General features: G+C 33.7%; 4 protein-coding genes across 17 annotated transcripts; 1 reads left to right on the top strand and 3 right to left on the bottom strand.

Moving 5' to 3' along the window:
- Positions 1 to 24,391: 24,391 nt before the first annotated feature.
- On the bottom strand, positions 24,392 to 27,214 carry LOC115699300 (large ribosomal subunit protein mL102 (rPPR5)). The gene has a single exon (XM_030626635.2). The coding sequence runs from the start codon at positions 27,052 to 27,054 to the stop codon at positions 24,751 to 24,753; it is 2,304 nt and encodes a 767-aa protein (XP_030482495.2). The 5' UTR covers positions 27,055 to 27,214; the 3' UTR covers positions 24,392 to 24,750.
- Positions 27,215 to 28,171: 957 nt separating this feature from the next.
- Positions 28,172 to 28,993, bottom strand: LOC115700178 (uncharacterized). Its single transcript, XM_030627740.1, has 2 exons — positions 28,967 to 28,993; positions 28,172 to 28,546 (listed from the first exon to the last, which is right to left on the bottom strand). Exons 1-2 carry the CDS (start codon positions 28,991 to 28,993, stop codon positions 28,172 to 28,174), a joined length of 402 nt encoding a protein of 133 aa, XP_030483600.1.
- Positions 28,994 to 36,433: 7,440 nt separating this feature from the next.
- On the top strand, positions 36,434 to 42,686 carry LOC115700568 (cytochrome P450 97B2, chloroplastic). Of its 2 annotated transcripts, XM_030628144.2 has the most exons (14): positions 36,434 to 37,022; positions 37,582 to 37,762; positions 37,909 to 38,016; positions 38,115 to 38,199; positions 38,556 to 38,794; positions 39,204 to 39,377; positions 39,973 to 40,020; positions 40,144 to 40,203; positions 40,872 to 40,958; positions 41,117 to 41,205; positions 41,704 to 41,795; positions 41,917 to 41,978; positions 42,078 to 42,227; positions 42,318 to 42,686. In XM_030628144.2, the coding sequence occupies exons 1-14, from the start codon at positions 36,880 to 36,882 to the stop codon at positions 42,543 to 42,545; spliced, it is 1,746 nt and encodes a 581-aa protein (XP_030484004.2). In that variant the 5' UTR covers positions 36,434 to 36,879; the 3' UTR covers positions 42,546 to 42,686. The 2 variants fall into 2 exon arrangements, with proteins under 2 accessions (XP_030484004.2, XP_060958846.1); XM_061102863.1 differs by having other exon boundaries at positions 36,479 to 37,022; positions 42,078 to 42,686.
- A 7,192-nt stretch (positions 42,687 to 49,878) lies between these two features.
- On the bottom strand, positions 49,879 to 56,070 carry LOC115700997 (protein FAR-RED ELONGATED HYPOCOTYL 3). 13 transcript variants are annotated; one of them, XR_009684130.1, is made up of 9 exons: positions 55,836 to 56,070; positions 51,435 to 53,646; positions 51,292 to 51,348; positions 51,065 to 51,136; positions 50,906 to 50,971; positions 50,751 to 50,819; positions 50,619 to 50,658; positions 50,437 to 50,539; positions 49,879 to 50,349 (listed from the first exon to the last, which is right to left on the bottom strand). XR_009684130.1 is itself a non-coding variant. In XM_030628674.2 (9 exons), the coding sequence occupies exons 2-8, from the start codon at positions 53,604 to 53,606 to the stop codon at positions 50,463 to 50,465; spliced, it is 2,544 nt and encodes an 847-aa protein (XP_030484534.2). In that variant the 5' UTR covers positions 53,607 to 53,646; positions 55,836 to 56,070; the 3' UTR covers positions 49,879 to 50,349; positions 50,437 to 50,462. The 13 variants fall into 13 exon arrangements, 6 of the variants coding, with proteins under 6 accessions (XP_030484534.2, XP_030484536.2, XP_030484537.2 ...); XR_009684132.1 differs by having other exon boundaries at positions 50,437 to 50,522; XR_004008481.2 differs by having other exon boundaries at positions 50,452 to 50,522.
- Positions 56,071 to 72,089: the final 16,019 nt, after the last annotated feature.

Genomic DNA, 72,089 nt, shown 5'->3' with positions numbered 1-72,089 from the left:
TCTTTGGAGTCAAAAACTCAAAGTTTAAAAAGAAGATTCACTTCTCAACACCTCCAAATATGAGAAGCATATAGAAGCACACAAATTGGGTTGGTCCTAATCAAAACTTGAATCTCAAAGCATACAGAAGCATATGAATGAGCTACAACTTAGGGGTGATCAAAATCTGGACACATTTCAAGAGAACGAGTTTCTCAGTTGGTTGAAGTCTTGAGTAAGTATTATTTTCTACTAATTTTGTCATTAAAATACGATTTCTGGTATTGTATTAATTACATTTTTCACTCAATGATAGATCAATCAAGTCCGAGCAGATAACCAACATGTTATTGTTATCCTTGATGTATTGTTAACAGTGTTAAATTCCTAATTGAGGTTTGGGATGACAATCGTAATACCCAAAATAGTGGTATTTTTATGGCTTACTCTAACAAGTCGACGAGTTGACTTACTTGAAAGATTATAGTGTTATCATTTTTAGGTGCAAGTGGTGGGACACTAACAGTAACAAGACAAAAAGTGATGGTTTTTTCACTAGTGTCTGCGTCACCCATCAATTGAACCAAAATGAACCATTCATACTTACATCCCAAGCAAATTTGGTATATTATATTACCGACTTAAAGAATAGATTTGATTGGAAGCTTGTTACTGTTACACCCCTTACAATGTCTGAGATTTCCCATATGAGGATGATGATGAGAACACAACTATACAAGAAAGAAACTCTTTGGGAATCTAGTTAGTTGTACAACTTTCACAGCTGGACAATGTCAAATATGTCTGTGATGATGTCGACGCAATTGAAGTGAAGAGCAAGGACCGTGAGCAGTCTGACCGTTAAGATTTAGATAATTTCATAGTTTATAGTGATGATGAAGACACTAGCGATAGTGATAATGAAAATAACATAACTGTTAATGATGATGTTGATGATGATGATTTTGATGACTTTTAGACTTTAAAGTATTGTAATATTTAAACACACCGTTAATTAAATTAAATACATGTTCCTTTTGTTAATAGGTTGATTAAGTAATTATTTTTATATTAACAAATATAGATCGTGTTATCCTTTTTTTGCACTATGACGTGGCAATGAGCTGGATAACATGTGTCTTATATTTTCCTACCTGGGCAGAAGGAAGTACTCCTAGCAGCCCCTGAAGGTTGATATAAATGTAATTCGTCAGCATATAGCAGGATGTCTGAGTAGAGTAATCAATGGACATCCGACCAAAGTACAATCGCGTGATCAACTCACATGCACTGGGCAGGATATGTGAGTTGGAAATTTTAGAGACAAGCCTTGTTACTTCCAAGACACAAAGATAATCCCTACATTTGTGGGATTAGGTCAGAGAATAAAGGCAATATGCCTTGGTTTCCCATTCTTTGCATTGTAATTATAGAATTAATATAATTTCTTATTTTATTCATTATAGATTAAGGAAAACCATTCTTCATGTAAAAGTTCATAAATAGTGGTATACATTCACTATTTAGTGAAATGAAATTTAGTTCGAAAGAACACTCAAAAGAGAAAAGAACAATCTAAAAGAGAATTACTCATAGATCAATTGTAAGAGCTTTAGAGAGGAAGAACATTTCATTCTTGTTCCCAAGTCAATACAATATAAAGGGGAGTAGGCTATTACCATTCTCACGACTTGAACCTCTAGAAATTCTAGTGTTCTTTTTACCTTATTATTTTTGTTTTCTATTATTTATTTCATCTTATCGCTTTATCTTGACTCACTGTTGTTCAAACTCGAAGGGGAGGTCTGACTAATCAAGGTGACCCAATGGTGACAAATCTTAACATCCAAACTCCTGGAAACATGAAAGGACCACCAAGGACAATCCCTAGACAAATTAATACACAACCACCAACGGTAGGCCATGGAGTGACTTCCCCTCTGGCTGGGTTCACACCAAGCGTATAGGGTACTGGGAAGACCAGTACGGAAGTTGACCAAACCAACTTGGCACCGAGATCCCTTCTACTAATAACACTCAAAGGCCTGTTGGAGATGACAATGAACTTCAAAATCTGCAAGATGCTCTTGGGCTTATGCAAGGCCATAACAACGCTTTGCACCATGATTAGAAAGATCTCCAGGCAGCTATTAACCTTGCCTTTGACAAGCGAAGACATCAATTCATAGAATGGAGGGGTCGAGAGATGGAAGCCATGAAAACTCAGCAAGCTGCCATCGACGGCCGTTCCCGGAAGGCCATCGTGCTGATTAGAAGGGACTACCAAGTTACCAGTCAACAATCAGTGACTGATTTTAATAGCCCCCCTAAGCCGATCAAAAGGGTATATAGCTGATCATACCGCATAGACTCGTAACAGTCAGTCGTCCAATCCAAGGCCACAAGTCCAAACAGTGGGCCAAAAGGTAGATAGTCAGATCATGCCAGACCGCCCCTTAGGAGGAGGTACAAATTTGAACAACTATACTTAGATAGAGGTATCAGACCAACCTCTTAACCAAGAAGGTCAAACACCAAGACCACTTGGCGCATCTGTGTTCAATCGGCTGGGTATCATGCATGACCTCAGAAGCGACCTAAATCACGGAAGGGGACTGGACGGGCAAAACATTCCACCAACTATTCAGCCAAATAATTATGTCCAAAATCAAGTTCAAAGAGATCTCAATGTGACATAGGTCGGTCAGTAGGCTGGCCAAGTTCATCTACTTGTGCATGCACAAATAGATCAACTTGAAAACATGGTACAAGGCCTGACTGGCCCAAAACTCATAGATCTCAAACTCAACTGGGCACGAGGATCACCTTTCTCACTTGAAATCAATACTCATGACCTACCCCCAAAGTTCAAAATGCCAATATGAAAAATGTACACATGAAAAGAAGATCCTTTATCCCATTTAAAGTACTTTGAAATACAAATGGACCTATAGGGGTAAGAGGCAATGTTCAGTGCAGATTTTTTTTGGCCACACTAGCAGAGACCACCCAATAATGGTATTTCAAATTGCCTCCAAAAAAGTTTAATTTGTGGATTTCTTTCTCATCTGAATTCTATACACAGTTTTTTTCCTACCGTCAGCTTCCCTTACACCTAGAAGACCTGGTAGAAGTGAAGCAAATGTCAGGAGAACCTTTAAGGGCCTACATTAGTAGGTTCATGACTGAAGCAACAAAAGTTAAAAGGCTGACTAAAGAAGGAAGATTAGCAGCCATATTGGGGGGCATTGAGCCTCTGGGAGAACTATGGAAGGATATTAAGAGATTAACTGTGGGATCCATGGCTGAGTTTCTGGATCAAATAGATGGATTCATTAAGCTCGAAGAGACAGTACGGCGTGTGGATATAGTAGGATAAAAGAAAAATCAGTAATACACCACTACAGCCGGTGCATCTGCCCAGAATTCACCTCATCTCAACAGTTCAAATCCAAATGGAAAGAGGTTTAACAACGACAGTAGACATGGAAATGGAAAGAAAATCAAGTTCACTGGCAACTCCGAGCAGCATCCTAAAGAGAATACTTCTAAGTTTACTACTTTCTCAGTCTTAACAGATGATATAGAAATAATTTATGCAACCACCCAGTCTATTATGTCGTACAAGAAACCTTTTCCCATGAAAAAGGACATGAGCAAAAGAGATACAACTGAGTTCTCTTATTGCATGCGGACTACGGCCATGACACAAATGAATGTAATAATTTGAAGTGAGAGATTGAGTTCCTAATAAAAAAAATAACCCGCACTTACAAAAATATGTCAAGACCGACCAAGAACAAAGGGCCACCGAGGCAGATAATAACCAAAACCAAATATGCCTCCACTAGTGGACGGGCATCTTTAGGTAATCATTAGGGGCCAACACCTTGCTGGAGACTCGGGCAAAGCTAGAGAAAAGTATGCTCGAGCCTTGCAGTACAAACAAAATGATGCAATCCTAGCCTTGGAGGAAAGAAAACCTAAAGTACCATGTGTAGGGGAACCAACAATAACATTCACCAAAGCAGATGCTAGCCATGTTATTTTTGAGGTTAACAATCTCTATTATATACAACACCTTCACTTTGATGTCATACTACATTCATAATCTGAACCGAGATTACTTGCACTGAAGAATAGGCATCAGTGAACTATACTAGCAACCGTTGTTTAATGATTCCCAAACTTTAATATATTATTGAATATTTTATTCATAGCTAAGTGGTCTTAGTTCTCTGTAGAGCTTCAAGCCACAACCTCATATATGAATAACGAATTTTCTGATATTTATATATAAATTATTCAATAATAAATATCAATAATTTAACATTCAGGCATATATTAAAATATTCAACTCTTTATTTAATAATTAGAAATGTCTTTATAGGCTTTTTAGGTCATAAACCCTAACAATCTACCACTTGCCCTAAAAGAAAATTAGGCATCTCCCTTAATCCCATATTAGTTATATGACCCATAAAAGATTTTGCTGGTAACATCTTTGTGAATGGATCTGTCAGGTTATGTTTTGATGCGATCTTCAAGACCGCCACATCACCTCTCTCTACTATATTTCTTAGTATATGGTACTTCCTCTCAATGTGCTTGCCTCTCTTGTGGCTCCTTGGTTCTTTTGAGTTTGCCACTGCTCCACTCTTGTCACAGTAGAACACTAGTAGCTTTTTTTTTACTTCTGGATTAGTCTAAGAGCACTATAGAATTTCTTCAACAAAAATGTTTCCTTAGCTGCTTCACAAGCTGTTAAATATTTAGCTTCCATGGTTGAAACTACAATACTGATTTTCTTAATGCTTCTCCAGACTACAGCTCCTCCACCAAGAGTAAATACTGATCCAGATGTCTCAACTATCTTTATTTGATTGAAAATCAGAATCACCATAGAATCAGTATATCTAGTAGGATTCAACTCTCTACCGGAATATACAAGCATGAGATCTCTCATTCTCCAAAGATACTTGAGAATGTGCTTTATAGCTATCTAGTGTTTCAAACCTGGATTAAATTGGTAAAGACTAATAATCCCTACAACGTAGCATATGTCAGGCCTTGTACACAACATTGCATACATTAAGCTCCCAACTATTGATGCATAAAGGTACTTTCTCATGTCCTCTTCCTCTTGAGTAGTCTTTAGACATTGATCTTTACATGGAGTAATTTCATGTCAAGACGTAACTGTCCTTTCTTGGAATTTCCCATTGAGAATCTTTCTAGCACCTTATCTATATAAGTTGCTTGAGAAAGTAGTAATGCTCTCCTCTTTCTATCTCTATAGATTTTGATCCCAACCAAGAACATAGCTTGCTTCTCCCGAATCCTTTATTTGGAATTTATTGGCTAACCACTTCTTTACATCTAATAACCTTTCTATATTGTTTCTAATAAGTAGAATGTAATCAACATAAAGAACTAGGAGTACTACTGCAATATATACAATACCTTCACTTTGATGTTATACTACATTTGTAATTTGAACTGAAATTACTTGTACCGAAGAAAGGACATCAGTGAACAGTAGTAGCTACCATTGATTAAAGAATCTCAAACTTTAATATGTTGCTGAGTATTTTATTCATAGCTAAGTAGTCTTAGTTCTTTGTACAACTACGAGCCACATCCTCATATATGAATAAGAAATTTTCTGATATTTATATATAAATTATTCAATAATAAATATCAATAATTTAACATTCAAGCATATATCAAAATGTTCAACTCTTTATTTAATAATCAAAAATGTATTTATAAGATTTTTAGGGCATAAACCCTAACAAGTAAAATTTAGATCTCGTCTAAATTTACGCGTAACTTTCTAATTCTAGAATTAACACATAAAGGAAACCAACATTTGATCCGTCAGGAAAGTCAGGATTCTATTATTGTAGATCATGTTCCTAGTCATCCATATTATTATATTTCTAAAATAGAAGTTGTAAGAATCATATTCTTCGAGAAACTTAAATGAGTGTATCAAAGAACCTAATAACATGAACATGAGTTCATCACTACTTAGGATTTAGGCCAATCTAAACTGAGATTACTTGCACTAAAGAGCGCGCATAACTGGACCGTACTAGGAACCATTGATTAAAGATTCACAAACTTTAATATGTTGTGGACTATTTTATCCATGGCTAAGTAATCTTAATTCTCTGTACAGCTACAAGTCGCAGTCTCATATATGAATAAAAAAATTTTATGATATTTATATGTAAATTAATCAATATAAAAGATTAATAATTTACCATTCATGCAAATATCAAAATTCTCAACGTTTATTAATAATAAAAATATCTTTATAGGCTGTTCAAGGCATAAACTCTAACAATCTCTGACTTATCCTAAAAGAAAATTGGGCAACTCCCTTAATCTCATATTAGCTATACGACCCATAAATGATTTCGCTAGTAGCGTCTTTGTGAATGGATCTGTCAGGTTATGTTCTGACGCAATCTCCAACACTATCACATCACCTCTCTCTACTATATTTCTTAGTTTATGGTATTTCCTCTCAATATGATTGCCTCTCTTATGGCTTCTTGATTCCTTACAGCTGTCCAATGTTCCACTATTTTCACAGTAGAGCACCAGTAATTTTTATACTTTTGGAACTACTTCTAGATCAGTGTTGAATTTCTTCAACCAAACCACTTCCTTAGCTGCTTCACAAGATGCTATATATTTAACTTCCATGGTTGAATCTGTAATATTGGTTTTCTTGATGCTTCTCCAGACTACAGCTTCTCCACTAAGAGTAAATATTTACCCATATGTCGACTTTCGACTATCTTTGTCTAATTGAAAATCAAAATCAATATATCCTGTAGGATTTAACTCTCCACCGAAATATACAAGCATGAGATCTCTCGTTCTCTGAAGATACTTGAGAATGTGCTTTACAACTATCCAGTGTTTCGAATCTAGATTAGATTGGTAATGCCTAACAATCACTTCAGCATAGCATATGTCAGTCCTAGTACACAACATTGCATACATCAAGCTTCCTACTGTTGATGCATAAGGGTACTTTCTCATATCTTCCATCTCTTGAGAAATCTTTGAATATTGATCCTTACATAGAGTAATTCCATATTTGGATGGTAATTGTTCTTTCTTAGAATTCTCCATTGAGAATCTTTTGAGCACTTTATCGATATAAGTTGCTTGAGAAAGTACTAATGTTCTCTGCTTTCTAACTCTATAGATTTTGATCGCGAGAACATGGCTTGCTTCTCCAAATTCTTTATTTGGAATTTATTGGCTAACCACTTCTTTACATCTGATAACCTTTCTACATTGTTTCTAATAAGTAGAATGTCATCAACATAAAGAACTAGGAATACCACTACATTACCTTTAATGTATTTGTATACACAAGCTTTGTCTTTATTTTGTTCAAAGCTGTACTCTTTAATATTCTTATTAAAGGTGATATTCTAAGATCTAGAGGCTTGCTTCAATCCATAAATGGATTTGAGAAACTTGTACACCTTTCAATCTTCCCCTGGTATCACATTTCCTTCTGGTTGTTCTATATAAATGACTTCATTAAGATCGCCATTTAGAAGAAAAAGTCTTGACGTCTATTTTCCATATTTCATAGTCATAAGCGGCAGTTATGGAAAGAAGAATGTGAATAGAAGGTTTCGTCATAGTCGATGCCTTCTCGCTGTGTATAGCCTTTGGCTACAATCCTAGCTTTAAAAATCTCTACCTTCCCTTCAACATTTCTCTTCTTCTTGAAAATCCACTTACACTCTATGGGTGTAATGTCCTCAGGTGGAGGTTCATATTCCAAGACTTTATTAGTGCACATGGAATCTATTTCTTGATCTATGGCATTGTTCCACTTCTCTGAATTAGGGTCTTCCATTGCTTCTTTGTAAGTCAATTGATTGTCCTTGTTTGTGTCAAAAACTAGAACATGTGCTTCATTTTCATAGCAGACATGTTGTCTCACAATTTTTTCACTACGACGATGTATCGAGGTTTCCTCTTCAGAAACTGTGGTAAACGCTATCGGTCATTTAACTAATGGTGTTAAAATCGATGTTTCAAAAAACTGCTCATTTTTTATTTTCTAAATAACCACTTGACTGCGTAGTTTGTGACTTTTCATATAGTCATGTTCAAGAAAAGTAGCTTTTGTTGATATAAATACTTTATTATCTTGATGACTAGAGAAATAGGCACCTCGAGTTTCCTCTGAATATCTTACCAACAAACACAATTCAGTTCTGGGAGCAAGTTTCCCAGTCTTTGATTTAAGAACATGCGCAGGACAATGCCAAATATAAAAATGTTTCAAACTGGGTTTTTTCCTATTCTATAATTCCATTGGAGTGTTGATTATGCTCTTTGAGGGTACTACATTCAAATGTAAGTAGCCGCTAGAAGTGCATATCCCTAAAAGTTCAGTGCCAGTGTTGAGTAGCACATCATCGATCCAACCATATCTAACAAGGTTCGGTCTTTTCTCTCTACAATACCATTCTGCTGAGGTGTTCCAGGTGCTATAAGTTGAGACTCTCTCAAATAGCTTTTAGTAGGTGGACTCTCTCAGATTTTCATTTAGTTTGGAAACCTAGTATCCTTCACATTTATCTGATGTCTGATCGTTGTTGGCTTATTGGACCATTAGCTGAGCTTGTTGTTAGGGTTTTCTCATATTGTACTGTAGACGACTTGGTAATCCTATTTTTATTAATTTATCTCTATGAGCTATATTTTCATGTAATAGACTTTAATCGAATTGCATATAAATATTATTTCTTTTCGTTTTCTCTCTAAAAGACATTGAATTATGAAATTTTTATATAATACACCAAAATTTGAAATAAAAAATCACAAAAATACGTTAACACAGTGTTCGGTAAATTCAGTATGCAAGTATACGCAATCGAATCAAGATATATAATGTTAATGTAGAAAATCATTCCCACGAGGACTGATTATCAATTAATTCTTTGTTTCTATTTGATTAATAAAAATATTAGAGATAAGTAAATAAAATAAAATAAATAATTAAAATTAGAGACATAATAATGAGAAAAATGAGGATATTTATGATTACCAGATATTCTTTATTTTACTTAATGCAATTACCCATCTTCCTATTCAATTGACAAGTTGGTCTGAGTAGTTCATAATTTGGTTAAGACTTACAAACTCAATCTATGTGAAAAATCCCCATATTTCTATGGTAAAGTTTAATCACAAAGAAAGCATTAAACAAAACAACTCATAAAATCAGACAAATAATCTAGATACTTTCGTCATAAATCAATTTGCATCCATAACAATCAAACTGTATTCAAATCTCACTTTTCAGAATTTTGATTCGAATTCATATATAACAATTATAGGTGATCAGTCAATAATTGTAAAATCAAATCAGATTGCATGAAATTAAAATAAGAGAAGAAGATAAAATTGAATAACTATATCAATCCATAAAATAAACTCAAGTGGTTCACATAATAAATCTTAAAGAAAATTAATTATTAAAAGTCACTCTAAAACAATAAAGATTCAATTAAAAACAAAAGATAAACATACATATATATATTTATATATATATAAAATAGTGTTTGGAGTCCTGGTGTCTTATGGTCCTAGCCTTCCTCCTATGCAAAATTAGTCTCCAAGTTCGAATAAAGTCAGAACTTAGCTCCTTACCCCCTTTAAATATGAAATTAAAAAGGTATCCTAGAAATTTCTAATGTTGCAGTATTACCTTGAATGTCGCGGCATTCAAAGCGAGATTTCCACTTTCCATGTTTTTGCCAATTCTTAGTTTCCTTTTTCTTTTTCTTCTTCCAGTGACCAAGTGAATGTCGCAACATTCCCTGCTGATTGCGATCTTCGAGAGCAGTTTCCCGAATTTTCTCATTTCTTCATTTTATTATTGGAAAGTAACAACTCTTGACTATGGACCACGGGTTTTGAAGCTAAAATACAAACTTTGATCCTTATTAATCAATGAGAATCCCAACTAAGTATTATTTACATCTTGAAGTTTCTTTTTCCTCATAATTAACTATTTTTATCTCAAAAGGCTTATAAAATACTAAAATAAGTAAAAATGAAAATCTTCCAATATTTCTCTTGAAAAACACACAAAAATAAATACTAAACATAAATCCGAATAATATAATAATAAAGAAAACACATTAAAATAAACTCTAAAAATACATAAAAATAAACCTCACAAAGAGAAATTTTTATTTTTACGGTTTGAACTTTTTTATTATATTCTTTAGTAAAAACAATAAATTGTTCGATATTCTTTTTTGGAGTTTAATAATTTATTTATATTTGTCATGATTTTGATTTTCTCATTATTCTTTATTGTTTTATAGTTAATTTATATTATTGTGAGGTTTATTTCTCATTTTTTTAGTTGTTTTCTTACCTTTTTTTTGGTGAAAAAAATATATTTTTATAATTTTAAAATTTTAAAATCAATATTTTCTAAAAATTAAACTTGTGTAATTATAAAAATGTACATAAGTCCTAAAAATATAAATAAAAAATATATATAACCTATTTCAGATTAAAAAAAATAATAAAAAAAAAAGACCATTAAATTTTTTCCAACAACAACATATTGAATTTTATTTTATTTTCTTTTTGCTAAAATCAATTTTAAGAGACTATTTTGAATAGTTTGATAAAACACGAGGACTATATTAAATCGTTTGGCAGAACATGAGGCGAATAAAAAAATTGTCAAAGAAGATCTAAAAGCGGGTATATTATAAAACAAGTAGTCCAAAACTAGTATTTTTTTTCAATTATTTAAGACATGGTTGGCTTATTTGTTTTGCTCCTCAATCAACATTCAAACAATATACTACAAAACTTGGAATATTTATGGCAAAATCCTCCTATTATATATAATTATTACTAATATGATCTTAATAAAAAAAATAATAATAAAAATTTTATTTTATAATTTTGTTGCAATAGTATTTTTTTTTAGCCACAACTCAGAAACACGTAACCACTAAATTATGTATTAAATAAATTGAAAAAAAATATCCTTAGATATTTTTAAATTAGCACTAAACAAACTTAATTAATACTTAACAACTAAAAAAAATTACGATAACAACAAAATAATAAAACAAAATATTTTTGTCGCTACTTCTATAATTAATGTATTATGTATAACAATTACAAATATTAAATATATCTCCTAAAATTCCAAACTGTAGAAGTCGAAGACCCCTGTTATAATAAAATAGTGAACATTTTACATGTTCGCAATTGGATGACATACATAATGTCTCACATCATGGGACAAAAAAAGTCTTTCAAACCAAAAGATAATTAAAGAGAGAAACAAAAATAAGAAAATAATAAAATGGTTAAACAATGCACACTCTTTCATGACTATTATTTAAATTTAAACATTTTTTAAAGAGTTAGGTCACTTTATGTATTTGCACCATTTATTGATCATTGTCTATATCACTAAATAAAAAAGTTAAAAAAAAAATGATTTGTGGTCCGTATTTTATTTAAAAAAAAATAAAATAAGTTGCATTTCAATTAGGTCGATGTCAACTAATTAACCGCAAGGTATTTATAAATTACGGAGACGAAATGGGTCAACAAAGACTGTACAGAAATTAATATATTCTCTTCAACCTCAATAATTACCATTGAATTCTTTTTAGTCCTCAAAATTCCACTTTGATCAAACCAATTCACTAATGGTCATTTAAAAAAAAAATATTCTACATCTCTACAAAAAAAGAAAAAAAAAATTATTCAACATAAGAGTTTCCAATTCAATGACACCACCCAATACGGTAATAAACATTATTTTTAGTTAATTAATTTAATAATACAGTGATTAATATAATATTTGTTATATGTAAATTAATTATTGATAATTAATTATTTTTTTTAAAAAAAAAAAGAATATATATTTTTTAAATTGTAAAGTTTAGTTTATTACTTTTGTTGACCTCGAATTTAGTCATGTCAATTAAACGACAATGAAAATGTTTGATAATTAATAATAAGAAAAAACAATAAATGACACAAAGTGTTTATAGAGGTTCGACCTCATTTAGTAATGACCTACTCTTTTTATTTAGTATTTTTTTAGATATATCAAGATCACAAGAACTTGGTATAGCAAGTTTCTTTGATATCTTTTGTAAGAAGACCCAATCAGGGACCCTCACATTGCTTGGTGCATGGCAGGTCCTGAATTTAATGATCTAAAAATTAAACAAGCTTCCGACAAGAAAGAGGAGGAAGAGTCTCCCAAAGAAATAGTCGGGGATTTCATTATGAAAGGGATGCTTCTTTCTCCCTCTAGACAACGCCTCAAGCTAAGGGTAGACTATGCAGGCGAGGAACTTACGGAGGCCATGCTAGTCCCTTAGCCAACATCCAAGCTAAAGGTGATGTGGCAGTTTGACCAAACTAACAGTTAAGCGGCTGATAACATCCATGCTAGTGGCCTTTTTTAGGATTCCATTATTTTCCTTTGTCTCCCATCTCAACTAGCCAATCACCCAGGGGAGGGTCTTTGTGCGTGGTCCAGACCTCATGCTGACCAGGGAGCCATTCTTCCTCTCCACCCTCACTTTAGAAGGGTACTTAATTATTATAGCATCTTTTTGGCCCATATTAGTTTGAAGGGGATGAAGTACTTATCGGCGTTATACATCCTATACGCCCAAAGAGGTTGGGGGAGCTTGGTAAAACTTATTTTATCAAGATCTTAATTTACTAATATGTATGTCTGATTATCACTTAATAATCTAACATCCGAAAAAATGAATATCATAAAACGATTAAATAACATGTATTAGTTTAGAAAACCTTACTTTGGTTGCAAGAAAATTAAATATCTCCTTCCGTTCAATCACTCTAACTCTTGATTCTCAATCTGTAGCGGGGTATTGTCAAGTAATAAATCTCGATCTCTTTGTTGAATTTTAAAACTCCTTTTCTACAATGTCTTCCACAGATCTGAGTATTACCCCTAATTGAGTGGAGAAACACTCAATCACTAATGGAGCTGAATTTAAGATAGAGAGAGCTCAATAATTTTAGAGAGAGAGAGAGAGAGAGAGAGAGAGATTTTATCTTATTAGGGTTTTAGTATTTTTTCTTCATATAAAACAACTTATAAATTATAGCTCCATCATGTTATATTTATAGGCTCTCTCTAAGATAGGACTTGGAATAGAATGGGCTTTAAGAAAAGATAATAGCCCTAAAAATCAAATCCTTGGCTGAATTGCATTATAAGCCCAATAGGATTGATTTTTTCCATGTAAATTTCATTGATGAAAATATCTTATCTTTTTCAAAAAAAAAATATTATTTATCTAATATTATTATTTAAGTATTAATTTTATCTATGTAATAATTGTTAAAAAAATTATAATTATAATATATTTATTAATTAGACCTACAAAGTGTCTCAATTAATAAATAAATCCTTTTCTACTCTTTTTTTGTCAAATTAGTCTAACTTTAGTGTTATCCCAAATTTTGTCTACCTAACGTGGCATGTCCACGTAAGCCAAGACTGAGTACACATAGAATACAGCCTTGCCAATAGCAGGAGAAAGTCTCCTCATAAGGTATGGCAAAATCGTCAAGCCGGAAGTTAAAAGAGTTAAGTAAGTTGTCAAGAAGTTGCACAACTGTGTCTGGGCGACCAAAGGGGGTACATAGGCCAGCCAGGAAGAGCTTTATGGTTGCCCAGGGTTTGAGCACAAGTTGGTTGGCCAAAAGGTGATTATTAGAGCAAGAAAGGGCATGTTCAACCAAGACCTGACCTCTGCAAGGAAAAGAGGTACAAAGGTTGGCCATCACCTACAAAGGCTGGTAAGCACTTGATGTGCAGCCTGCAGGCTAGTAGGCACTTGATGTGCAACCTGCAGGCCCTGGCAAGCACATGGCTAGCCAGACCCTGGCAGGCACATGTTCGGCCAGACCCTAGAAGGAACATAGCAGCCTAGCCTTTTCTTGGCAAGCCTTTGGTGTACAGCCTTCATTCGTGGACAACAGGCTAAGTGGCGGTTTGGACCTTAACAATCCATGAAAATAGGAGGAAAATATCAGCAACTTCTTTATTTTTAAGGGATAATTATCCTATTTATTATTTATTATTTAATTATGTAAATAAAGCTTTATCTTCCTATTTTTAAGGGATATTAGTGGTAAATATTCACGTAATCTCTACTATATAAAGAGCAATAGTCTAACCCTAATTCTTTAAGTCACTAAGTCCTTAGCTCCCCAAAAGCTCTCAAGCTCTAAGTCTAAAACCTTAACCCTCTCTCTCCCTCTCTCTTTTGCACGCCCAAGGCTCTCTCTCTCTCACTTGAGATTTACCGACTTTTGTTTCACATTATAATCTTAAGATAGCCACTTCAGATCCCACTATTATTGTGATCTAAGTGGTATTATCTTTGTTACCAATACAACCAAAAAAGGAGTAGGTCATTATCCGGTAACTCCAAGGGTCGAACATCTATAAAATCTAGTGTCTATTTCACTTTATTATTCTTATTTTCTACATGTAGCAAGCGTAAATATTAAATTCGATTCTGCTGTCGGTTGGCCAAACCCAAAGTCAGTAGTTTAGTGCTCTCGTTGAGAGTGAGTTATCAATTTATCTGATCAAACGCCATGGTTAACAAAAGGAAAACTCTAACTAAAACTTCTGCCTCATCAGGTCTTCTTCAAGACCCTATGACTACAAATCTTGATGTTTGTATTCCAGTCACAACTGGAATCTCCACGAACCCGACGAATGTGGCCAACCCTACCATCTCAGCAGGCATCACAAACCTGGCCCCCATGACTGGTCAGGAGGGCACTACCAACCTGGTTGCTCTTAATGGCCAACCTCTGCCACCCAGGGAGGGCCCTCCACTGGAACCTCATACTTAAGGAATGGCCAACATGGAGTAACCCCCGAGTGCCACGACTGGATCTAGTCCTCAGTATTATGCTTGAGAGACAGGGCCAAGAATCGGCAAGCCAGCTATTGGAGAACCTCACGTAGACTTGGGAGAAGATCTCAAGTTAACTAGACTTAGAGAGGTCGTCTGTCAAGTCAGCCAAACTGAAGAACCACACGTTGTTGGTGTGATGCATTCGCACAATAGATATGCAAATTTTTGAGATGGATGGATGACCAAGAGTACATCCTCTGATCTCATCAGGCAGAATTAGACCGCTGTAATAGAGTAGCTAGTAATCTGGTAAGGCGGTTCAATGAAAAAACTACCAGAAGAGGTCAGGTACTCATCAGAGATCCTCTCCAAGGGAGATTAATCGACAGATTAGGGACGGTATACAGACAAAATGTTCAACCAAGTTCCTCTAGAACTAGGACCAACCTTCCCCAACCCAAAAGAGGACAAGCCTTGCCACGAAGATCTGGTGGCGAGAACAGCCAGACTTTGGAAGTCATTGGTTTGGGGGCCAGGCAGGGGTCTCTAACACAACAATACCCCTGATTGGCCAACCTTTGGTCGGCCAGCACCTAAGTGGAGAACCTCTAGCCGGTCAACAAGGTGAACTCCCATCAAACAGCATTCAAGAACGAGTAACCCAAAGGCCAATCTTTAGTCGGGAAGGTTCGGGAATAGGTGGAAATACTCAAGACAACAAAAACTTGAGAAGTGAATCTAATCACTTCCCATACTTAGGTCCACCTAACTCCAGCAATTGGTGTGATCTACCCCATGTCAATGCAGAGGCTCCACTAGCTAGTCAAGGAAGAATGGGCGGCCAGGCCATGCCCAACATAGGGCTGGCCGGCGATGAACAGCTGCTAGGCCCAGGGCTGACTGGCCTTGAACATACCCTCTCCCAGGGTATGGCTAGCCAGGCTCTAACCAGTCTAGGGATGTAGCTCAATCAAGATGGGCCAATCAATCAGGCCCCTACAACAACAGATCCTTCTATGCAAGCACAGTTGGATCAAATACGAGACATGCTCAAGGGCTTGGCTAGCCTAAAACCATCAGACCTTGAGCTGGATAGGTCAAGGGATTCACTTTTCTTGGCATACATCAATGCCTTTCGTATGCCCTAATTCAAGATGTTAACGTGGAAGATATACACGGAGAAAGAAGATCCCCTAGTACACCTGAAATACTTTGAGATCCAAACAGATCTCCAATATGCATCTGGAGATGTCTGTTGTCGAATCTTTCTGGCAACTCTGGCTAAAATAGCCCAACAGTTGTATTTCAAGTTGTCCCCAAGAAGATTCAATTCTTGGGAGGAATTCTCCTAAGAGTTCTATATCTAGCTTTTTGCCTCAAGATAAATACCTTCACGACCGGAGGATCTTATCAAGATAAAGCAAACACAAGATGAACCCTTGAAAGAATATATTTGAAGGTTCATAGTTGAGGCCCCCAAGGTCAAAGGCTTGACAGAAGAAGGCTGATATATGGCCATACTCAAAGGCATCTTACCATTGAGGAAATTTTGGAAAGATATTAGAAGAATCTCAACAAGCAACATGAAAGAGTTCCTTGAGCGAGATGATGGCTTCATAAAGTTGGGAGAAGCTATCTGACAAGCCAAGACAAGAGGCCAGGTAACGTTGAATAGACACAAGGCATCATATTGCCCCAAGTGTTATCCTATGTGCCGACCAACACAGACAATCTTTGTCATTTCTCCAACAATGAGAATATTGGAGGTAAGTGCAACAACGAAGGCTCTGACCAAAATAATGGCAAAAAAGGGAAATTCAACGATTCCCTTACGCCATGAAGTCTAAGGGAGTATGAGGAGAAGTGTGCATGCTTCTTTCTCTTGCCAAAACTCCCAACACAATGCATGCCAACCGACCATAGCAATAAGTGTCACCAAAACCTGAAGCACCTGGTTGACCACTCAAGTGGACCACCGAGACTCGGCCAATATAAGGCCGACTGTCAACCTACCATGGCCATAAAACGCCAAGCTCTTGACAGCTTTATGGCTGAACATAAAATCATATCTCTCAAAATCTCTCAAGATTAAGGAGAAAAGCAAGAACAAGAGAAGAAACAAGGGCAAGAGCAAGACAACTCAACCTAAAAGGTACATTGACCACCTGCCTGATACAAGCATGGCCCTCATGACACCTGGGGGCAATGGCTGCACGAGACAATTAAGGTCAATTTTAAAGCTTCTAACAATGAGGTTGAACATGAAGCTCTGATTGCTAGCCTCAAGCTAGCACACGAAATGCAGGCTGATTACCTAAACATACACCATGACTTTCAACTAGTCGTAAGTTATGTCCTAGATGAATATACAGCTCAATGCAAAAGATGATGGCCTATTTAAGATAATTTTAAGACTTGTTAAGTCAGCTCAAAGGCTATACTAGAAGGAAAGTCCCTAAAGATGATGCAACAACCGATGCACTCCCTTAACTACCCAGCTGCACCCTCACAACCAAGGTAAACTTGGTACCCACTCAGTTCTTCAAAGAAATAAGCATCCCTATTTCAAAAAAAAAATAGACATACTGGACAACCAACATGGATACACCTACAGGAGCATACCTCCAAACAAAGACCTTGCAATAAAGTAGGGGTAAGGGGGATAGATGTTGGGTGTCCAATTTTGCATAGCATAATGCACAAATGTGGTATCCCAATACCACCTCTAAGAGGTGTTACCAAAAAAGAAGCTAAATAGTTATTGACATGAGTGCATACAGGCTTTACAATAATCATGCTGGGGGAAAAGCCAACCGAGTGTAGATGGGATCAAATCAAACTGTAGCATCAACCTGGCCTCTAAAAGGCTGGCTTACCATGGTCTCAGTAGGCTGGCCGGCCATGGAATCAACAACCTGGTCAGTCACTACCTCCATAGGCTGGCCGACCATAGCCTCATCCAACTGGCCAAATAATGCTCCCTCAACATGGCTAGCCACCTAGTTTATACCCTGGCTAGCCCAATCTCCCAAAAGTCTATTCTCATACTTTTGGTCTACAATGATCAAGAAGTAAACCACATCTTGCTAGTAGAATCCCTTAATGAAGGGAAAAAAGAAGAGACCAAGCCAACTTAAAGCGGCGTGTCTGCTAGCAAAAAGTTGCCAAGTGCCTCAGTAAACAAGTCAAGGAAATCCTTCATAGGAGACTTAGTGTTCTAAAGAATATTCCTTGACAGCAAAGATCATGTAGCAAGCATGTTTGGACCAAACTAAAAAAGTCTACACCAAGTTTCAAGATAACAATAAAAGTGCATACAAGCCTAGCAAGTACAACGAGAACTTGGATCTTCTACCAAAAACTAGAAGAGGGAACATCTCGGTAAGTGTTCTGACTAGCCAACTTTCATAGTGGTTCCTCTAACATTTCACCGTGCAGGAATCCATAAAAGAGCTAGTACCCATCGCCCTTCACTGATGACCTCCCTCACTCTTCAGTGATGGCCTTTGCACGGTAAGCCCTACAGAGGTAGCCAAATATAAAAGAGCTAGTACCCATTGCTTTTCAGCATGGCCTCCCATCTTTCTTCAGTGATGGCCTCTGCCTGACATCTCAGGCAAGGGTAGCCAAAACGTGATTTCAAAAGCGAACATTAAGCTATAAGCTTTTGTTAAACGTAAGACCATTTGTGTCTAAACCACTTTCTAACAAAGATAACTTCTTAAAATATTTCTTTTTCAGTTCCACATGCGTACACCCAGTAGCATCCCTTAGAAAATTCCCAGGCAAGGTCTATGAAACTTTGTGAATTGCAAGTGACCAAGAGACTGTAAGTCTGCGTGCTCACTTGGGGGGGGGGGGGGGGCACCCACACCGTACAATGCATTGAACTAGCATAGAGAACTTATGCAGAAAATTTTTAGCACTTAGTATAAGCTACTAAACCTTCCTCTTAGGGTTGTTCATTGGATCACATCCAATGGATTTGGACCCAACCGATCCAATCCAATTATTTATTAGATGTTGAATTTCGTCATATGATCCAATCCAATTGAATTAAGTCATTCGATCCAATGGATGTATTGGATTGGATCGATTCCAACCATTGGATGCATTGATTGGTTTTCTATTGGATTGGATTGGATCCATCTAATCTATTTTAGCTACCATTTAACTTGATTTTATCAAAAAGAAATATATACAATATATATATAAAAGACATAATTTAAAACCTACTATTCAACATACATAGTAAGCATTAGTTTATTCAAACTTAATTCTCATGATCTCATAATAAATCCGCCAAAAATTAAAACTTATTCAATACACATTGATAATTTCATTAGCGTTTAGGAAGATGAGAATTAATATTTTAGATTTACAATATTTTTCTTTAATCTCGTGTGTTAAATGTATATTAAATCAATTAATATATTTTTTAAATAAAATATATTAAATTATAAATATATTTTAAAAATATATAAATATAATTGGATGAATATTGGATGATAATTGGATCGGTTTGGTCGGTTATCCATTGGATCGGATGTCCCATCCAACAACCGATCCGATCCAATTATGATTGGATATCCGATTCTATTGGATTGGTTGGTTGTAATTGGATTGGATGACTTTTTGCACACCCCTACTTCCTCTAAGTCAAGTGTAGGCATACTTTAGCTTGACATAAAGAAAAGTAAATTTGGATACTTACATGTCAAGACAATAAGAAGATAGTCAGAGCAGTCATACGTCCATAGTGAAGGGCTTTAAGGCTAAACAATAGTAGTGTTCAAAAATAAAGTGTCTATAGGCCAAAAGCAAGAACATGAAAGCCTCAAGGCCGAATATGAATAAAAAATCAATTCAAATGCATAAGGTCAAGGCCTCACAAGAACTATGCATTTCAAAATGCATAAAGTTGAGGCCACTCGAGAACTGTACAGCCAGAGAAGAACCAGACTGAGTTCCTATAGGAACCACGTACCAGGCTAAATCTCTAAGGCAAGGCAGAGTTCATGGAAGGTCCCAAGCCAAAAGGCAGAGTTCCTTGTAGGTTCTGAGCCATAGATAAAACTCTGGGCAACTGTACCAGGGTACTTTCCAAATAATGTCATTGTACAAGGCTGAGTATCAGCAAAGTACAGTCTCAAGTGTAACAACTTGGACAAATATTAAGTCTTAAGTTGAGCATTCAACTATAATAGACTCTCCATTGAGTTTCATATAGATTTTCTAAGGAAATCACGTATGGACTAAGGTTGTATATGCCTACAAGGTCATGACAAGATTCTTGCTAAGGTCAAAATAGGATAGAAAACTGGCCACCCGCTTGGAATCAAGGCCTAGGCCAGTAAGGGTTCTCAAGATTTGAGAGGGTACGCCAGGGTCCCATGACTCAACTAAGAATTGGCCAGGGTCACCAAACCCAAGCATGAACTGGCTTGCTTCCTAGGGTGAAACCCTAAAGCTGAACAACTCCCATGATTAAATCCTAGGGCCGGCCAGGTCTCAAAGGCTGGCAGGCACTTGATGTGCAGCCTGTAGGCTGGCAGACACTTGATGTGCAACTTGCAAACCTTGGCAAGCACATGGCCGGCTAGACTGTGGCAGGCACATGGCTGGCCAAACCCTAGAAGGAACATGGCCAGCCAACCATTTCCTAGCAAGCCTTTGGTGTGCAGCCTTCAATCATGGATAGCAAGCTAAGTTGCGGTTTGGACCTTGACAACCCACAAAAATAGGGGGAAATGTCAGTAAATTTCCTATATTTGAGGGATAATTATCTTATTTATTATTTATTATTTAATTATGTAAATAAGGCTTTATCTTCTTATTTTTAAGGGACGTTAGTGTTTAATCTTCATGTAAGCTCTACTATATAAAGAGCATTAGTCTAACCCTAATTCTCTAAGTCACTAAGTCCCTACCTCCCCAAGAGCTCTCAAGCTCAAAGTCTAAAACCCTAACTCTCTCTCTCTCTCTCTCTCTCTCTCTCTCTCTCTCTCTCTCTCTCTCTCTCTCTCTCTCTCTCTCTCTCTCTCTCTCTCTCTTGTGAGATTAGTCAACTTTGGTTCTCACATTGTAATATTAAGAGAGCCACTTCAGATCCCAGCACTATTGTGATCAAAGTGGTATTATCTCTAGTATTAATACAGCCAAAAGGGGAGTAGGTCATTACCCGCTAACTCAGGGACTTAACCTCTATAAAATCTAGTGTATGCTTTACTTTATTATTCTTATTGTGTAACACGTGGCAAGCATCAGTATTAAATGCGAATCCACTGTCGGGTAGCCAAATTTGAGGTCAACATTTAGTGAAAATTCTTAAATAGTACACAATCTATTTTTGAATTCTAATTGACTTATTAAATCAGTTAATTGAGTCTACAAGGTAATATTATCTCAAATAATATGGAGACCATGGGCCTATGTAACCAAGCACCCAATAAGTAGATCTGAAATTTACCAAGTAAATTTCTTAACTTATTACTTCTGACTCCATTATAGATACAAAATATCACTCTTGATTGCATAGAATGCTCAATATAGAAAATATAAATACGCTATAATTATCCATTGTTTCATTCTAAATAATAAATGATCCTCTATAAACAATTCACATTGAATATGGACAAAATTATCATTTTACCCTTCAATGTATTTTATCCTTAAAATACTTAGCTCTTTGTAAATGATATTTTATTAATTTATTATAACTACATAAATGAGTATTCCACCATTTAACTCGTTTGCCCAAGCTTTAAGAAAACTATCATTTCACTACTAATATTCATAGAAGTTATAGATTCTATTTATATGATTAACGCTCTCACTCAATTGCACTATCAAGCTCCCAACATGTAAGTATGGGCTAGTCCTATGGGTAAGCTAGTAAAGAACAAGTCTAAGAACTTGTGAGCACAATTAAGTTAAAACATAGTCATATCAGGATTGAGATCAATTGACCTAAGATCATACAACGGTAAGTTTATAATATCTTTTCTACTGTTAATATTAGTCAAGTACAATGTACAGCCAATACATTTGATACAAATTTACTTTATTAATGCCATAGAAAAGACATCTACTATTACAATTGTAAGTAAAATACATTATTTTTTATTACATCAGTGTAAATCTAGTGCACTGATAATACATGGGACTAAAATATTTGAATCATATTATCATGATTATTTTTCACTGTGTAGACAACACTATAATCATGAATATTAGTATGATCAGAATTTAATAGAATTTATATATCAAACATATGATCTTGAAAGTTAAATGTGAACCAAATAATATACAAAATAGTAATAAAATTATTTCTGAACTTTTATTGATTAATTAAGGGATCCCATTAATTAATTAAGATTACATTGAAATTGAATTTTATTTAGGACATAAAATCTCATTAAACTCTCACTTGCACTAACATAAAATAATTAGTACATTTCAACTAATCCTAAATTCTTGATACGCTTCTCGAACGCAGTCTCCATCAATGTCTTGGTGAATGGATCAGCAAGGTTGTCTTTAGTGTCAACCTTCTCCACCAGCACGTTTCCTCTTGCCACATAATCCTAAATGATGTGGTATTTTGTTCTCTATAAGTTTTCTCCTCTTATGGCTTCTAGACTTTTTACTGTTGGACATTGCACCAGTATTGTCACAAAGTAACACTAGTGGTTTTTCGTATTTAGAACAATGCCAAGCTCTATAAAGAAATCCCTCAGCCAGACTGATTCCTCAATAGCCTCAGTAGAAGCTAGTATTCGGCCTCCATGGTAAAGTCAGAGATAGTAGATTGTTTAACGCTTCTTTATACCACTGCTCCACTCCCGAGAGTGAACACCATCCTATATTTAGATTTCTTATCGTCAAGACAAACCTAAAAATCTGAGTCAGTATAGCCTATAGGATCCAAAGCACCACCTTTATAGACTAACACATAGTTCTTGATTCTTTTCAAGTACTTCATAATGTGTTTAACTGTCGTCCAATGTTCCTTTCCTGGGTTGGACTATGTTAGGGTTTATGCCTTAAAAGCAAGTATTTAATGGATAATATATTAAAGAATATATGAAATACAAATATATTATAAATAAATATATTAATCATAGAAATATATATTTAATAAATATCAAAAAAGTTCATATTCATATAGAGAAGGTATGCTCTTGTAAGGAAGTACACAAGAGAATTAGATCATACAATATGAATAAAATACGTAAGTAGTGTATTAAATTATGGATCTTTAATATGGAATTACCAAGTACGATTTACTAAGCACTATACTTTAGTGGCATGGGATTTTTATTCAAATAACATATGTGGATAGCCATTTAGTAAAGGTACTATGTATATTTGATTATCCATGACTAGACCGATATGAATAAAACATCTTTTATCAACGTGTTGTTTATCAAAAAAGAGTTATTCATATAACAATAATAATTATTAGTCTATCAGTCTAAATTCTGAATATTCATGAACTCTTATTTGTATTCATTAAGTTCTTTGATTCACACATTAAAGTTTTTCGGAGAAGATGATTCTTACAACTTTTATTTTAAGACTTAATAACATGAATGACTGGGAACATGCTGTATAATAAGTGGAATCCAAATTTCCAAAAAGATCGAATATTAGTTTCCTTAACATCTTAATTCTTGGAGTGATTACAATTGGGCCCAAATCTATGATTGGAACTGTAATTAATGGTATTTAAAGAATTCCATGATATGAATTTAAAAAGTGATATAAATTACATTGTAATGTAGTAAATTTTTGTTGTTGACTTCCTAAAAAAGATATTATTGGTGCAGCCCTTAAGACTATATTTGGACAAAAAATTGCTAAAAAGCACCGTAGTGTCTAGCACCCTCCTAAATGTCATAAAGCTATTGGTGTAATTAAATATTGGGTCTCATATAATTTAAGAAAATAACTTTTAATGAATATTGCTAACTAATCATAATACGTCACCTATAGATGGTGTTGGACACTACTGAGGCCAATAGCTTTTGGATCATTATAGACCTGTTCACTTGCAGGTAAAAGCCACTTAATATATAGCGAACAGCTTATTCTAACTAATTCTGTACGTATGGATTCATTTCTTTCATCTCACAATAAGGACAGGTGCCCTTCTCTTGTATCTACATTCTTATATACACAGTCACTACACTGTACAGATTAGACCAAGTAATATACAGCAGAGTCACTCCTTCCCTACATAACAACTTTCAGAACCAAACAAAATAAACATGATCTTTACTATTCTCATTCTCGTTCCTATCCATTTTCATTCCATTCAATCAAAAGTCAATTTTCATTTATGAACAATTATCGAACAACTGGTCAATGTTAAAGCCTGATCAATTAACAATAAAAACATGAATATATGCTGACTGAGAACCCTTTCAATAACAAAACATGGCAAGTTTGAGCACTGCAAGCAAATATCTCAAGATTGCTAAACTTCTGGTTCATTAGTTTTTACATGTTCTGCAACAGATATAACATTCCATGTCACATCAGCATGAGTTTCTTATTTGTTGTACAATGGTTTTTTGTCAATGTTGAACATTGAAGTTGCCTTTCAAGAAAAGCATCGAAGTTGTCACTTGTAGCATATGCTCTAGAAAACTAATCAAATTAACTACCAAAATCTAGGAACTTGGTAATGTTGACATCCAAAGAAAGGAAACAGACGTTGAAAAATTACAACAAAGGTACCACTCGAATCTGAAGATTTGTAAATAGTTTAAATAAATAAGTATGCTTTAAAATTTAACAAAATTCAAGCACTTACAGATGCTTGTTTCTTCCCTTTCTTGCTCCCACTACCTTCTTTGCCTCCTCCCTTTATCATTCTGGAAAGAATATCTGCTTGCTTTGTGTTGCCCTCCTCATTAAGGTTCTTAACCAAATCTTCACAGCTACTCCAACTAGAAACTCCTCCTTTCTCCATTATTTTGCATAGTATTGAATATGCATTAAGTGTCTTTCCTGCTGCTAAAAGAGAATCTAAAACTTTATCATAACTTGAAAAATCTACAGAATAGTCCCTTTCAAGGCAAAAGTCCAGCAACTTGATAGCGGCAATTGTCTTCCCTTTCTCACAAAGAATAGATAGAAGACTGTCAAAGTCTGGCTCACAGCCACTATGCATAAGTAAATCAATCCGACCCAATGCTTCCTCAACATGACCTCTCATGAGGAGGGCTTCCAAAACCTTAGCAACCAAGTCCATGTTCTCTTTCACACCCTTCTCAACCATACTCTTCATTACCCTACTAGCAGTTTGAACTCTCCCATCTTCAAATAGACTCTCCATTACTGATCTGAATAATGATGACTCTGGAAGATGCCCACTTTCAATCATGTTATCCAAAGCTGTTTTAGCATCAGCTGGTTCACCTTTACTCAAGTAGCTCTTAATCAGCAATCTGAAAGAATCTGCATCACTAGCAACCCCTCTTCTACTCATAATTTTCAAAATTTCAAAAGCAGAATCAGGGTTCCCTTCCTTGGAGTGGCCGTGAATTAAATTATTGAAAGCAACAGAATCCTTGACACCTGTTTTCATCAACTGCCTGAAAAAGTTTTCAGCTTTCCCAGTCTGCCCATGGTTGCATAGATACTGAATCATTGGATTATAAGCACTAGCTTCTATCACTGCAGTGCTCTGTGGCCTTAATATAATTTCTTTCTCAACAAGCTTCTCTAACAACTTAACTGCCCGATCATACACCTGCGCCTTACAGAAGTTTTCAATTAGGATGCCATAATGACCAGACTCTGTCGGGATGCTCAGCCGGATCATTGCCTTGAGTACATCTGCAGCTGCATCTAAATCTCCAGCCTTGCACTGGCTTGATAACAATCTCATAAAGATGGAGTTATCCTTAGGAGCAATAAACTTGTCCACCATCTCCCTCAACATTGTCTGAGCTTCAGACATTTTCTCTGCATCACAAAGCCCCGGCAATAAAGTTGTGTATGTAACAGCATTGGGCTTAATACCAAAAGACTTCATCTCCTCAAACAATCTCAGTCCATCATCAACTCTACCAACAGAGACATACCCTTTTATCATGGTAGTATAACTTATAACCGTGGGAGCTATGTTTCTTCCTTTCATCTCTGTAAACAAATTTTCTGCCTCATCCAATAGTTTGAACCGATTATACCCGTGGATCATTGTGTTATAAGTAACAACATCTGGTGATATACCCCTATTCTTCATGTCTTCATAAAACCGTTTAGCAGTCTCCAATCTCAATGAAAGAAAGAAACCCCAAATCATGATATTATAAGTATGTTTAGTAGGCTCTATTCCCTCACTCAACATTGCATTAAAGTACCTTTTCGCCATCATATATCGTCCTCTCCTCAGAATAACCTTAAACAAAGCATCATAAGACTTAATGCTCCTCTCAATACCCAACTCCTTCATCTTATTGAAAATTTTCACAGATTCTTGAACAATCCCAGCTTTACCATAACCATCAATAAGCAAAACAAAAAGGTCTTCATCCCACTCTACACCCTTATTGGGCATGTCCAAGAGTATGCACCGGGCATGATTAAGCTTCGAAGCTCGGGTTAGAATCTCAATAATCTTAGAATGGGTCTCACGGTCGTGATCAAACAAACCGGCACGCTCGACCCACCTGAAGAACTGAAGCGCGTGCTCCGAGTTCCGGGCACCATGCAACACATTCCAAACGAGGGTGGGATCGAATTGAGGAACCAAAGACCGAATCGAGTTTTGTAAACGAGTAGTCCATTCCCGGTTAGCCATCATTCTACATATAATATCCTCTAACTTTTCTGGGTTTCGACGCTTACCTCGTGGGGTTCTCTGATTCACGACGGTTTCCGAACCAATTGGTGATGATGAGATTTCGGGTCCAGTTGGAGCTTCTGAAGAAGTGGGGTCGGCATTTGGGTCTGATACTTTATCGACGACGCCTGTGGCCGAATCTTGGTTCGAGCTGAAGAGGCGGAGGAGACAGATCGGAGAAGGGTCTGATATCCTGATAAGATTAGGGAAGAGCCTCGGTCGCCATTGGCAGCGCTTAGATAAGACGAACGCCATTGGTGTTCAGGTATGGAATCAAAGAGAGTTGGGGAGAACTGTGAATCGGGGTTTAAGAGCAGTCCGCTGCTCTGTTGTTAGGGTTTAAAGTTCATTTCTTTTAGGAGAAAATAAAATAACTCAAAATATAAAATTTCTATTTTGCCCCATTTTTTTTTAAGTTGTGTTTGGTTAGAATGCTTGAATGCTTTATAAAATACTTGATGACATAAATTTATTTTTGATATTTTTTTTTTTTAACAAAATCGGTATCTCTATTAACTAATCAAATCGTTAATAACAATAGAACGTACTTCAGAGGAACAATCCTTCAATTGAAGCACGCGACCTCGAGAGAAACAAGAGTCTCTGGCTAAGCAGTGCGAGCTAGGGCTGAGCATCAGTCAGTTTTTTTCTATTATAAAGATCCAAAATTCGGTTTTCGGTCTGGATTGGTGCAATCCGAAAACCGACCGAACAATCCAGAACCTATCTTAAAATCGGCCATTTTGAACCTCGGTTTGGTCGGTTTAAAATGCCCAAACCGAACTTTTTAAAAAAAAAAATAATCCAATTTATTCTATAAATACATTATTTTACATTTTACAACCACAAACATATAAATTAATTGTTCAAAAACTAATTATTTTATTCTTTTAATATTAATATTAAAAAATATATATATTAGATGCAAAAAAAAACTTAATAAATTAATATATATATATATGTATAACGGCCGGTTTCGGTTTTTTCAGTCGATTTATTACCAAAAAAGAAAAACAATCGTTCAATGGCAGTTTTAACCGTTAGCGGTTTTTTCGATTTTCGGTTTCGTCGGTTTCAATTCCAACGGTGTTCGGTAGGTCGGTTTAAACGGTTTTTTCGGTTTTCTGGATTTTATGCTCACCCCTAGTGCGAGCTTGTTTGCAAATCGTTTGACAAAACACAATTCAACATTGTCTAAAGATAAAAGCAATGCACGAACATCATGCACTAAAAGACCAAAAGAAGATGACATAGAGCTTTTACTACGAATAGCTTGTATGCATACCAAGCTGTCTGATTCCAAAATTACTTGTCCCTAATTGTACTGATCAATCCAACTTAAAGCTTCTTTGATGCCAACCATCTCATCAACTTAAGGTTGAACCCTCCCCAAATGACCTCGATTGAAAGCCTCCACGACATTGCCATGGCAGTCGCGAGCCACACAACCCCACCCAAACCTGCCTTCATGCTCAAATAAGGCGCCATCAACATTAACCTTGATCTTTCCTGAAGAAAGTGCACTCCAATGCTCAACCAAATGGCCTCCGTCGAACAACGAAGACAAAGAAAGACCCTTTCTTTTTTGAGCGTCTTTGAACTGATCAAGTAGCATTCTTACTGATGTAACCACATTTGCAGCAGTCCAACTTTTTTGCTGCCAAACAAAGTCATTTCTGGCACGCCAAATGGCCCAGCTGACCATAGCAGCCTCCTCCAACTCGCCTTCTCTTCCTTGGCATCGCAGCTACAGCAGCCAATTGCTGAAATCATCATCCATATTACTACCAACATCCACACTTCTTCTGTTCCAACAAGCACGAACATGAACACACCCAACGCATGAAAAATAGTTTCAGCTGTAGTGAGACATGAGGGGCATGTTGGGTTAACTGGAACATGTCTTTTTTCCAATTGGACACAAGTTGGTAACAAGCCTGAAGCCGCCCTCCATAAGAAGTTGCTGACTTTAGGGGGAACTTTGAAACTCCATAAATCCTTCCAAACGCCAGTAGCTCCAGTAACAGGCCAAGCTCCTTTTTCTTCTTGTAAGAACTTGTAGGCACTCTTAACCGAGTAGTGCCCCAATCGTTCGAACCGCCAGCTCCAATAGTCGGATATTGCAGTAGAACTCAATTGTATAGAAAAAATCAACTACATTAATTACCTCTTCATCCCACTCTTGTGAATTCATTTTGAAAAGGTTGCTTATAGTCTGATTAACAAGTGCAGGATGTGAAGAAATAACATAGTTATTTGTGTTGTGTGGAAGCCAAAGGTCACATAAAATTAAAATATGTTCACCTGTGCCTATCGTACGGGTTACCCCAGCCTGTATCAGACCTTCTATTTCAAAAATACTCCTCCATACAAAGCTCGCGACTGCTATGGCAATGTCGTGGAGGCTTTCAATCGGGGTCATTTGGGGAGGGTTTAACCTTAAGTTGATTAGATGGTTGGCATCAAAGAAGCTTTAAGTTGGATTGATCAGTACAATTGGGGACAAGTAATTTTGGAATCAGACAGCTTGGTATGCATACAAGCTATTCGTAGTAAAAGCTCTGTGTCATCTTCTTTTGGTCTTTTAGTGCAAGATGTTCGTGCGTTGCTTTTATCTTTAGACAATGTTGAATTTGTTGGAAATATTTTACCAGGATCTAGATTTACTACCATGTATGTTTCATTAACATCCTAATATGAATTCTAAAATAATGAAACAAACACATATAAAGTTTAGGAAACCTTACATTGGGTGCAGCGGAATATAATGACTCCTTCCATTCAGATCTCTAGCCCTTGATTCCTTTCTGCAGCAGAGCATTATCAAGATCTGAATCTGGATCTCTTTCTCTCCTTCCTTTGATGCTGATTCTCCTTCTTGTTGTTTGGATTCTACACAATCTTCCACACTATGATTGAGATACCACTTGATGTGTGTGGGCGCTACTCTATCACTTAGGGATTACGAAACAAAGAAGAAGAAGAAAGAGAGAGAGTGGCGGCTCAGGAATTTTTCTCTGAAAGGAATGAGATGCAATTGTGTGTTCTGTTTCCTGAAGTCATTACTTTCTATTTATAGAATACCACATAGGGTTAAGGTTGAATTACTTGGCATTAAAATAATGAAAAAATTAAATGATAAAACCTATGCATGTGGCCGGCCAAGGCTTATGGAAAAAGGCCTCACTTTTACAACTTTCCTGTTTTATCATTTCTGTTTCCTATTTTCTCAAAAATTACTAATTTTCACATTCAACCATTTAAATGTCAATATTAACTATTTAATAACAATAATTAATTATTAAATAATATTTTCATTTATTATACTTATTAATTAGACTAACCAAAGTCTCTTAATTAATAAATATACCCTATAAACTCTTTCTTTACAGTTTCGCCCTTACTTAGTGAAAATTCATAAAGTAGACATAGTCTAACTTTAGAATTATAATTGATTAATTAAAATTAATTAACTGAGTCTTACAAGCAGTATGGTCTCAACTAGTATGGGGACCATGGGCCTATATAACCAAGCTTCCAATAAGTCGAACCGAATTTACCAAGTAAATTCCTTAACTTATTAATTCCTTATTGAATCCACACTTAGAACTTGGAATTGCACTCTCAGTCATATAGAACGCTCTATATGTTCCACGATATAGATACGATATTAGTTATCCATTATTATAATCCTAATTTGATCAATGACCCTCTTATAGATGATCTACATTGAATAGGAACTAAATTACCGTTACACCTTCAATGTATTTATCCTTAAAACACTTAGCTCTGTATAAATGATATTTCAGCAAAGTGAAATGAGATCTCAACCATTTATCTCTGTTTAGCCAAGCTCGAAGGATACCATCGTTTCACTTCTAAATTCCTATAGAAGTTATAGACTCCATATTTATGTTAGCGCTCCCACTCAATTATACTATCATGTTCCCAAAATGTACGTATCACCCTGACCCAAAAGTAGGCTTAACTAACAAATCAAAGAACATGTATAATACTCTTGAGATTGAACCTAACCATATCAGGATTAAGATCATTTGATCTAGGATCAACATGTGATATTGAATTGAATAGATATTACGATAAATTTTAACAAATCTAATCAAAGTTCAATATCGGTCCCTTCCGATGTATACTCCATACATCCGATACTGGTAAACTTTGCCAATGCCCTGGAAAGGACATAACACTTATCCAAGGTGTAAGAATACCTACCGCTGAAGTCTATCTTACATAGGAATTTAGAAGTGAAATGATGATCTCCTTCGAGCTTGGCTGAATAGATATAAATGATTGAGGCCTCATTTCAGTAATTATATTAGTTTACTGAAGTATCATTTATATGTAGCTAAGTATTTTAAGGATAAAATACATTAAAGGGTAGAACGGTAAATTTGTCCCTATTTAGTGTAGATCATCTATAGAGGATCCTTGACTATTAGGATTATAACAATGGATAATCATAACGTATCTATATCGTGGTATATATAGAGCGTTCTTTATAACTGAGAGTGTATTCAATTTCAAGTTCTATAGTGGTTCAATGAGGAAATAATAAGTTAGGGAATTTACTTGGTAAATTCTAGATCTGGTTATTGGAAGCTCAGTTATATAGGCCCATGGTCCCCTCACTAGTTGAGATAATACTGCTTGGAGACTCAGTTAATTGATTTTAATTAATCAATTATAATTCTAAAATTAGACTATGTCTTATATAAGAATTTTCACTAAGCAATGGCTTAATTGTGAAGAAAAGAGGTTTTGGGGTCAATTTGTTAATTAAGAGACTTTGTATGGTCTAATTAATAAATTACATAAATTGCAATTTTATTTAGCAATTAATTATAATTATTAAATAAATAGTTTTGGCATTTATAGGATTGAATTGGAAAAATATGGTATTATTGAAAAGAAGAATAAATGGTTGAAATAAAGTGGCAAAAATCTAACTAGAAAGAGGTCCACTGTCTTGTACGATCAAGTGTGATTTTTTGCCCAACATTTTATTCTTTTTGAATCCATATAATTCAACCCTAAGCCCTAGTTGAAACACTATAAAAGGAACATAATGCTCTCATCTCATCCACTTGACACTTTGTCAAATTAATGTCATCTTGACTATTGCCTTCAAACTAGATGAGAGAGGTCCTTCCTTATTGATTTCAAAACCTCCTTCATTGTTCTTCACCTATTCGAACCCATAGTGAATGAGTGTCGTGCCCACACATAGCAAGTCAAGTACTCAATCATAGTGAGCAAGACGGTGGTAACCAAACTCGAAAGAGAGAAAGAGATCCAGGTTCAGATCTTGATACCGAATGGAATCAAGGGCTAGAGATCTTGAACAAAAGGAGTCATATTATTCCGTTGCAATCAATGTAAGGTCTTCTTAAACCCTTATGTGTTTATTTCATTGTTTTAGAGAATTCATATTTAGGATGTTAATTCAACATACTTGTTAGTAAATCTAGATCCTCGTAAAATATTTCCAACAAATAGAACATAAAGGCAACATGATATCGGAAAACAAGTAATTCATAGCCATTGTTGGTCGAAGATAGACTTCAGTAGGTACTGCAACAAGTGAAAATTTCCTAAAATACAACAAAGGAAGTATGAAATCAACTAGAAACAACAATGAATGGGAAAGAGGTACATGAAGAAATAAGGATGACAATTGCCAAAATTAAAGAGCCTGCTTCCGAGCCAATACAAAGAAATGTTGCTGGCACAGAGCATACGTTCTAGAAACACTTCCTTCAAATGGGAGGACATAAGCAAAAAGAGATAGAATGTGATCCTGCTCAGAATTGGTTGGCAGTTACAATCCAATATAAACCTTCTGGTTTAGAAAATCTAGAGATGAGTTTTTGCAATGGAAAGAACAAATGATGAAAAAAAATTATAGCGAAAAATAGGCAAGAAAAAATTGTAGAGTTAGACAATCCAAACAAAGTAACCATAAAAACTGTAGTAAAATATACTTTGACAAAATGGATTGCAGAAAAACTAAAGCCTAAAGACTTCATGATGCCAACATTTCTATTGTTTGATGGCGAAGGAGATCCCTTAGAGCATGTGCTCTAATTTGAGCAGAGAATGGTGTTGGAAACAAATAATCTTGTGATCAGATGCAAGGCCTTCTCTACTACCCTGACAGGAACAGATTATGGTTCAAACAATTAAACGAATGATCTTTTAACTCGTTTGATGAGCTCACACAGCATTTCACTACACAGTACGGTAGAAATTCCACAAGCTGAAAAGAAAGGAAGGCCTCTACTATACAAAACATAAGGAAGGAGAACATCCTCAATAATTCTTTACAAAGGTTCCTGACATAATGTGTAATGACCGCATAATTAGATATGGAAAATTAATAATTAATTAGTATATTAAATAGTAGATTGTGAATTATATGTGTAGTAATAGAAATAAGCCCTATTATTAGAAAATAGACAAATATGTTATAATTTCTCAATCATAGAGATTTCATTAAATTATGTGTGCGTCATATGTTAGCATTTATAGTCCATATCAAAGTCAAAAAAGTGGAAGCGGTGATTTTGTAAAAAATATTTAGTTGAATCTAATATGAACCATAATCTCAAAATCTTAACATGATTACATAAATTAAATTTAAACTAAAAGAATTTTTTATCTCCTGATACCTATCAGGGTATTCTCGATTCTTTTCATGTATATTTTTGATCATCCAATCCAATAGCAATATGAACTTGATGAAGACTTCACACCAGGGTCTTCCAGATCAGCCTCAACACTCATGATAAGAGTGTGCTTATATGACTAATTAGATGAATAAATTTTATATTACAGTGTGTACTCAACTCATGAGACACTGTAATTTGAGATGAGAAAAAACACACCAAATATCTAGAGAGAGAGAGAGAGAGAGAGAGAGAGAGAGGCATGAGATAGTGTGTGTGTGTGTGTGTCGGCCACAACTTAGGCTTTTAGGGTTGAGAAATATATCGTATATTTTCTGATCTCCTAAAAAATTATATATTCGTATTATGTGTACATCATATATATACATGTTGACTCAGAAATTTAGACTAGACTTCTAAGCCACACCAGTTTGCTAGAATAAAAAGTAGTTAAGTAATTATAAGAGAGACACGATAAATTAATAGTAGTTTACTCCCTATATCACGATAGTAATGGAGCAACGTCTACTTTGAATTTTTATTTCTCACGAGATGGTATTATAGAAAAAAGGCTAAGTGTCAGAAGCTCCAATTTTTAGAGAGAAAAACTAGAGAGAGAAGCGCTTACCTTGTAGGTAGTTTTATGAAAGTGAAAAATGAGCTAAGGGAATGTTCTTTTTATAGGTGAAGGAGGCTCACAAAAATATGAGAAAAATACAAATTAGATATTTTTGACCGTAGATAATGATCTAATGGTGAAAATTAGCTTATGGTGGTGATGAGCATTTTTCGGAGCCCATCGAGACCTGCTGCTAGTAATTCGGAGCTTATTTTCATAACTCCCTTGGGGTAAAAGTTGATGTCGATAGCTTAAGAATTGTGTTGAAGTTTGAGACATGACTTGATAGATCATTGAAATAGCTTCAAAACTCGTTGAAATAATTTTTTTTAATATATAAATGTAATTAGATTGGATCGGTTAATCGTTTTTTATTGGATTTTGAGAATGACATCCAGTAACCGATCCAATTCAATTAAAATCTAATTTTTAACATCCAATCCAATTATAATTAGATATTTAATTTTTTATAATTAAATTGGATTAGATCAATTCAGTTCAATTAGATTAGACTAGATGTTGCCCACTTTTATTAAAAACTTGCTTCAGATTGAAAATATTAAAATTGAGTATATTATATTATTTTGTATTATTTTAAAAAAATACACAATATAATTATTTTTTAACAAACATATCTATAACTTTTGCAAAAGATAAGTTTTAAAATAATATTCATCACAGATTTTTTTTTTTTCCGCTTAACATAGTATTAAGAGAATAATAGTACTATAATTCTCTTAACTATTCCAGATATTTCTAATTATTTCCCTTTTATTGTTTTTTAGTGGTACTTTTGTTTCCTTGTTCTGTAATTGCACTAAGTAGCAATTTGTTCATATATATGAGTTAAAGAAAAATATTACTCAATGTCAAATAATACTAAAAATAAAATAGTACATTAATTTTGAAAATTATTGCATAGATTGAACTTTATTTATTTTTACCTATATCTTTTTATTGTTTTTATTTTTTATATATTGATATATTTTGGTTGTATTATGTTAAGTTATTTCACAAAGTATACAAATATATTATTATTTTTATTCTTATTATTTTCTGACATTATTCTTTTCATAAATTATAATAAAAAAAAGGCTATGGTATAATTTAAAAGATAAATATTATTATTTTTTAATTTAGTTGTATTATTTATACATTATGTGCTATTATTAAGGAGTTTTTTCATTTTTATACTTCAAAATATTTTTTTTTTTTATATTTTTACAGAATTCCACACCGAATCCCTATAGCAACCTAAATCGCAACCAAAATCCGTACAGTAACCTACCTAGAAACTACCAGAGAAACCACCGGAACAACTCAAATCGTAAATTTTTTAAAAAAAAGTTAAAAAATAGTATATGAAATAATTTCCTATTATTTATTGTATCATATTATCAACTATCAATTTCTCTAACTGTTTAATTTACTTTCAATTGTATTTTTTTAATATATTTTCAAAAAAAATAGAAATATAAATTAAGAAACAAAAACAAAAAATTGCAGCAGATGCACTCTCACAGAGTGTTTGACTTCATAACTTAAAAACTGTTTTCAATTTTTAAAAACAGAAAATAACTTTTAAAAACTAATGAGGATCGTTTGGCCAAAATTTTTAAAAATATTTTTAAAAAACAGAAAACATTAAAATGTTATTTTCTATTTTAAAAAATAATTTTTTGTCTAACATATTATATTTTACATTTTAGCTCACATGCCCATACTCTGGACCTAGACCTACACTCGAACCTAGACTCTAGAACTGGACCCCGACCCAAATCCTAACCCTAGACCAGGACCCGAACCTGAACCAAGACCCGAGCTCAAACCCTGGACCTTAACCTTATTCAAACCCCAACCCTAACTCTGACCTGCATCCGGACCCGAACCTGCAGTAAGACCCCAAACCCAGACTCGAACCCCAACCCCGGACCTGGACTCGAACTTGCAGGTCTGAGGTTCGCAGTCTAGGGTCGAGGTCTGGATCCAAGGTCAGGGTCAGGGTCTGAGTTTAAGTCCGAGTCCAGGTTTGGAGTCGGGGTCCAGGTTTAGGTTTGGGTTTAGGCTGGGGTCCGGGTCTGGGTTTGGGGTTCGATTCGAAATCCAAATTTGGGTTTGAGTCCGGGTCTGAGTCGAGGGTAAATGAGTTCATGTCATGGTATGGTGTAGAATATTGAAGTATTTTTTTAGTAAAAAAAAATTAAAAATAATTTTAAAAAACCTTAACCAAATACTATTAAATTTTTAAAATGATATTCTTTTTTATTCTTACTTTTAAAAATATAATTCTCAAAACTAAAAACTAAAAACTAAAAAGACAACTCTGACTCACTAGTTACCTTAAATACATTTATATCAAAAGAGAAAGCAACATTAAAATTAGAATACAATAAAATCTTGTCTTCCACTCCCTCAAAATCATGGTAGCCGAATAAAATGCTACTTTTGTGATGGGTATTATTGCCTTATCTCCACTCCAAATACGCATACTTTGTGCTTTAGGGTAGGTTAGATTGGGCTTCTTTAATCGTGGTTTCACTTACTGGATGGTCGGTATTCAGTGGGCAGACCATAAAAAGAAAAAAAACCATTTCTGGTCGTACAATGTTTGACATGAACAATAAAGATGTCAATACTCTGTCATCCAATCCAAATGAATATACAACTTGAGTTTTTTTCAATTCATGTCTGTCATTTTCCATTTTAATAAAGCATCATTACTTAGAATTTGTAAGTGGTCTGAACTGAACCCACTACTCAGAAAACTCAGTGGCCATGGCTGCTGCTGCTTCTCTCTCCTATCTCTCTCCCCCAACTGTCATGAATTTCAATCATATTCACAGAAGTGAGTTGGGTTCACTTCACTCTTCAGTTCCCACTAATCTTCACCAAATCAGACCCCAGAGCTATCGTATCAGGTATTTTTTTTTTTTCTTTTCTCTCTCAACTATTTCTTCACTCGGTAGGTACTACTAAGTACTTGGTGGACATTTAAGATAAGCTTTTAGGTGATATCCAGATGATGATTGTGGCCTTTTTAATGGGTGTTTCCACTGAATTATCCGATACTTCTGTATCTTAGGAAGCTGAAACTATAATGTAAGCTAAACTTGTAAAGGGTGTTTAAAATTTTTTCTCGTTTATTGTTCTCTTGGCAGCCCAAAAACATATATTTTGAGAAAAGAAAAAGGAAGAAAGCTAATTGCTTTTAAGACTTAGCTCTTGATTTATCTTTTTGTTCCTTTCTCATTATCTTTATTCATATTTGAAACACAACAAGCAACATAAGAAAGAAAGAAGCAGCTTTTGGATCATGACAAAATATGAATTTATAAAATAACATGAAATGAAACACAATGATTTGAATCATGAAACATTATTTATTGTTGCTTTCATAGGAATTAAAACCCAGAAATCATGAGCATTTGATAACAAAGAATGTCAATCTAAACAGAATCTAATGCTTGTGAAATGCAGATGCCAATCAACTAGTACAGATGAAGTGAAAACAAAAAGAAATTTTTTAGATAATGCAAGCAACCTTCTTACCAATTTCTTAAGTGGGGGAAGCTTAGGGGACATGCCTATAGCTGAAGGTGCTGTCACCGATTTGTTTGATAGACCCCTCTTCTTTTCTCTGTATGATTGGTTCATAGAGGTATTCACCCTCAATTGAAATGCTATTTTTTTTTCTTACATTCATTCATTTTGGCAGCAACAAAAAAGAAAATCATTCTTTTTCAAGCAATTAACTTGTATATATGTGGCTTCCTCATGCTCTTTGAAATTTGCCTACTCTGGCAGCATGGTGCTGTGTATAAGCTTGCTTTTGGACCAAAAGCCTTTGTTGTAGTCTCAGATCCTGTTGTTGCAAGACATATTCTCCGAGAAAATGCATTTTCATTTGACAAGGTCAATTTGCTTTTCAAATTTTACTGTATATGTATTGCAATTTGTTTTTCTCTCTTCTAACAAAATTTTCCCTCTTCTTCTTTTTATGTTTTAAGTAGGGAGTTCTTGCTGATATACTAGAACCTATAATGGGAAAAGGACTTATCCCTGCTGACCTTGACACGTGGAAACTGAGGAGAAGAGGTGAGGGAGTAAAATTCAAAGTTTTTTGCTCTTAAGTTTAAGAAGTGTAACTCTATGCTAGCTTTTGAAATAATATTGATTCCTTTCCAAATGGTCTTGGGCTGTTCAAAATAAATAAATAATTCTTATTTGTTCTTTATCTTGAATGATTGTAGATTATAATCTAACAGTATGATTGTGTTTGGCCATCAGTATAATCTGATTATAGAGGTTTCTCTTAAGTTAGTACCGAATGCTTAAGTTATTAGTTATTACATTCATCAAATATGAATACGGAAAACAAACAAGTAATTTGTCGTTTTAATTTGTTTAGGCTAATTTTGTAACTTGACATATATGTATTTATTTATTTGCAGTCATTGCTCCCGGATTCCATTCCTTGTACCTGGAAACTATGGTCAAAATATTTACTTCTTGTTCAGAAAGAACAATATTGAAAATCGATAAGCTCCTAGAAAGAGAGAGCTTGCAAGGTGGACAAACTATTGAGCTGGATCTTGAAGCAGAGTTCTCAAGTTTAGCTCTAGATATTATTGGGCTTGGTGTCTTTAACTATGACTTTGGCTCTGTCACAAAAGAATCGCCCGTGATTAAGGTTAGATAAAAAGATTTTTCACTTTGCAATAGTCTGTTTTGGTTTTAACTCTTAAGCATATTTTCGCATGCCATATTAGCACACTTTTTTTACTTTGTGAGTTGTGATTATGTAAGGGAAGTGCAAAGATTATTTTTTCTATTCTTTTTTTGTGTAAGACTCCTGCCTAACCCTACCATATTTGGGGATCAGGAAACTATAGGCATGGGAGCAAACCATTTGCCTGACCATTTTATTTCCTAATATATTAAGATGTGAAGATTAACTACTTCATTATTACAAGCTTTTGACCCAATCATGGGCATGGTTGTACTGACATATATATATATATTAATTTTAAAATATAAAATTAGAATTTCCAATATGTCTAAGCCATATTGCATGTTAAATTTTTACAGTTTTATCGCAGGCAGTGTATGGGACCCTTTTTGAAGCAGAACACAGATCAACCTTTTATATTCCATATTGGAAAGTTCCCTTCATGAAGTGGATAGTCCCCAGGCAGCGGAAGTTCCAGAAGGACCTAAAGGTCATCAATGATTGTCTTGATGGACTCATCAGAAATGCAAAAGACACGAGGCAGGTTAGATAATACATAAGTTGTATGATGGATCTAGGTGCTGATCATAATCGTGTGTCGATGCAATCACATTTAAATGATATTCTAAGCTTTTAGTTGGATATGATATTCGTTTTTTAGTACAAAAAATGTCAGAGACAGTGCTTCTACAACCTAAGCAAAATGTACAGAAAGTTGGTATGATATGCCAATCTCAAAGGATTTTACTTAAATTGGTGCACATGTTACATGATTTGGAAACTTAAGCAATTGATATCTTTAGGATACCAACTTATCTATCTGGAAATTATTAGAGCCTGATCAATGCTGGCAATAAAAGCATGCATGTGCCTCCTACAATTAGAACCATTTCAATATAGCATCAAGCTCTAATAAAGCTTGGCAGGTTTGAGTACCTGCAAAGGTCTCAAGGTTGCTACAATTTCTGGTTCTTTAGTTGTTACATGTTCTGCAACATATATCGTTTCCCAGTTTGCTTCTGTATGAGTTTCTTATTTGTTGTATCTACTTTGGTTTTTATGTCAATGTCAAGCATTGAAGTTGTTACCTGTAGCATATTCTACCAATATCTAAAACTTCATTATGCATCCAATTACAGGAAACAGATGTTGAAAAATTACAACAAAGGGACTACTCAAATCTGAAGGTTGGTGAATAGATTTAATTAATACATAATCATAATTTAAAATTTACTTGTTCGTGTAAAATTAAGATATGTAATTCAAGCATTATGTCTTATAATTACAGCCTTATAACTTAAAGTTTGCAGGATGCTAGTCTCCTGCGTTTCTTAGTTGATATGCGGGGAGCTGATGTTGATGACCGTCAGGTAAATCAGTTATAATTATTAGTTTATGCATCTCCAAAATTTCTAGTCAAAATTGGCACAAATTGATCCAATACATTCTTAAAGCATGGATAACTGACCCATGCTTGCCAATGAAAGACAGCGACATATATTGTACATAACCAATTATATCATATACAATCATTTGATCAAATCAAATAGAATTAATATTTTGAGATATGGAAAAAAATCATTGATAAATTAATAGATTAGATTGAATTTATAAACTTCTCACGTTTACTTATCACTATTTGAAATCTCTTAATTTACACTAGACACTAGTTATATTAGCTGATTTTCGTGTAGATTAGATGAATTATATTTAGAATAGTATGATATGAATCTGTTGAGTACGTCTAGCCAAAATATATATATTTAGTTAATATAATTCCCATTGGTTTTTCAATTAAGCTACTGCAGTAATATAAATGTTTTTTTTAGTTCCTTTCACATCATTTTTTTCTCCATTCTTTTTCATGTACTTCATTTAAATTTCACAATCCTCCTGTGTTGGAATCACTGTGGATGTGTTTACTTGTAGGTTTGTGTGCCTTTATTTAGCTAGGTATGGTCATTAATAGCTTATTTTGGGGATGTTTAGGAGCAATAAACCAGTTAACTTTTACCAATACCCTTGAATTTTCTGACAGTTACGGGATGACCTGATGACTATGCTTATTGCTGGCCATGAAACAACAGCTGCTGTTCTTACTTGGGCTGTTTTCCTGCTCGCTCAGGTATGATTATCCAATTCTAGCTATTAATATTAAAAATCTGTGTTAACCATCTCATGAAGTTAAGTGAAAATTACTGTTCTTCCTTGATTTCTCGGTAATAGCTGTCATACTTTTGAACTGCATAAACATATTAATCCAAATTACTTTATGCACCACAGAATCCATCGAAAATGAAAAAGGCGCAAAAGGAGATCGATTCAGTACTTGGGCAGGATGAACCAACGTTTGAATCAGTTAAAAAATTGGAGTATGCCTCTAAGCTTATTAACATTATATCTGAATTTATTTATTGATTTTCACAAAGAATTCTGTCAAAAATATGATATTTCAAACAAGGAAAATACGTGTTCAGAAACTCCCCAAAAAATTTAGCTAAATCAACAAAGATTCATATTGAAACTTAAGTAATTAAAATCAATGCAGTAATACATCAATTTGACAGTGTTAAGTACTTCTTTCACAATTTGACAGTGTTACTACTCAAGAGATCTAGACTTGTTTTTTCCACTGTTCTTCTACTAAATATTGGTTTTTGCATAATGATCAAAACTTCTATGGCTGTTGTCTAAGGACTTGGCTTTGAATATTAGGAATGTTGAATTTATAAGTTATGCTTTTCATTTCAAGCTGGTTGTCTTTCATCACAATTGGAACCTCAGAATAATGGCATCACCTTTGCTTTATTTTGAGACAGCATGCACTTGATAGATGATTGACTATTTAATGATTTGATTTTCTATTTCAGCTACATAAGACTTATTGTTGTAGAATCCCTTAGATTGTATCCTCAACCACCTTTGCTTATTAGACGCTCTCTCAAGTCAGATAAATTACCAGGTATTTATACTTAATGTTCTGATATATGATACGATTAAATAATCCCAGAAGAACTGTATAACGTATTCATGTCATATTAGAGGTTTCATTATTATTATTTTTTTTTAAATCGTCTCTGCAGGAGGGTACAATGGCAACAAAGACGGTTATGCAATTCCTCCAGGAACTGATATTTTTATATCTGTGAGTAGATGAGTAGAAGACAATTGTTCCCTTGTGTTGAAACTAATCATGTTTCTTACTCATTTTTTTTAATAAAGAAATTTAAAATTGTCTACTCAGGTATATAATCTCCATAGATCTCCGTATTTTTGGGATCGTCCTAATGAATTTGAACCAGAGAGATTCTTAGTGCAAAAGAAGAATGAAGATGTTGAAGGATGGGATGGTTTCGACCCATCTCGAAGCCCTGGAGCACTGTACCCAAATGAGGTTATTCACTCCTCCCTGCATCTTTTTAGACGACTTTTAATTCATATTCTGACTTGTCAAGTAACGAATCTATTGCTTCAAAATTACCAGATTATATCCGATTTCGCCTTTTTACCCTTTGGTGGAGGACCAAGAAAATGCGTTGGAGACCAATTTGCACTAATGGAGTCAACAGTAGCATTGGCTATGTTGTTACAGAAGTTTGATGTGGAGCTGAAGGGGTCTCCCGAATCTGTAGAACTGGTTACCGGTGCAACCATCCATACAAAGAATGGTTTGTGGTGCAAATTGAGAAAGAGGTCTCATGAGACATCATAAAACTTAAGTTGTATTGTACCACAAAGTCTATTTTCATTGTAACTTGGCAGTTATGAAATGCCAATTATATAACTCTGTTTTGGAACATGAGAGGAAAAAAGTCTAAACCAAAATAAAATAAAACCACTCAATTCACCATCATCCCTCACAAAGCTAAAGTGCTAAGCAAATCACTGTCACACTAGACTGTAATGAAGTAATTAATTTAAGCACCATACTTGTGTTCAGAAATTGACCATTTATAATGTGAGGTCAGAAATTGCTTTACCCTGCCATTGTTGCCTGAAAAGGAGTGTTTTAAAATCCTTAAAAGAAAGTAGAATTGTGAAGATGATGGTTTAGCTTTCATTAAGGATAATGTAATATGTTCAGTTGTGCACCTAATACTTGGAGACACATGACGGCTACCAAAAATGTATACAAGTTATGTCTAGTGCTTTTTCAAAGAATATTTGGACTCATCCAAAAGTGCAGATCAATTTGTAGGAAGAAAAATGTTATATTTTTCCTTTTCTTTTTGTATTCTGCATCCACTTCCTATAAGAAAAATAAAGATAAGAGTACATGATTTTTTTTTTTTTTGTTAGGAATCTCTTTAGAGATTACTGTGTGATTGTGTTACTGAAAAATTGTGAAACGTACAATAAAATCACTAAAAAGGGATCTATGGAGAAGAAACAAAAGAACATATACAAGATGACCTCTTCCATTGAGGATGTTCTGAAATCTCCTCATGTGTGTCATTACTCTGAAATGATAAGAGCTCAAACTGTGAGGCCGAATGCCTATCACGTTGATGCTTTGACACAATGTTCTGATACTGTGAGGAGCCCATAGATTGCTCCTGCTGCGAAAGGGTATCCACTTAGTAATCCTCTACAAAAGAATAGAAATATTTGGTTCTCAGAAGCAAAGCATCTCTACTCCACGTGATCCCAGCTACACGAGAGGCCAGAAATAAATTACGTATGATTGAGAGAGAGGAAGAACCGTGTCAATGCTGGCCACATCTTGTACACTTTCCTGAATGTCAAAACAACCATGCACAATTATATTGGCACCCTGCAACCAAGCTGATAGAATGTGCTAGCATCCAAATGCAGTAACAGTCCTTGCAAACTCTGTTGGTTTCCATAGTGTACATCATGTGTTGGCATGGGATGCAACTGTCCCTGAAGGAAATGAAGATCAGAACCAAGGATAGTTTGGGATATTTAAGAAATCATCAAGATGATAGTGATTGTTAAAACACAACCAAAAGTTGTGAACAACAAATATTGTCCCACCATACCCTGTTGATGGGTGTAAAAACATTCGTGGAAAGTGGAAATCGATTGAGGACCAGTTTGGCACAGCTGTAATGTGGGAAAAAAACAGTTGTAGTTGTGCTGTGAGAAAAAACAGTAGGAAAACAGTAGAAAAAAGCTGAACTTATCTAAGGCCATTATCATTGATTATACTAAATGCTCTCTTTCACATAAAAAAAAAAAAAAATCAATGTCACACCATATTATTATAACATAAAAAAAAAAAAATTATTATAACAATATTATTTTCTACATTTGCACTTATATTTATACAATTACATATACATAATATACGACTTTTACAAACAAATATTATAATTATGTATAAACTCACATAGTTTTATTTTTTTATTATTATCATATATGTAAATTATTTTTACAATACTAATTAATCAAAATACTACAAATTTTAAACATAACTTATTAATGCCACTAATATCTCTTTCTTTAGTGTTATTATTGTCAAGTATATTTATACAGAATAATATATGTACTTTTAAAATTAAACCCTATTTTACATCGTTACTTCTCAAATAATTCCTTTTTGAAAGCTAGCCTTGGACACTCACCTTCCATGACTTGGCCAAGTATTCATTAGGAACGAGAACTACTCCTTGAAGGGTTGCGTTTTAAAATTGGGAATGGTTTCAATATGTTGGCAAGTGTGGATAAATAGATTCCAGGACATAATAACTTCAAAGCAATTACCTATATCGGTCCTCCTACACTCATCGTGGCACATTTTATTACGAAAAAAAGAGAATGGAATCTGACACTCCTTAACCAATTTTTTCAGCCAATTGATGTTGAGAGAATCGTCACCATACTGCTGAGCTTTTTTCCATCCCAAAATTGTGTGATTTGGCACCACAGAACGACTGGGATGTATACGCTAAATTCTAGGTTTCACTTGGTGGGAAATATTGATGAAAGTAATGAATCTTCAGTCTCCAACGCTCAAACGGGTTGGTGGAAATACTTTTGGCAACTAAACTTGTCGTCAAAAATAAAAATCTTTGCTTGGAAAGTGATGCAAAGTGCTCTTCCAGTGGCAATAGCTCTTAGAAAAAGAAAGTCATTACTTCAGCATCTTGTTCCATGTGTACAAATGCTTGGGAATCAATTGGGCATGCTTTCTTCACTTGCCATAGAGCGAAGTCGATTTGGAAGCGAACAAAGTTCACCATTGACTATCGCAATGCTCACAACATGTATAATGGTGACTACTTGATCCACTTATCCACTCTACATTCCAATCAGATTTTGAATTGATAATATACATTATGTGGGCGATTTAGAATGGAAGAAACAAGGTTCTACATGGGGGAGTTTGAAAAGAGGGTATTATACTTTTTGCCAGTACATACATGGACAAATTTCAGAGAGCTACAGATGGTAACAAACAATCTCTTTTCCAACCCAACTCGTGCCAATCTAGAAACCAAGCTACTTTGAATGTCTCCCCTTCTTTACAGCAGCCACATGGAACAAATTGGAGACCACCATATTCTTTAGGGCTGAAATTAAACATTGATGCTGCAGTCAATGCACAGGATAAAATATTGGGGGTAGGAGCGATTATTCGAAATCACCAAGGACATGTAGTTGCTGCTTTATCAAAATCAGTTATCAAAACAGGTGCAAGGATGTTTTCGATAAGATGAAATGGAGGCTAAAGCACTTTTTCATAGCATTAAATGGGCTCTACAATTATAGCTTCCTATTACGCATATCGAAACTGATACTATGAGAGTTTCTACAGGTCTAAATTCTACATCTATGGATTTATCTAGTTTTAGTGACTTAATAATAGATGTTCGTTGTCTTTTATCTTTTTTCTCTAGGGTTGTTGTTTCTCATGTTAAGAGAAATGCAAACCATGTTGCGCATGGTTTAGTAAAATATACTTTGAAGGTGGATGAAGATGTTTGTTGGATGGGTGATATTTCCAATCTCATTTTCTCTGTTGTTGTAAGCGATTATAATTTATAATAGGGAAAAAAACAAAAAAAAATACAAAAAAGGAACAAAAATTACAAAAATACTATGGGCCGGCCCATTAAACATTTATACAGTCCACATACAAATATTTACAAAAATACCACATGCACTAAGCCTTCAGCTGTACAGAGCGAACGTTGAAGATGAACATACCTCGATCGTTTCAAAACTGCAAAACAACTAAAATGAAACCAAAACGAGGAAAATACAACCATTAATTCTGGCGAAATCAACTGGAAAAGAAGACCTGCAATGATCTAAACAGAAAATGACGAAAAAAATCAGAAAAACTGTGAAGAAACTGAAATTATACATTTGTTTTCTGTTTTATTCGATCAAAACAACTCCCCTAATATCGAAATCCAGATTCATGAAATGTAGATCTGTAACAAACAGATCTGGAGCTCCCACCAAATCCAAAACAATGTATGATGTGAATTTTTTTAAAAAAAACCTCATGAATAATACATCTACGTTATATACAGTTGCATTTTGATTGATTACTAGTTTCCAATATAAATATATTTTTTTAAGAACACAATAAGAAGAGTAAAATCAAATCAAGGTACAACCAGTTACGTATAAGTCTGTTTGTTTTTTGTTTTGGTTGCCTTATAGTTGCATTATCGTTTTATGATAGTTTATATATGATGCAGGAATTTAATTTGACGGGGACTAAGAAATAGTAGTTATACATAGTAAGTTTTGTGCAAATAGTTGCATATTAGTTTTATAATGAAATAACATATGCAAGTAGCAAAACTATAATAAAACTACAAAACAACTGTATACAAACTAAAATACAAGAAAAACTCTTTGAACATCAACATCCATGATAAATCTCATTGTTACCCATTGATGATATAAAAATGGACACGAAACAACTAGATAAAAAACATATTAAAAAAATACATACAGAAGGTGTTTACAATATGAAAAAACTATTACAAAATGAGAAATCAATAAACACAAAACCCACAAAAGTTGAATATGAAAAAATTTCAAAAATGGGGGAAAACCAAAAAGAAACGGAAAACAAACCTCGGTTCGAACATCAGCACCAACATTAGCTTTTTTCCCAGAAACGTCTTCAGCCATTTTTTCTTGCACACTGAGCTTTGTTTTCTTCTTAGGATGAGGTCTCCCACGCTTCGTTAATGGAGGAGCAAAATCAGAATCTTCCTCCTCAAATAATAGGACGTTTTCCCTTAGCTTTATTAGCTAGTGATTTCAAACACATTTTGGATTTTTTTTCTGAATAGGGGAAGGAGATGAGGATGAACGGGTCACAATCATTTTAAATAGAGATTGAAAACAAAAGGAAAGAGGGAAAACAGTTATGAGATTGGTTTAGTGGGAGTTGAAAAAATTTTGAAGAACAAAAATGAGAGGGAAAAAATTCTTGAGGAATTATGGGGAGTTATGGTTCAACAATGGAGGTTAGTTGATCTGATTAAAAAAAATGAATAGAAATAAAAAAATCAAATGAAAAAAAAAAAGAAAGAGAAGTGATTGAGAGTTGATTGGTGGTTGATAGGTGCATGGATTTTACTTGATCTGATTAAAAAAAATGAATAGAAATAAAAAAAATTAAATGAAAAAAAAAGAAAAAAAAGAAAAAAAAGTGATTGAGAGTTGATTGATAAGGGAAGTGATTGAGAGTTGATTGATGGTTGATAGGTGCATGAATTTGATGTGCAGGTGGTATATGTGTAATAAAATTAAGAGAGAATGTAAAAATATTGATGTAGCCGTGTTGTTGTATATATGTAATAAAGTTGACATTTTGTATTTTTGGTGTAAAAATATCTTGATAATAACAGTGAAAATTTCAAAAAAAATAAAAATAGACCCTATTTCTTATTTATTTTTTTAAATGGAATTATAACCTAATTGAATTTATTTAATTAAGCTAATCTAAAAAATGATTTTTTATTCAACTTAATTCCTATACCTTTTATATTTCAATAATTTAATAAAATATAATAAAGTTATATATTGCACGTGTGTTAAAAACTAGTTTAAAAATAAATATACAAGTCATATATATTTTGCTAAAATATACAAGTCAAAAATATATAAGTAACCGATTTTGTGCCTATTTTGTAAAATCATAGATTTTATTTTGTTGTACTGTATAGTGGGTCCTACATACTTTATTATTTTTTAAATTTTTTTGTGATTTTTTATTTATTTGATAACATGTTGTTGTAAGTTTCTTCACTATTTATCAATTTTCTTTTTTAATTTAAAATTAAAAAAGTACAAAAAGTACAAAAAATGTTTAATCAAATGACAGTTGGTGGTAGTTAATAGTACAATACTCCAGAAGGTGGGTCTATGTTGTCGGACTAAGGTTATATTTATCTTTTCAATCCTTTATATTTTTTTATGTATTTGTGTGGTGGTAGTGGAGTACGTTATATCACGTACCAAGTACATTTATAGTTTTTGCATAATGTTTAGTAAATAAAAGAGCACAAAATATCAGGTACCTAGTACGTGCCTTTATATTTTGTAGTACATTGGATAGAAAAATTTATTATAACTCATGACATTATGTATTGTTATATATTGAGTTTTACATTGGTGTATTTATTTTATTGAAATTAGGTTTTAGATTAAAAATTATCATAGAAATATTGTATTTTCACCTTATAAGATTGGTTTTTTTACCTTAAATAATTTAGTCGTTCATCAATAATAATTTTAAAATTTGTTCAAGATGAGATAATTACCTTAAACACCTTAAGCATAACATGAAGTAAATAAAATTAAGATTTTTGAAGCAGTGATTTGTTGGAAGTTATTTTACTAAGATCTAGATTTACTAACATGTATGTTGATTATAATACTATAATCTTACACCCTAAATATGAATTTCTAATACGATGAAATAAACACATGTAAATTTTAGAAAACCTTACATTGGTGGCAGTAGAATATAATGACTCATTCCGTTCAGATTTATAGCTCTTATTCTTTTCTGTAGCAGAGGATTATTCGTTGTACTATAACTTGACAAAAATTATATCCCTATATATATATATATATTTTGAATAAATACAAGTCATATAATTGATGTTTGTTTTCTTTTGATTTGGCTAAAAAAACGTTGGTGAATATTGCTATACTAGAAGAGTGGTCACAACTTTTACATTGTAGGGTCAAGGTGAATAGTTTGACTGTAGACTTCTGCCTTACGGTGGTGTATGGGAAGAACAGTATTGGGGATAGGAGGAAGATGTGGCAACGACTCTCTTAACCTCTATCTCCCTGCTCAGGCCTGCTTATTAGTTCTTGGAGATTTCATTGTTGTTAAGAAAGCAATTTGTAGTATTCATTCCAATAACAGTCTGGGGTGGACGGTTATGATGTAGGGTTCTTCAAGACTATGTACGTGGGCAGATATAGGAAATGAAATTTCTGATGCCATATAGCAATTTTTTTCAAAAAAATTACAGCGTTCTAGAGGAGTTTAACAATACAATAGTCTCTTTAATTCTAAACACGAAGAGCCAACTCGAGTTATGGATTACTGCCCAATTGCTTGCTATAATATTATTTATAAATGCATCTCCAAAATATTGTGTAAAGCTAGCAGAAGTGCTTCATTTTCTCATACACAAGTGACAACCAATGTACTTTCATTAAAAAGAAATCCATAGCTCATAAATCTTACATCTTTCAAGACCTTGTTAAAGGTTACACCAAAAAGTGCACCTCGGCTAGGTGTGGTATGTAGTAATATATTAATTTCTTAATATGAGACATCACTATATAGTTATATATTAATGAAAATGGCTTGAAAAGTTGCCATCAGTTTTGTGGTATCGTTCCAGTTTAAAAAATATCTAATAAACACTTCAAATGTATTGGCTGAGAGGGGTTAATTCTGTTCAAATCTAACCATATTTTATATATATTTATATATATAATTCTATTAAAATATAAGGATCTGTTAAAAGCACAACAAAACTATTTATTAACCATTTACATAATAATAAAATGCTTGGATAATCAAGTAAATAATCAACCTTGATAAATAAGCAAAAGTTCTTGCCCCAATATCACAACAACACTGTTAAGAAATAAGATGAGGGAAAGCGATAGAAGTTGAATCAGCAGGAACTGCTTTTTAGCTAATATATCAGAAGCAACAAAGGGATCAGTGAGTGGTTCAAGTTGAACTTCAAATGAATAATTCTGATTTGCACTAATCCTATTTTAAGCTAAACACCACAAGATGAGCTGATATGATACCATACAATACAATAATAACATTTACAAAAGATATAACATATGACGACCCTATTTAAATCTGTCTTATACTCCAAGTGAGCTTTTAGAAGACAAAGGGGGCCTGGAAAGATTAAAGAACCTACTCTATCTTATTTTACAGACGCCAGACCGCGAGGTTTTTACTAGGCCATCATTCATAAGGCATGAACCAATTTTTCCTTCAAAATATTGTGACTTGTGTGTGTCTCCTCCAACTACACGCCAATCATTGAAATTGATATTAAAACTCCAAATTTCAAGCAAAGGAATTACCCAGCAGCAGAAAAGATGAGGGAATATACCTTCAGGAGCGTTACCTTGGTGATTCTTACCCATGTCTTGATGCATCGTCATGCAGTGAGGTTGTTCTCACATTGGGATCATCCTGCTATTGAAATGAATATCCTAGAGTGAGAAAGTATTGCAAGTAAAAATTACGAGAGAAGCCACATGAATTTCATAACTAGTTAACGAACCCGAATACCATAAGTGAAACTGGGTCTACTAAAAAACTCCATCTGTCCCTGCATGTTTGAGAACCCAACAAATTGTTAGCATGCCATCACTAGCGTGGCAATCATAGACCTCAAAATTTGGAATGAAGTTATAAGGGTACCAGGGCATGCATGCTTTGTTGAGCACTGTAATATCCATCATGGCTTGGGGCTATTGAGTTTAATTGTCCCTACAGTTATCAAAACCCAATTCTTATATACATCACATACAATAATAACCCCTTTTTATTTGTTAATTTACTGCTAAATGACTCACAAGCCCCTGAATGGTTTGTTGATTGCCATAATAATTGTCACGCGGGGCCATCAAGTTCAATTGTACCTGACAAGGGAAGTGGTAAAAAAAAACTCTTGTCAATGACACATCATGAAAACATGTTTTCACATGTGAATCTGAATTTGCTAGTCATCATACCATTCCTTGCACATTCTGTTGTGCGCCATAATAACTATCGAGGGTTACCGCTCTTGGGTTTAGTTTATTATCCTGCAGAAAATATAAAATAGACATCAGTACTGTTAATTCATCTCTTCAATAAAATAAAAGAAAATTGCTAATCAAAATCACTCATCAATATAATGTACAATACTAATCTACAATTGACATTTAAAATACATTTCACTTAAAAGAGTAGAACAAACCATTTGTTGCAAGCTGTCTTGTGTCCCTACTGTTATAACATCTGGTTCAAAACTCACCTGCAAATAAAGAATGGTTGTTAGGAGTGAGCATATTTTCCTCCAAAGAAAGAAAACAATAGTATAACATGAGCTAGATTGCCAACCTTTCTTTTCTTGGTTGGATTCTTCTTTTTATTTGTCTTGACAATATTTTTGCTTTGGGAATCTTCTTCCATGCAGAGTATACCATGGGTGGCTGATGTGCCAGCATCAACAAGGCTTCTACTAGAATTATTAACACTCGTACAATTTCCAAAAGTTTCCTCTAGTGCACGACACGCAATGCTGTAACTCTCTTGTGACAGAGATCCCTCTTCGCACAATTTCATTGCCCGTTGACACAAATCATTATATCGTTGCACCCTAGTCTGTAATTGACCAGATTCTTCTCCTGTTAAATGTCTGTTCTTTGCATCTCTTGTCCATCGTTTCAATATATACTGGGGTGGGATGACAGACAGGCCACACATTTGGAGAACAATCAGTGCATGTCTACAAAGATAACCTTTGTATTCAAATAACCGGCACAAACAAGAAACTTCGGACTTCATCTCACTCCATGAAACTTGATAGTCTTGCCCCTTTTCAAAATCTTGAACTTGAAAAATAATGCTTATCTCATCTTGTCTTTCCTTCTTAGGAATACAGGCAACCGCACCCAAAACCTCAACTTGAAATTTTTTAAACACAGCATGTGTATATACCCCAGAAACACTTTTCTCTAATGGTGAAGGAGATTTTAATGTTGGCTGTTTGTTCCATGTATCAGAATCAGCCTTAGCTTCCTCTTCATACCTATCTTGTAGAATTGTTTCATGTTGTTTTAGAAATTCCTGTACACTGGTCTTCTTATGCACATACTTATCAAAGTAGTAGTTTACACTATCAGATCTTTGTACAGTAGACATCCCAGCCAATAGAGCATCCCTCATGAACGATGGAACCCATTGTTTTCTATCTTCATACAGTGAATGAATCCATTCATCACCTCTGAGCTCAAATTTATCAAGAATCTTCCACCACCTCTTATCAAATTTTTCAATCGTCCAAGACCTGTAGATGCATTTTTCAAATTTCGCCATGAAATTTTCATGTTGTTTGATTACATGACCAAGAGTTTCACTAACCCTCCCCAATATATGCCATAAGAAAAAACAATGATGAACAATCGGAAAGACCTCTGAAATAACTGATTTCAGCACTTTGTCATGGTCAGTTATTATTACTTTTGGTACCTGTCCGCCCATGGCTTTCAGCCACGTTTGCATTAGCCAGGAATATGTAGTCACACTTTCATCTGATATCAAGGCACACCCAAGCAACATGAATTGATAGTGCTGATTCACTCCAATAAAAAGAGCAAGAGGCATTTTATATTTATTTCTAATGTAGGTGGTATCAAAAGACACTACATCACTGAAATTAGCATAGTCATGCCTGCTTTTAGCATCGACCCAGAACAAATTTTTAATACGTTGATCTTCACCCACATCAACTGCATAGAAGAAGTTAGCATTGACATTCTGCATCTGCGTGAAAAAATCAAGCAAAATCTTCAAATCTCCTGCCTCAACTGCCAAATTACGACCCTTTTCAAATGGATTCTTGGGGTCATTTTTCAGGCCTACCACACTTTTGTATTCAGCAAATTGTCTAGCCATCGCAGCATACATCTTTCTTGTTTGTTCACTAACAGCTTGGGCAGGTAATAGTTCATGGTTATGCTCCTTGACAAAATTGTGTATAACCCATTTCCCATCTGACCTCCTCTTCACATGCATGCTAGCTTTGCAATCTGTCTTTGAGCATGATCTTCGTCCAGTTACATTATCTGGGTCTTGTTTGCTTTGCCTAGAACGAGGCCGATTAAAGGACTTGTCATACTCACGCTTGGTCCCATATCTAGAACAAGCAAATTTCGCATCAATAAATTCCCTTGATGTCTTTGACCGCCTGCTATTTTGAATCGCAGTGTTAAATCCCATAGAACGTGCATACTCTTGATAGAAAGAATAGGCTTCTCCGTGTGATTCAAATTCCATACCAGAAAGTGGTTCAAGATTTGTATCTTCTTTAAAGACTACCATATTTGCTGTGGGAGAGTTCAAATCTCCACCATCTTCAGTGTGTACTTCATCTCCTATATCGACCATATTCCCACTTATAATATCTCCATTATGTAGTTTCTCTTCACCATCCAACATGTTATCAATGGCAGTTGATTCTTCACCTTCTTTATCATGTTCACCAGATGGTAACCGAAGATCAATGTCCATGACGTATACAATTTCCTTCAGTTAGTGATCTTAAGGTTACCTAAAAAGTGAACAAACAAGATAACCACCATGCAAAATATGAGTTTGTTTTAATAACTAGACAGAAATATACAATTATATTTTATCTCGATAATATTTTTTTTTTTTCGATAATATTCACCTACTGAATCCCAAGAAGGGGTAATCTTTCCTATCACTAGAAACAGAGTTAATAAAAACAATAACGCAGTTCTCCAATCTACTTAATTATTTTCAACAAACTTATACATCCACCCAGCCAATATACCCAGAAGAAACTAGTACATACAAAAACAAGCTTAACACAGCAAACATATAAGGCTATAACTAAGCCTAACACAGGAAACTAGGAAACAACTTCTATTGCAAATGAATGAATACACCCAAAGCTGTAAAAATGCCTGTCTTTCCAAATGTCCCCAAGTAAAACCAGGTACAAGAAAGCAAAGGTAGCAAAAATATTACAATGATATAAACCCAAGCAGATAAAGAAAGAGGGACCTTTCACTAAAACTGGAAGATTTAATCTTATTATTCATTATCTTGTCACTGATCTATATCCAATAAATTAAACATAAATGATCACTAGAAATCTTAAGGTTCCATTACAATCTTCAAAAGGAAGAAAAATTCCATATTATAACATGGGAATTTTACTCAAATAATAAATAATATTTAACAAAGATAGTAACAATAAAACCTAGTGATGTAGCAGCTAAATACAAATAAATAACTCTACCAAAGAATTTCCACTTGTAAGCCGACCCTAGAAACATACAAAATAGGATGGTGGGTAACAGACATGTTAAATAGAAATTGCCATTCCAGCAATTGCACAATTTTTTCACCTACAAATGTTGAATACAAAGAAGACTTACTTTGTAATGCAATAGAAGATTTGGTAACTAATATCAATGACGAAACAACAGAAGCAGGCCTCTAAATAAATAGCCTTTTCTTTTTTCAATGCCTCCACAAAAAAGACCTCAAACAATTTTGTACCCAAACAATGTGCAAAAATAGGAAAAGCTTTTCTACAATTTTTAAGAGTTCTTTACTTGAACATTTCTAATTCAAGGCAAAATGTCATGTTAATTAAATCTCAATAGATTCTGGGTGACTTTCAAACTGTTTCAAAGTTAGTGCAACATCACCAACAGTCTGGAAAGAATTTTTTTACATACAACTAAGATAATTTATAGCTAAAGCAGGAGATACTTGCACCCTCAGCTCATTATTCACAATAAAAATAAACCCTGAATTGTAAATATCCATAACCTGACTCCATGTCAGAAAACTCTTTCTTAGCCATTTTTTCTCTTCTCTTTTTCTTTCATACTTTGGCTTTGTCTTGTAACTAGTACTTAAAGGCAAACATAAAAGGCAGTCAACCTTCTAAAGGCCAAGAAGGAAATTCTTGATCTGTTGTCATCAATAATTTGCTTAGCATTAACATATATTAATGCTACATTAAGCTACATTAAATCTTAGTTGATGTCTTTCAAGGAAATGAATATCCAATCATAATCAAGAATGTAACAATGGGGAGATTTGAAATTCACAAAAGATGATCTTTCATGAATAGTCAACACTTCCAGCTTTAAAATCAACCATATAATCAGAGACATTGAGATGACAATGTCAAACTCCTAGACAAACACAAGGGTGGGAGAGAGAATTCATTCATGTGGATAAATCATAACCAACTAACATTGTAATCAACTAATAACCTATCAAATAAATTTACACAGAAGACTTAAATCAGAAAAGAAAAAGGCAAGTTCAACTGGGTAATCCTCATTTATTCTAGAACATCTCAATGTTACTACTTCTTTAGCTTTAGCTTATAAAATACACATAGCCCACAAACTTCTATACTACAAAAACAACTACATTAGTAGACTTATGTACATTTACATCTATTACATAAACTCACAATCTTAACTAAAACTCGAAACATAACGTAAATATCACCTCTAATGGGAAAAAGTCACGCATTTAATTTGCAGGAAAAAAATTTAAAAAAAAAAAAAGAAAACTTCGTCAAACCCTATAATCACTCTAAATATCAAGAAACCAATAAAATTCACCATCTACCCATATCAAATCGTAATCTATAAAATTCACCACCCCAAAAAACAATTCAGAAAAATAAAAGGAGACAAAGAGAGAAATCGGGTTCTGTAACAAAGAGAGAGACGTGAAGAGTACCAAGTAAGGAAGAAGGAGGAGGTTGGAGATGGACCTTCGTTCGATCTGAGATGGATGACTCACGCGAGGCGCAAGAGCGAGTGGGGTGTACCGGTATAGCAAATTTTCCTCTTTTTTTTTCCCAAATTCCTTTCAGATTTTAGGGTTTCGAAATATCTGACTCTCACCTTTCGTCACTCGCTTTCTCACATCTCTGTTTTTCTTCTCTCTCTTTGGAATGGGTTCGCACGCGCTACGCGTGGCAACAGGTGGGGGTGTTTTCGTCATTGTAAGCAGGTGAACGAGCTGGCCACAAGTGTATGTGATATTTTTTTGGTAACTCGTAATTGAAAGGCGCGTGTTATGAGTAATGCCTAGCTGGCATGCAAATCAGCTACTTGCTTTCTCACACTAGAGTTGAGGAGTCTGATTTTCTTTTTCTTTTTTTTTTCAAGGTAAATGGAAATTTGTTTAATCAGACATAATAAATTACATCTACATAGGTAATTATTTATGATTTGTAAATAATACTTTAAACTAAATGAACCATAAACTACTAGCAATAAAGCATCAAATATTTATGATTTGTAAGGTAATTATATTAGAGAAAATTATTTTCATGGACTTATTTGTCATGAAAGCAGGCCCGGCCCTGGGCATAGGCGGGTTAAGCCTGTGTTTAGTGCCCACCCAGTTCAAGGGCCCAATTTTTTTTTTCTCTTTTAAAATTATACATTTTTTTTTACCGATTTTGAAAAATAACACATTTTTCTAACATAAAGGGCCCAAAAAAAAAAATTCCCTATAGTCCACTTTGTTTCTGGGCCGGCCCTGGACGAGAGGTGGTCTTGAGAAGTAGATGCTACAAGAGGAAGAAACCTTAGATAATGTTGTTTGTTGATTTTGAGAGGTACAGTTTTACTTTTGTTATCATGGAATTTTTTTTTTTTTTTGGGCAGTTGGTTGAGGCTTGTAAAAGATGTAGGCATGAGATTGTTCAATTGGAAGTTGTAGAAGCTATTCCACTTAAGGAAACTTTGAGCTAAATTAAGAGGAGGTGGCCAGAATTTTTATTTTTTTTTTATAAATTAGTTGTCAAAATATTTAATTTAATTTATATATTAAAGGTAATTAAATATTAATTTATTGTGTGAATTTGTGGTTATGGTTGATTTATATTTATTTAGTATGTTTTGCATGAATTATCTTTTTAAAAAATATTTAATATGGTCTATATTTGGTCATACTTGATTAAAACCAATCCTTAATTGATATCTTGGATTTTGGTTTGTATGTTAGGTATTTTTATGGAAGGTGTTGTCCCTGATTTTGTCCAAAATACGTGGACCAACCGGACTGTGATACGTGGATTGAAGAAGCAAGACTTTGAAATAATTCGACTAAGTCTTCTTAACCAAAAGAATCAGCATTTAACATGCCTCCCGGAGAAGGCATGTAAGTTTCATATACTCCCGGAGAGCGAGACTACAATGAGGCATCTCCGGGAGGTATCAAATCCTATCTGAACAGTCACTTCGCATTTAATGCCGCATGGGAGAAAGCGTATGGAAACTGCCATAAGTATTAAAGTCTGACGGCGTAACCCCCTTCTGTAGCTACTATGCTATGATTAATGAGCCTAGTGACGGCTACTTTATGAGAAATCACATCAGTCAAGAAAGGATAATGGATTACATCCATTAAACCCCTAAAAAGCCTAGGGATTAGACCATGCATTTCTTATGATGTATCCATTGGGAATGTGTGTCTCTACTGAATATTACAGAAAGACATGTACCTCAATTCTAGGGATCACCCCACAAAAACACTATAAATACCCCCCAAACTCATTAAGGCAGAGGTCGAGAATTCTGGGTTTCATAAGAACTAGAGAGAAAAACCACCAAGAACATTTTCTGTAATAAATACTCTCATAAATATACAGACTCGTGGACTAAGGCTCATTAATGCCCCAACCACGTAAAAATCTCGTGCATTAACTTCTTATAGCTTTCTTAAATATTATTATTATATTGGTTGCCGAAAATCTCGGTCAACAGAAGGAATTAAGGACAAAATCATGATCTTAGCTTTAAATGAAAATTTGGAAGATTTCGTTTGATCTGTCACTACAAATTTGAATTTTGTTACTGTAGATTGAGGTTTATTTTAGGAAAGTTTCTAACAGCTGTAAAAACGTACTTGTGGTTGTCTTTAGAGTTTTTATTATCTATAAAAAGTACTTAGAGAGCAACTTAATATTTTCATCTCTTATATTCTTCTTGTTTTATATTTTCATCTTTGTGAGAAAATAGTTTTTTGTGTGAAAACTTACAGTGTTCTACTAGGTTTTAGCCTCTGTACTTTTGTTCTTTCTTCTTAGAATAAGGTAAAGAGCTTCATTGAATAAGAGAAGTTCACATTTGTTCACTCATTCTTAATCAATTATTAGATGAATTATTATTAATTTCTTAAGTTTTGTGATGAATGCACATTTGTTCACTCATTCTTAGTCAATATTAGATGAATTAGTATTGATTTCTTAAGTTTTGTATAGATTTGATATATTTTCTGTAGTTTTGCAGTTTTAAGCTATAAAGATGATAATATTTGGTGCACAAAAATAATAATTGAGATATATGTAAAATTCGGGAAGCAAAACGTGGTTGAAAGAAGCTGAAATGAAAAAATATTGATCCAAGCGACTTGTTGCCTGGGTAATAGGCGATAGGTCGCCTAACTTACAAGACTTGATTATTTTGGCACGTGCAGATTAAAAAAAAAAAATAAGCAATCCCAAAAATATGATTCAGGCGACATGTTGTCACTTTTACGAAATGGACTAATTTTTGCACGTGGCAGATAAAAAAATAGGGCGTCCCGAAGATAAGGTCCGGGCGACATGTTGCCTGTCCTTAGGCGACATATCGCTTGACACAATTTTCAAATTTAAATCCTAATTCAAAATGGCATATTTTCTATCTTTTTGGGCCTATATAAAGAATGATGTAGATAACCTTTGGACGACTGGAGAGATATAAAAAGAAACCTAGAGATCAGAAAACATATTGAAGAGTAAGAGAAAGAGATTTTAAGTTTAAGCATCAGCAACTTTCATTAGAGTCATTTTCTTCTTCTTTATTTTTTTTATTTAGTTCTTTAATTATGAATATGATTATCGTGGTTATTATGTTTGTCATTATGATTTAAACACTGTTTCTAGAGTGTTAATGAGACTGTTTTAGATTATGAATTAAAGAGTTTAGATTATTCTCATATTCTTGTTATTTGTTTATGCAATTTTGTGTTAATTATCATTTTATTAGTGCTTTGTCACCATTAATTAGTATAGAGATTTTAGGTTTAACACTTGGGAGAGGTAATCTAAAATTAGACTTAGAATTGCATAATATATGAAAAGTATGAGATTGAAAGATTCCACTAATTCTATGAGTTTTAAAGAGAATTATATTGCTTGATTGATTAATACTGAATAGAAATATTGTGTTAGTTAATTAAGTTAATTTTATCATCACTAGAGAAGAGTTAATATATTACATTAGGATTCTTTAAACTACAAATTATACAATAAATTAGGATAATTAGTAAACTGAGGTTCATAGTTTAAAATTATAAAAATCAATGCTGTGAGCCATTATTTTTGATTAAAATCATTATTTGTCTATTTATTTTTCAATTATTTTATTATTCTGTTTTTAATTATTATTTACTTTTAATTGTCTTATTAAAGCATAAAATAAAATAAAAAAAAAAAAGTATAATAATTAGTAAAATTTAATAATCAATCCAGGTGGGTTTGACAACTTTTTTTTATCAAAACTTTGCTATAATAATATTATACGCTTGCAGTAAAAATTATGTATCAAGTTTTTGGCGTCGTTTCAAGTGATTGAAATTTAAAATTATAAATTAGATATATTTGTTTTACTTAATGGATTATCATTGGCTTGATTCAACCATCCGCCAAGAAGAATTATAAATTATTATACCGAATGAGAGGAGAGATTTTGAGGATGAATAAAAAGATGAGTTCGTGCATGAAGAGTCACGTGAAGTTTATGTGGAAGAGAATGTGACACTCATATGTGATGAAATATAAGATCCTATTGATTTTTTCATTGTAGTAGAAACGAGATTGAGGTAGATGTGGAATTTTCTTCATTTATTGATATATTATTAAAATTGCACAAACTTCCATTTTACAGGTGGTGATATGTTAGAAAGTTCAATCCAGATATAAGTTATCATAAAAATTATATTTCATCCAACGAATGAAATACTCTACTATCGATCAGGTGTTGGCTACTAGAATTTTTTTACAATAGGGGTGGAGCCGCTACTGATGGCGATGATATAGCTATGGATCCATAATTCTAGCTGCTCTAGTTTTTGTTCTCTCCCCTTAATTTTATTACACAGTGGAGAGACTGTTTGTTTTAAGTTTGGGGGCGAAGACAATTTTTATGTTTTCAATTTTTAGTTTTTTTATTTTTTTTTCTCTTGGTAGTTTTTAGTTTTTCTTTAATACTATTGGTGACTATACTAAAGTTTGACCTATGAAATTTGATGATGAACTTATGCTAAATTCTTTGATATCATTTAGTATGTATCGCTCTACTTGTTCAAAATATATATTATGATTTTGTATGTATATGTAGACTTAGTTTGATTTGGTTAATATTCAGATAATACTATAACTTTATTATTAATTTGTTGAAACGAAATCCTAAATTTTGGTTGTGGAGAGATATGATTAAGGCAAATTTTGTTGAATCATTTGAGTCAAAAAGCTAAGCTTGATTCATTAACTTTTGTTGTCCTATTTTGAACCTAATTTTTTCTAATTTTATTCTTTGTTAAAAAATATATATTTATCTTTGATTATGAGCTATAGACTTAAACACTTATCCTTACCTTAATTTACACCATAAACATAGATTGTTTTTGTAATGAATAAACAATATGATCCAATAGGGATGATAAATTTTTATGAGAATTATTTTTGAAAAGTAAATATGCGCTATTAATTCAAGAAAATATGTGTTTATAGAGTTATACTTTATGTTCATAGAGTGATGTTGAAAAAAGTTCTTTTATTATAAAAAAAAAAAAAACTTCAAAAAAAAATTCATATTTAAAAAATATTAATAACAAGAGATATATAGAGATTATAACTTTATTGTGCGAAAAAGAAGCATTAAATATTGAAAGAAAAAGGATTTATAATGAAAGTTTTGTATTTTTGATTATTTATTTTGTAAGTTTATGATATGAAATTAGCTTAAATGATATTTTCATCCACCATTTACCTAAACATAAACATTACATTCCTATATATAAAGTCCTTTTAATTTATATGATTTTAGTTTACATTAATAAAGATGAATTGATTATGCAAGTCTATGGTTATCTTGAATGATTTATTAATACAAATGAATCATATGTATGTGGCATTTATAGAATTTACATATGCATATTTTACTAAAAAATATATAATATTGGAAATTAAGTTTGGTGGGTTGAAATTCTAGTCCTTTATTTAAAGTGTATGTTGAATAATTGAAAGATATTTTGGTATTTTTAGATAAATTATCTTTGGTCTAACTTTTTTGATTTCGTCATCTAATAATTGACTTGTTAGTTTTTTGGTTTTTAGTTTTAGTTTTATTTTTTTATTACTAGAGGACAAGCAATAGTTCAAGTTTGGGGATTTAATGGGTGCACATTTTTTCACTCATTCTTAGTCAGTTATTAAATGAATTAGTATTTATTTCTTAAGTTTTGTACAAATTTAATGTATTTTCTGTTGTTACTTTCTCTGAACCTTGGCTAGATTTCTATTCTTTTTTAGCCTTGTTCAGGGCAAGGTTGTAATATTTCTTTGCATTTTTCTCATTGCCCCTAAGGAAACTAATCTCGTTTCATGTTAGGAATTTGACACACAAGTGAAAAATAGAAGTTACTACTTTTAAGTCATACAAGGCTGGCCGACCTAGCATAACATTAAAAGCAGAAGGAATGTCTATCACTAAATATTGTATCATGATTATTGTTGTGGCTGGAGATTTCCCTATTGTGAGTGGTAAGCGGAACATTCCGAGTGGTGCTATGCTCTGGCTGGAGAATTCATAAACTAGTTACGTGCAGGGAACTAAATCTTTGAGATGAAGATCCATTTTCTCATAAATAGTCTTGAACAAGATTTTAGATGAGGCTCTATTGTCAATCATTGCCCAGGCCACTATTTTGTTTGTAATCTACACATACACTACAAGAGGATCATTGTGTGAATAAATCAAATGATTGGAATCTTCATCGCTAAAAGTTATAGTTGGATCTTCCCTCCATGGTTGTTTGGGTGTTTTTTCTTCTACAGCCAAAATTTCTTCACCTTACTCATACTGAAGAGTTCGAGCATATTTTTTTCTTGAATTTTTAGAATCTCCAGCAATATGTGGCCCCTATAATAACTTGTAATTATCCATCCACAGGTGGTGGCATCAAGTGGTTTTGGTTATTATCAGGTTGGGCAGCCTTTTGTTCCTGGTCGACCTTTACATACCTATGTATGTGTAGATTGTTCTTTCCGATCAAAAATTCAATCTCTTCTTTCAATTTTTTGCACTCGTTGGTATCATGGCCGAAATCTTTATGAAAATGATAGTACTTAGAATGATCCTTTTTGCTCACGTCCTTCTTCATTGGTGGAGGTCTCTTGTACAGAACTACTGAATCCATGGTCGTAAGGATGGTTTTTATGTCCTCAGTAAGAACAGTGAAGACTGTAAACTTTGGATCTTTCTCACGAGGATGTTGGTGTTTGGGATTGCTGTTAAACTTTCCCTTTTTTTTTCATTTCCCTAATTATTTCCACCATTCGACATTTTCCTGCCTTAACTACTTTCATCTTGGCTTGGAATAGAAGTACCCAAGGTCGCATTAGGAATTTGTTTTTAGCCAGCAGAATCTACTCTTCAAGCAGTTGTTTGTACTGCCTCTTCTAGTTTTATAAATCCATCTGCCCAGTCTAAAAACTGTGCCATGGATCCCACTGTTAGCCTCTTGATATCTTTCCATAACTCCCCCAATGGTAAAATTCCTCCAAGTATGACTGCAAGTCTTCCTTCCTTGCTCAATCCCTTTACTCTTGTGGCTTCGATCATAAACCGACTAATATAGTCTCTAAGGGGTTCATATGGCAGTTGCACACCGAACAAATCCTCTAAGTGTACAGGGAGTTGTCTGGAAGATGAGAATTGTACATGGAATTCTGATATGAAGATATTCCGTGAGTCAAACTTGCCTGGTGTTATTTTGATATACCATTGTTGGGTGGCATTTGCCAATGTTTGTAGAAAAACTCTACAACACACGTCTTCGTGCACTGCATGCAAATCCATTTGCATCTGAAAGTTCTTTATGTGGGACAATGGGTCCTCTTTACAAGTATATGCCTTCCTGGTAGGCATTTTGAACTTGGGCAGCAGAAGAAGTATATTTATTTGAATAGTAAATGGCGAACCTCATGCTCGTTGAAGGTCAGTGAGTTTTGGTCCGGTCAGGCTTTGTACTACGCTCTTAAGATGATCTATTTGGGCTTGCAGCCCATCAACTTGGCTCCGGTCTATGTCACCTATTGTCCTCTTTGAACTTCAACTGGCACATAGTTATCTACATTAATGGGTTACACTTGGGGAGGAATTACCCTATCTCTCTGCTCTCTTCGGTGGTTCAAGGTGTTTCTGAGATCAACTGGTTGAGTTCCAATTCTCTCAAACACTGACTGACTTGACGGTCTTCTTGTAGCACCATCATTGGTCGGGGGAATTTCCCTCCAAGCATGTCGATCTCGTCGTCTTTAAGCACGAGTTGCACTATCTGCCCCATTGTCATTGTTACTTGTGAATGACTGACTACGAGCAGTTGTAGTCTAACCTTGTTGTGGGGCTGTGTACGGGACATATTAAAAATATTGAACTTGCCCATTCTAATCATAAATGGCTGTAGGATCTTGAAACCTTGCCTTAGGCTAGTTGGGTGTTTTTTTACGGGAGCAAAAGTTCTGACTATTTTGCGTAAGGTGCTGCCCTGGTAGTACCTGGTCGTCTACCGTGGGGCCCACATTCGTCTGTGGCCTAGGATTTAACGGTCCAAGTTGCAGGGGGTTTTAGACGTAAGTCATTGGGGGAACTTCTGACCTAGACTGATTCCGAAGTGGGACACATGCTTCTTTCCCTCTGTTGGGATCCCTAATGAGAGGGATATCCTCTTGCAACTGCTATTCGATTCGTTGATTGAACTATCTTATCAACTTCGTGGTTTCACATGATCGTTTATTTATTGCCTCTTGCTGGGCTCTTAGGCTTTCTGCTTGCCTATCCATCCACTCCTGGAAAAGCCTTTCTTGCTGCGCAAAAGCTTCATCCACGACTGCTCAGGTATCTGCCTGATCGTGATGAAGGGTGTTCGTGTGATTTTGAATTTGAGACACTGCCTCTCTCAAATTTTGCAGTTCAGTGTCATCATCAACTATCACCCGAGGTTCATCAACTGGTGGCACTCTAGAGTTCGGGCTAGTTTCTCCAACACTATGGGTATTGGTATTTCCAGTATTTTGAGTGCCTGGAGTCACGCCAGTCCCATGAGAGGTGCTGCTCGAATTAATTACATGAAGATTTCTCAAATTTGTAGGAGTTTGGACATTCGGGTCAGTCACCATGGAATCTGTAGAATCAGTAGTCTGACTTCTTTGAGTTGTTACAACCATTTGAATTGAACAAAATTAATCCAATTGCATTCTTGAGTTTTGTTCTCAATAAAAGTACCAAAATATTGATATCGCTTTTGGGCAATGACACTGAGTCTTAAAGCGATTTGTAATCAATTAGATTCAACAAGAATATAATTAACATTAAGCATAAACTAAGAACACGAATATTTATAGAGATTCAACCCCATTATTTGGTAATAGCTTACTCCTCTTTTAGTCGTATTCAACTTATGAATAGAGAAGCAAATATGGCTTGATCTCTCTCGAAAGCTTGACAGAAAAATGAGCAGCGTAATAGCTCTCTCAAATAAATGATTCTGGATCCTTTTACAATGGAATTATTTCACTATTTATAAGAGATGTTTACAATAGACATTGGTTTCCCAAAAGCTCTTAAACCATGAAAATAGGAAATAAATGACTTTCCTAAACTTTGAGAAATATATATATATATATATATGGAAGTCCCCTTAAATTGGGATTTAATTACATATAAAATGGAAAATAATCTTTAATAAATTTTGTCACGCGTTTTGCCTTGGTCGGATCACGCATGGTTCTGATTGCTTCTTTCTGACCAGGCCAACTTCGTTCAACCTGTACAACGAGCTTTATCCTTTTTGTATGTTACTACATCTGACATGGAGTATGTCTTAGGCAGACACTTTGTGAGGCTCTTCGCCCAAGCATTGATGTCACGATACGTGTCACCCAAAGAAATATACCACGTCATTCGAACAAAATTCAAGATAACACTAAGTAAATATAGTAACTTGTAACTACTTACAATGATGTTCTTGAAGTCTCTTAGAAATCAAAACAAAAGTCACTCAATATATCTACAATTAAGTATAAACAAGCACAAATAAAATTAATTACATAATTATTAAAATATAGTTACTAAGACTTTCTCAATATTAATATTTTAGAACATTTTTAAAAACTAATTAGTCACTCTTCTAAATAAAAATGTGTGTAAAATTTCTCAATATCAATATTTATCTACATGTTTCAAGCTAAAAAATACACACATAGTACTCAAATATTACTATTAATTTTGGTATAAATAAAAAAAAAACAAAACAAATTAACAAATTTTATTAAAAAAAAAATTAGCAAAAAATATGCAGCCACCTATTTCAAGCTTAAAACTCACAACTTTTAAAACCCACAACAATACCCATAGAACTCTAATGTTACTATTTAACTCACATTAAATAAAAAACCCATATATATGAGTGCACTCTTAATGGGTATTACCCATTCATCGGTAGTTTTATGAAAATTTGAGTTTTTATGCTTAGTTTTTCTATCTAATTATAAAAAATCTCTCATTTTTATATTATACGAGTTAAGATTGTTCCATCAGCTGAAAAAAAAAATTAAAAAAAAAAAGTTTTTCGACAGAAAGAAAGTTGAATTTGACTTAAGTATTTTGTATATAAACATATTTTTGATATAGTGTAAAAAGTAATATTTGTTGATATTTTTTTTAATTAAGTAGTTAAATTAAGCATAGAAATTCAAATTTCTCTTTTTATTATTCGTCGTTGGATCAAAATCTAATAGTTTAATAATTTTAAAATTAATATTTATAGTTAAATTGTTTAGTAACCATCAATAGGTAATACCCATTAAGAAGTGTTCCATATATATATATATATATATATTTATATCACAATCAACAAATTTTATTAAAAAAAATTTAGCAAACAATATTTATCTACCTATTTCAAGTTTAATACCTACCTATAATAATCATAGTATAGTAAAAAATAAACTTACCTTTATATTTTCATATAGAAAGTTTTTTTTTTTCATCCTAATAATATATATATAAAAAAAAACTATTTTTATTAATGTATTTAAGTTTTTAATATGAAAAATAGAAGAAAAATAAAGAGTTTGAGCAAAAAAAAAAAAAAAAACACAAAAATAAAGAGCACAAATAAGAGAGCATACCTGGAAAATGAGTTCTGTTGTAGGATAAGGAAATGAATACTAGTGTCTTTTGCGTTTAGGGTTCGCAAGCAGGCTAGGTAATTTATTTGCTTACTGAAGACTTTTTATCCAAATTTGTATGAAAAAAGTGAGATAAAATGATTGTTACTAAGTCTCGTTTGGTGCAAAGAACAGGTAAATGATTGGAAATGTATTTTTTTAGGACCAGCCAAACAAGGCCCTTGTTCTGAAGTGGGATAAAAGGTCAATATTTGGTTGGCCATTAAAAAACTCATCTTGAACTCATTTTTTGTTGTATAATTTTTTTAAGGCCTAACCAAACACAATCCTTGTCCTTAAAAAGTATCTATTTTCATCTCTTAAGTGCTAATAAAAAAGTGTTTATTCCAATATATTTTTTATCCTATTTTTTTTTCTCAAATATAAAAAGTGGGATAAAAAATCTCATTTCTTGTAGTGATTCAAAACACACCATTCAATAGCATCATTAATAATTATTTCAATGATTCTTCAGTTGTATTTATATAAATACAATATTATTAATAAATATAAAATATTTACAGCACGAAATATTTGTACAAATCTATAACGATATTATATTATTTTTTATTATCATCAAAGAATATAAGAATATATGTATGAATATGTATTCATCACTTTTATTATATTTCAAACAATTATGTGATGAATATTATATTGTATAATATTTAGGATAGGGAAATTTGATTTTCTATACTTAGAAAATCAAAAAATTTGATTCCTAAACCAATAATTTAAACCCTAAAAAAACTATACATTTTTTTTCAAAACCCCAAAAATACCCCCAAACTCTCACAGCATCTCTCTTTCTCTCTCTATCTCGGCCGGTCCTAAGAATCCCACACCCCAGGTTCGATGGTCGGACCATGGGGTCCGACCAATCGGACCCATCGGACCCCAAGGTCCGACCATCGGACCTCTCTCTTCCCCTCTCTCTCTCAAATCGCAGGAAAAAAAAAATTTCACAGACGGTTGGACCTTGGGGTCCGACCATCGGACCTCTTTCTTCCTCTCTCTCACAAATCGCAGAAAAAAAAAAATTCACACCGATGGTCGGACCTTGGGGTCCGACCAATCGGACCCATCGGACCCCAAGGTCCGACCATCAGACCTCTCTCTTCCTCTCTCTCTCAAATCGTAGGAAAAAAAAAAGTTTCACAGACGGTCGGAGGGGTTGGGGTCGGACTGGGGTTGCTCTTTCGGGTTGGGGTTGGGGTCGGAGGGGTTGGGGTTCGGGTGGTGATCGGCGTTGGGGTCGGAGGGGTTGGGGTTCGGGTGGTGATCGGCGTTGGGGTCGGAAGGGTTGGGGTTCGGGTGTGAGATAGAGGGAGAGAGAGATGATGCAGAGAGAGAGAATATTGTGAGGGGGGTATTTTTGGGGTTTTGAAAAAAAAGGAATAGTTTTTTTAGGTTTTAAATTTTTGGTTTAGGGAAATTTTTTTTTGATTTTCTAAGTATAGAAAATCAAATTTCCCTTAGGATATATACAAGATTTTAACAAAGATACATAATCTTTAGGAAAATGCATTATTTATATATATTTTCTCTAATATCATAGGCACAAGTTATATAAAATATATTATAAATAATAAGAACACATAATATGTATATGGATGATGTTTCAATGGTTACATCAAATATGTAATCACGTTGGTTACATTTATTTTAGTTGTTGGATCATTGTTAAACGATTGTGATTAATTTAAAAATTAAATAAAAATAATTAATAAATTACCTGTAACTTGATATTAACCAGATTTTTTATTTATTTTCTTATAAATAAAAAATTAAAAATATTTATAAATTTTTTGTTGTGAAAAATATCTTATTAAATATTTTAATTAAAAAATAATTTATTTTAAGTAGATAATTTATTATGAGGAGAATTATCTCATATACTATTTTTTTAATTTTTCTTTTCAAATTTACAATTTGGGTTGCTATATGGGTTTCTATGTGAATTTTCGTAAAAATACAAAAAAAAAAGTTATTTTAAAGTGTAAAAATAAAAATACCCTTAATTATAATTATTTTGAGTTTAAAAATAGAATTTTTACCTGTTATAGCAAGTCATATACAAATGTAATCATCATAATTACCTTTTTAATGTAACCATTGAATATGAGAATAAATATCTTTATCTTTATATATTAAAAGTGTCTATTTAACGAAAATTCTTGGTTTAACGGTATTTTATTTTCTATTCTGTAGAATTTAACAGTTCTGTTAACTCTCAGGTTAACTTCAAACAAATTGAAATTAAACCCTTAAAGCCCTTCCAACCGCAACTTCCTAACCATGCCTACGTTTGGGATAAGCTTGATTAGTCTTTCTCCTTTTGAAGAACCGGAATTCCAAAAACTGTGGCATTTTGAAATCGACTCATCCATGATTCGAGGAAATCGATTCTTTGAAGAGTTCCATTAATGTCTTTTATGAGGTTTGTTGAAATCGACACATTCATTCATTGAATATATAGATTCTTAGAAAAGGAAAGGCAGAGAGAAAGTAAAGAGTAATCGATTCTTTGAAGGTCTTGAAATTGGCCCTCAGTTCATTCCTATATTTCTTGTGGAATGTTTAAATCAATTCCATTCCTATTTTTGGAGTCGGTCATCATTTCGAGCCTCAGAAGAGGAAAGGCACATAGAGAGAGAAGAGAAAGAGGAAGAGGGCTTTCATTGCTCGTGCTCGCAGAAGGTAATTCTTCAGTGCAGAAATTATTTTGTTTGCTATTTTTTTAATTATTGTATGAGAAAAATATGTGATAAATTTCTAACTTATGGGTGGTAATTATGTTAGGTTCCAGAGAGGTTTGAAGCGTAAGCCAATGGTTTTGATCAAGAAGCTCCGGAAGGCGGTATGATTTTTTGAATTTCATTTCTCTTTAACTCTGTATCTTGTAAATGGCTGTTTTCTATCAAAGTAACCAATTTTGTTAAACAAATTTTTCATACTGTGAATAATTCTCTTGTTTGACAATAATGATAAACTATTTTTTGAATCTCTACTATTAGCTATTGTCATTTGATGTTGAATATGGTCTATAAGATGGATAACAAGGTTGAGTCAAATTAAGGGTATAATACTTAAAGTAAGGGTATGATACTTAATAATTTTTTTTTTTTATTCCTTAATTACTTTATTCAATAAGTAATACCCCTAATACTTTGAGCTTTTAATCTTCCCAAGTGCTCATTAAGCCGCTTCACATATAACAATGAGTGGTCATCTCATCTTCAAATCAAATCCCATCTAACAATTTCCCATATTTGAATTTCTTTTACTTTTTTGTTTGACCGAAATCTCTGCTCTCTATTTTCTTTGGTCAATGGATTGTCTAATATGCTGCAAGAACAACCAGCCACAACAATGGTAGCTTTTCATCTTTTAGCATTTATGAGAAATAGATTTATTTCTCTCTATTATTAGCTCTTACTATTCCTTTTGTTTTCTTTTTTGGTTCGTGCATTTTCCAAGTAGAAGAAAAATTTTGGTGAACATGATCATGACTTTTGCTGATGCATTGGCAAATATAGGTATCATTGCCTTCCTTCCTTTAAAATTGCCTCTTTATTTTAATTGTTATTCTAAATGGGCATTGGGTAATACTTTAAGGAGTAGGAGATGATTTTTGTATTTACAGTGATGATGTAAACAAGTTCAAGGTATCTACACCAAAAGGTGAGCATGAAAAAGGCTACTTTTTCTGTTTAGATTTGTGCTATGTATAATTTCAATCACTTGCTTTCTAAGTTACTATAGGGTGGTTAGTGGTTGCAGGTAGCTTTTTATCCAGAAGAGAACACTAGCTCCAACGTTATAAAATTATAGTAACATATGCGAACAACTTTATGAGATTGCAGTGAATGAGAAGTATGTAAAGTTTTTGTTTGAAATGGTAGAAGTTCCTGTAGTGTTCATGTGTTTGCACTTTGCAGGTTCTTTCTCTTGTTCTGTGGAGAAGTAACTCTGATTTTAGTTCTCTTTATATTGTGTGTCTCCACTTTGGTAACTTGCACATATACAAGTGGACAAATAAGTAATTCTCTAAATTTCTTTAATAGTAAATTTTGCAACTTTAATTTGACATTCCTTTTCTTGTTGTTTACATTATATCGAGTGGGACTAGGTACTATATCAGGGTTGTGTTACTCTCACATGACTCTTTATTCTTTTACTGGTTTTGAATCATTGGAGGTAAATAAAAGCTCACACGTTTTCTTTAGAAGTGCGCAATTACAACTGGCGGATTCTTTGAAAAAGTTTAGTCCTCTTCAGTTTTGATTTTGTTTAAACTTAAATATATGTGTATATATTGTTAATAGCATTATACCTGGTAGCAGGGCATCTTGTGCGCTGGAGTGGGAAAGTTTTAGAAAGCAATGTTGTCAAACATAGAGCTCTTTATGATATATTGTGACAATTTGATTTTGTCTCAATGGAAATCTCGAAGTCTATATTGAGGATCAATTATCAATTTGAATTCCTTCAACTTTTTAGAGTATGCTTGGCAATATATTATTCTATTAATTTACTTTGATTTTAATGTAGTATTTCCGGTGTTTAGACATATATTTCATGTATTTAGTTATAAAAGGAACAAAAATGAGCATATATGTCATCTAAGATGTATTTTATTAGATTCTTATCTGGTTATGATGGTGTAAAGAAGTTTGAGTATTGCAAATTATAATAAGGCAACTTTCTTATCTAGGAGATCAATTGAAGGGTCTTTCCTTTACCTTTATGCTCTTATGCATAGTTTTATTGATTGTTTAGAGATAAATATTGATGCTTTGGATAACATATGGATGCAGGAAAAAAAATATAATGCTGACTTTTCTATTTTCTAATACTACTTCAAGAATTTTGTATACATAAGGAAATATTTTCAGTAATATTTTTCGCAATTAATTGACAATATTATCTCTTGATTAATCAGGTTGATATTTAGTTTTTATATCTTTCCCCACAACATTCTTGAGAACCTTTTAATACTTTTATATATAATATACTTTTGAGATGTGAAAAGTGCTGCCAGTTTTTTTTTCTTTACTTTTAAATATTGGCTTTGAAATTCTTAGTATGCATTTGGCATTGATTAGTCCTTTTTAGCCATGCCATCTACACAATATTTTTTTGTCTTTCATGCCTTGGATTTTGTTTATATTACTCATTTTTATTTTCCTCACCATAGTTGGACATTTATCTTCTATTACTGTTATTTATATGCACATTAAAAGAGTGAAATACAATCTGTATCAACCATTAATAATAAATAATACTGATTTCCTTTATTAATTTTCTTATCTCTACACTTTAGATAGATAGTTTTTTTTTTAAAAATAAAATAAAATAAAATTAAGTATACATACGTAACATTAACTTAGATAGGTGTATTATTTTGTATGATCTCGCACTCTAATTTTGTATGATCTCATACCCTAATTTTGTATAATTGTGTATATCTGATTTTTTAA

This window comes from Cannabis sativa, chromosome 8 (assembly GCF_029168945.1).
Source record: "Cannabis sativa cultivar Pink pepper isolate KNU-18-1 chromosome 8, ASM2916894v1, whole genome shotgun sequence".
In the NCBI taxonomy this organism is placed as follows: Eukaryota; Viridiplantae; Streptophyta; class Magnoliopsida; order Rosales; family Cannabaceae; genus Cannabis; species Cannabis sativa.
Note: the sequence above shows the minus strand (reverse complement) of the source record. Positions and strands in the feature narration are given on the sequence as shown.

What these genes read in the sequence shown, in the direction of transcription:
- LOC115699300 (XM_030626635.2), bottom strand. Translation starts at nt 27,054, where the DNA reads ATGGCGTTCGTCTTATCTAAGCGCTGCCAATGGCGACCGAGGCTCTTC.
- LOC115700178 (XM_030627740.1), bottom strand. Translation starts at nt 28,993, where the DNA reads ATGAATTCACAAGAGTGGGATGAAGAG. An exon ending in CACAAGAGTGGGATGAAGAG is followed by an intron (nt 28,547 to 28,966) that starts GTAATTAATGTA and finishes TGGCTGCTGTAG; the next exon opens with CTGCGATGCCAAGGAAGAGA.
- LOC115700568 (XM_061102863.1), top strand. Translation starts at nt 36,880, where the DNA reads ATGGCTGCTGCTGCTTCTCTCTCCTATCTCTCTCCCCCAACTGTCATG. An exon ending in AAGAATCGCCCGTGATTAAG is followed by an intron (nt 38,795 to 39,203) that starts GTTAGATAAAAA and finishes GTTTTATCGCAG; the next exon opens with GCAGTGTATGGGACCCTTTT. An exon ending in GGGACTACTCAAATCTGAAG is followed by an intron (nt 40,021 to 40,143) that starts GTTGGTGAATAG and finishes TAAAGTTTGCAG; the next exon opens with GATGCTAGTCTCCTGCGTTT.
- LOC115700997 (XM_030628674.2), bottom strand. Translation starts at nt 53,606, where the DNA reads ATGGACATTGATCTTCGGTTACCATCTGGTGAACATGATAAAGAAGGT. An exon ending in AACAAAGCATGCATGCCCTG is followed by an intron (nt 50,659 to 50,750) that starts GTACCCTTATAA and finishes TCAAACATGCAG; the next exon opens with GGACAGATGGAGTTTTTTAG. An exon ending in GTTTCACTTATGGTATTCGG is followed by an intron (nt 50,523 to 50,610) that starts GTTCGTTAACTA and finishes TCATTTCAATAG; the next exon opens with CAGGATGATCCCAATGTGAG.